This window comes from Akebia trifoliata, chromosome 1, assembly GCF_017979445.1.
Source record: "Akebia trifoliata isolate Shusen 1 chromosome 1, ASM1797944v1, whole genome shotgun sequence".
Taxonomy (NCBI): Eukaryota; Viridiplantae; Streptophyta; class Magnoliopsida; order Ranunculales; family Lardizabalaceae; genus Akebia; species Akebia trifoliata.
This window is the reverse complement of record NC_141375.1, coordinates 10,120,322-10,192,410: the sequence shown is the minus strand read 5'-3', so window position 1 is coordinate 10,192,410 and position 72,089 is coordinate 10,120,322. Positions and strand designations below refer to the sequence as shown.

Below are 72,089 nucleotides of genomic sequence, written 5' to 3'. Positions count from 1 at the left end.
GGTTTTCTCAGATTTTGCTCAAATTTTACTCAGATAGTTCATTACTTTTTCACCTCGAGTAGGTAGAGTAGAACTCCTAGAAAAATAGTTCATTACTCTTTCATTCAGAGTAGGTAGAGTAGAACTCCTAGAAAAATAGTTTATTACTCTCACCCCGAGTATATAGAGTAGAACTCCAAAAAATTAGTCCATAACTCTTTTACCCTGAGTAGGTAGAGTAAGATTCCTAGAAAAATAGTTTATTACTCTTTCACCGTTAGTATGTAGAGTAGGACTTCTCAAAAAATTAGTTCATTACTCTTTCACCCTGAGTATGTAGAGTAGGACTTCTAAAAAAACTAGTTCATTACTCTTTCACTCTGAATAAGTAGAGTAGGACTCTTCAAAAAATTAGTTTATTACTCTTTCACCCCGAGTATGTAGAGTAGAACTCCTAGAAAATTAGTTCATTACTCTTTCACCCCGAGTAGGTAGAATAGAACTCCTAGAAAATTAGTCCATTACTCCTTCACCCCAACTAGGTAGAGTAGGACTTCTAAAAAAAAAGTTCATTACTCTTTCACCAAGGGTATATAGAGTAATACATTCAACTTTTTCTTAGATTATGCTCAGTTTATGCTCAGATTTTGCTCAAATTACGTTCAATTTATGCTCAGTTATGCTTAGTTTATGCTTAATTTTTGCTTATATTTTACTCAAACCCTCTGAGATTTATCTTAGATTTCAAATGCATACTTGGACATTTAGTCAATGAGAATTTTTTTTAAAATTCAAGGATCTGACGCCGTCAGTGAGAGCTCGCGCTTGAGGACCTAACAACTTTTAGTTCGGGGAGAGTTTTACCTTCAAGGATTCGAATGCCCTGACGAATTGCTAAATTAGACTGTAAAATGAACTGTCACTAGCTTTGGCATTCGGATATCGCACTATCTACCGAAAAAATTTGCTATCTAGTTTGCTTCAACCCTTTACCAAAGATGGACATTTGTAAACACCCCATTTTTACACTCGCTTGATTAATCAATTCATCAATTCGATTGCAACGATTCCCAATGATGGATGAATATTTTAATATTTTTTATTTGTTACTAGATATGTTTTAGAAATTTAGATGAGGTATCTCAAGCAAACAAAATTTTAGAAATCACGCTACGCTAGAAAAATATGACTCACAACGTAGAAATCATCATTTTTAAACAAAAATAAGATTTACGATAAAAGTCACTAAAAAATGACTAAATTACCAAAATACCCTAACATTAAAACATCCTTAGAGTCCATAGTACACTTAAAAAAATCCTTTCAAACACATAAAACAACAAATTGAAACCAAATAAATCATTTTGTCAACTTTCTCCAAATTTGATAAAATTACGAAAATGCGCCTCATAGGGTTCACAATCATTTCATGCCAAAAAACTCATGAGTGACACAAATCGATAATCCCATCAAATTCCTTTTGAAAAATTAATTTCAAAACATCAAAAAATGACTTTTCAATGTAAAAGTCATTTTCGAGGGCAAAACGGCAATTTTCCAATTTTAACAATTTAAAATTTTGAAATTAATAATTAAAATATTAATTAATATAAAGTGAAATCTGAATTAAAATTAAAATTTTAAAATCAATCAATCAAGCTCTTAGGCAAAATTATTGATGGTTGCACACTTATTTAAGTGGAACCTCCTTATATTTATTAAAAGACCCCTTCATCTGGGGGCCTAAATAATTAAAATATTATTAAGGAGGATTCTCTAAAAAATCAAAAATATATTCTTTCATTGTACATAAGAATTAAGAACTTAATCTAAAGAAACCTAGTCAATCAAATAAGACTTAAGTCAAAATCCTAATTAAAACTCTAATCTAAAGAAACCTAGTCAATCAAATAAGACTAAAGTCAAAATACTAATTCACCTTATCTAAAAGAAACCTAATTAAACACCAACTCTTCAAAAAAAATCTATAAATAGGAGTCTCCACAATTCAATCTCGTAGGTCAAAATAAATCCTAGGAAAAAGAGGTCAGAAATACCCCCCAACCTTCTCAAAATCCTAAATCCGAAGTCCTAACTCCGTACCTAACATCCAAACCTTAGTTTTTGTCCAAAAATACTCAAAAACCCTTCAAAAACACCCAGAAACCTTCCAAAAAAATATCTAAAAAATTAAAAAATACTCAAATCTAGGAGAAGGATATTTCATCTTGGAGATTAGAAGTGAATCTAGTGACGAATAAAAAGCAAGAAAAATTCACACGAGGACGCTCTTCACCAACTCTGAGGGATCCGGTTGTCGCAATCACCCAAGTAAATTAGGTATATTTTTATTTTTATTTTTTCTAGGTTATTTTTGCAATGTAATTTTTTTGAGAATAATAAAGACCAGCATTCACCGGGCGGGGTTGGTGCCTAACACCTTCCAATTCCGTAACGTGGTCCCCAGACCCATAGTTTCTTTTTCGTAGATTAGTGTTATTCTGTTTAGAGTCATGATAAGGTTCCTAGACCATAATAACTAGGTGGCGACTCTCAAACCCAAAAAAGTGGATCCGCAACCCGCAGATAGAGGCCGCTTTCACAGCCCAAGGGCACTAATCCTTACCAACTTAATTAAGCTAGTCGGACTCTTTGAATTTTGAAGACCTTTAAATGCCCTATTATGATTAATTTATTTTTTGATTTTGATTGATTTATCACCTTCCATCTATACAAAAAGTTGCAAAATGTGCTTAGAAACTATCCAAACCCCAACTTTTTACCTTCAATGTTTGAGAGAATTTGGCAACCTTTTGCATATTAAAATTCCTTTATAATTTTAACTAATGATTAAAATACTCTATCGATAAAAATAAATAACTAAGAAATTCAAAAAATTTATTATAATTATATTTATGTTTGGTTGATTAAACCTCTTTATAATGAGATATGTGACTTGGTGTCAACAAGAATTGAACCTGGGTGGTATCATCACCTAAAGACTTTACCGACAGAGCTAGTTGGTACCTACTTAATGTAATTATCAAAATGACCTAAAAGAAAATTTTCAAAATAACTTTTTACATTAGCATAAACATTGTTGCGAAACGATTAGTTTTGAAATTATGTTTCGAACGGAAGTGTTTCTTGACACACTTTGTTCCCAATTGAGACCTTAATTTTTTCACCTTTCGTTATAGATTCTTCAGTAATGTAGATCACATGATGTATCCATTTTAAGTAAATAAATACCATCATCAATGAATGTTGGCAGGTGAATTAAATTTGTATTGAGCTTGAGGGTAGATTTTTGTTGTAACCATTACTATCAAAAGTTTGATGTTCCCCATAAAAAGTTACTTGTAACACTTTCGGGATCTACCAATTATTAATTGTTGTTTCCATTGATACCAAAAGCTTGATGTTTATTCTCCTAACATTGTCTTGTTATCAAAATCAGAAATTTTTAACTAATTTATATTCATAGGGGTAGAAGAATATCTTTGTTTCCATCTGTTAAAATACATTTCTTTCAAGTATAATTACTTCTTGTTATCAGAGGAGGCATAAGAGATTGCTACTTCACGATCTATATCTGTAATTCAATGCTCAACATAACACATTAAAATTCGATGCGCTTTTCCAATATGTAATCAATGTAGTTTTCTGATTTATTAAAATGAAGATGATCAAACAGGGTTGAGGTGTAGAGAATGCAACTCTTTTAAAGATGTTTCACACCTCTAAAAGTGATGTTTTAGAAGCAAACATATTGAATACAACACCTCCAGGATACAACAATCCAGTCTAAACTACAGTTTGTGTTTTTCTATTTCTATACTCTAAAATGGAGATGGAGAGAGAAAAATATGCCACAAAGTATTTGTTCAATGGAAGAGAAATAAAATAACTAAAGAAATTTGGATTGCTAGATAGATAGGGATTGTGAAGAGATTTTTGTTCTATATGGTCTAACCTTATTTAGAGGTATGTTAAATAAGAATTCAAGTAAACCAATTTTTGATCATCAAGGTGTTCCTGGTATTTCCCATCTTAGTTTTGCAGATAATGTGCTTTTGTTCTCTATGAATGATTTGACATCAATAAAATCTTTTAGGGAAATTCTTAATATTTTTGCTGATCTTTTTGGACTCCATACCAATATTGATAAAAATACCATTTTCTTCAGCGACTCTTGTTGGGATAAAGCACTTATTTTTTATCATCTTGGGTTTGTTGAGGGTAATCTTCCAGTAAAATATTTGGGTCTTCCCCATTTCTCTTCTAAGGTTACCCACTCAATCTGCCAATCTTTAATTGATAAAATCTATAAAATAATTGAAGGTTGGAAAAGTAATTTCCTTCCTTGTGCAAGGCGTCTAGAGTTAATCAAATAAGTTTTATCCAGTTTCCAACTCTATTGGTCAGTTTCATTTAACGTTCATGTCGGTGTTCTTCAGAAAGTTGAATCCATTCTGTCAAAGTTACTTTGGAGTGGCCCTTCCCTTGATTGGTTTTTTTATCTTATTCAATGGAACAAAATATTTACTCTTTTACAAAATGAAGGTCTTGGCATTTGGAGATTGACAAATTGGAATAAATTTGGTATGATGAAGCTTTTTTGGACCTTGATTGAAAAAAAAAACTATGTGGGCTAAGTGGATGTCCTCGAGATATATGAGAAATTCTAACATTTGATCTTGCCAAGCTCAAAAAATAATTCGAGGGCTTGGAGAGATATTCTTAAAGCTCGGGAGTCAATAGTGAAGAATGTTATAATTGTGTTGGGTGATGGAGCTTCTACCTTAATGAGGAAAGACCCTTAGATTGAAGGAGAGTCTTTAATTGGAAAATTTGGAAATATAATTGTTCATAAAAAAGATAGCCATTTGGATGTTATGATTAATGAATTTCTTCATCATAATCAAAGAATGATAGGAGTTTTCAATTTGGTAGATTCACAACCAATTCCTAAAAGGGTGATGGAAGATAAGGTTGTTTGAACGAAAACAACTAATGGCAAGTTTTCTTCGAAAAGTGTTTATTTGAGTATCATTGGAAATAGAGAAATGTTGTGCCATGGAAAGCCATTATTTGGAATAAATTGAGAATACCACATTATTCATTTCTCTCTTGGATGGTGAGGAGAGCGATTCTCGGAGCTATTGACGCGTGACTATTCTTAGAAGAGTTACCGACTCACCGAGTATTGGAAGTATTGCCGAGGCATGTAGGACGGGTATAGTCAGCTCGGATCACTTAACGTTGATGTTACCACGTTGATGGCATTACCATTGATGGGATAAGCATGACAACTCATAGCTTGACAGATCGGTTGTAACCACTGCATACCTATTAGGGCGATTATAACAACTCCTGCAATTGTCATGTCAGAGAGCAGGTTATCCACCCTGGATAGAATCATTGAGAGTATCTAGGGAAATCTATCAATCAAGACTCCTAAAAATGTAAAGTTACAAGTCATATCAAAGGTTGGAAAATTCTTACTTGAGAACCTTTTCAATAGCTCAACACTAATTCTAGCTTCATCTTTGGAGTGGTCCTGTTGCAGGTCCCATCGAGCTAAAAGACGTAAGGGGATATCTCAAGGTAGAGCGAGAAATTGCATCTATTATTTGGTGTCATCTGTGGGAATAAATCAAGGAGAAAAACGACTAACATGGTAAGAGCTAGAGGCAAAGTGCATGGAGAACCATCAAATCCCTTACCAGCAGACTTACCTCCGACATCGCAAGATCCCATGCTTGCGATGTACAATTTGCTAACGGAAATGAGGGAAGAGAGGCACAGGGGGTTAGAAAAGCATAATAAAGAAATTACAACTATTAGGAGAAAAAATGAAGAGTTTAGGCAGAGGCTAGGTGAGGGAACTGGGACTAGAGGAGGTTTAGATGGAAACAGAAGCCAGGAGCATTTATTTCGTGCAGCGAAAAAAATTGAGGTTGATTGAACTATGGATTCTGCGGCAGGGAAGTTCCGAGGCTCGGGATCTGATGACGAGGAGAGAAGTGGAGGAGATGATAAAGAAAAGGGATGAGGAATTTTCTTAAGGAAAGGACCACGGGTAAAAGGTTCGAAATGCAATATGGGAGCTTAGAGAGACACCATTTTCACTAACAATAATGAACTCAGATCCCCTGATAGCATTCCACCCACCAAAGTTCAAGACATACGACGGGACAAGGGATCCAATGGATCACATCCTTTACTGCAAGAGTCAGATGGTGTTGTACCAAAGTGATGACCTTTTACTTTGTAAACTTTTCCCGCCTACCCTCAGGCATGGAGCTATGTCATGGTTCCAAGGATTGCTAGCAGGTTTAATAGCTAATTTTTCTAAGTTAAAAGAGACGTTCATTGGAAAATTTGTGCACTTACGAAAGAAGAAGGTCGGGGTTAACATCTTATTCGACTTACGACAAGAGGTCGACGAGAGCATACAATCTTTTGTTACCCGATTCTGAACAAAGGCAACAACTGTTGAAAGTATGGATGAAGCAACCGCGTGTGCAGCTTATGTTGCAGCAGTTATCCTTGGGACACGGTTGCATGAATCACTGATAAAGTCCAACCCCACACTACTTGAAGATCTATATTCGAAAGTGGAGAAATATATCCTGGTGAAAGAATCAGTAAAAGTCAGAGGTCGAGGATCGCAAACGGTCGTTAACAGCGAGGGGGGTCAAGCATTCCGGACAGCAGTTACTGAGTTAAAAGAAAGGGGTAGCAACAAAAGACGACGAGACCCAAAGGGATAATCAAGGTGGAAGAGAGGCCAAGTATGTGCACCACTCAATGAGAAGTTGTCTGTGATACTAAGGCATATTCAGGGTGACCCCGATTTTGTTCAGCTATCTCGAGATTATCGAGGTAAATCGAAAAAGCCATACTGCAAATACCACAGGGCAGAGAACCACCCAACCGAAGATTATTATAGACTACGGCATATCATACAAGATATGATCGAGGACGAGAAGCTTAAGAGGTAAGTGTCATCCACTAGCTGAGGAAGGAGAGAAGTCCTAAAATAAGAAAATTGAAGACAACCAACTTAGCAAGCCAGGGAAGAAAGGCGGCGAGAACCTGAGGGACGTAGAGTAGTGCACACAATCGCGAGAGTACACAAGTCGGATAGGCAGTCTCAACAGCTAGCCAAGGCAAGAGTATTGAAATTAGGCACGAGGTCGGTATTAACCACGTTACCTCGGCAGTACGTTTGGCTAAGGTGACAAGCCCCATTGTAGGAGAGAGGGTGATATCATTCACAGAAGGTGACTTGTAAGGCACGGCCACGCCCCATCAGGACGCGCTTGTCATAACGTTCCCGGTCGGCAATGTGGACCTAAGGAGAATCCTTGTAGATGCAGAAAGCGCAATAGACATCCTTTTCCTGGGGGTTGCAAAGAAAATGAGGATCTCGGAAAGTCTGGTGCCAACACAATCTACCGTGTATGGATTCAATGGGGCACCAAGTAGCTCGATGGGAGAGATTACGTTCCCAGTAACAATAGGATTAAAAGTGGTGATGATGAAGTTCATAGTAATTGATGTGGACTCAACTCATAATGCTATCTTCGAGAGGAGGTGGATACATGAGATGAAGGCTGTCCCGTCGACCTATCATCAGGTAATCCGATTTTTGAGCAAAAATGGGGTGATGGAAGTTAGAGGAGATCAGGAGATGGCTCAATAGTGTTTTCACTTTGCTCTAAAGCTAGAAAAGTATCCTGGAATCGAGACGCAGAGGAAGAGAAAAAAGCCATCAGTCGAAGGAAGGCGGTTATAGCAGTTACAGAATAAACCACGACACAAACAAGCAGCAGCCGTATAATAGGTAGAAATAGTGGACCTCGATACTTCCAAGGAATAGCTCGTAAGCATCGGAACAACGTTGTTGCAGCAAGAGTGAAGTACCCTAGTACAGTTGCTGAGGGCAAACAAATACGTGTTTGCATGGTCTCTTGGAGATATGCCAAGAATAGATCCCTCGATTGGGTGTCCTTGATTGAATGTTGACACTACATTCCGACCAGTTCGGCAAAAGCCAAGGAGATTGTCACTTCGATTAAGGCATGGGGTGAACGAGGAGATCAACAAGCTTTTAAGAGTAGGGTTCATCAGGGAAGTTGAGTACCCTGAGTGGATAACCAACATAGTGGCAATACCGAAGAAGGACGGGAGGTCAGGGTGTGCATCGATTTCACGAACCTTAATAAAGCCTACCCAAAGGATAGTTTCCCATTACCGATGATAAATAGACTAGTTGATGCCACAACAAGGCATGAGAGAATGTCCTTTATAGACGGATACTCATGCTACAATCATATCCCCTTAATAGTGGAGGATCAAGAGAAAACGTCGTTCATTACCGAGCAAGATTTTTTTGATTTTAAAGTCATGCCATTTGGCCTGAAAAATGCTGGAGCAACCTATTAGAGGCTTGTAACTAAAATGTTTAAAGATTTGATCGGTAGGATGGTTGAAGTGTACATAAATGACTTACTGGTCAAAAGCAAGAGGGTGGGAAACCACCTAAGGGACTTGGGGGAAACGTTCAATTGGTTAAGGGACTTTCAAATGAAGCTAAATCTGAAGAAATGTGTATTTGGAGTGTCTTCGGGAAAGTTCCTCGATCATATCGTCACCGAAAGAGGCATTGAGGTTAATCTCAACCAGATTTGAGCCTTGATTGAGATGCCGAACCTGAGAGATCAGAAACAAGTACAAACTTTGGCAGGAAGGATCGTGGCTTTGAACAAATTTGTTTCTCGAGTCTTAAATGGATGCTGACCATTGTTCAATCTGTTAAAAAGGGAAAAGGGATTTGCATGGAATGAGGAATGAGAAGCGGCCTTCTTCGATTTGAAGAAATACTTGGGGCAGTCACCTATCCTCAATACTCGAAAAGAGGAAAAAGAGCTTGGAATTTATTTGGCTATCATCGCTTCATCAGTAAGTTCGGTGCTCTTCGAGGTGGACCTAGGACGGGAATATCCCATCTACTATGTTAACAAGATGTTAGGCCCGTCAGAGGTCAGATATGCGAAGACAGAGAAAATTAGATTATCTTTGGTTTATTTGACACACAAGTTCCGACCTTATTTTCTATCACATCGAGTCCGGGTAGTGACAGATTACCCGCTGAAAGACATGATGTACAGTTCGGAGAAGTCCAGAATGATGGCAAGATGGGCAATAGCTCTCGGGGAGTACGAACTCTAGTTCGAGGCACGAACCACTTTGAAGGGCCAGGTGCTAGCCGATTTTCTTGTAGATTTCCCGGTTGAAAATACCAACTAGGAAGATGAGGAGGAGGAAGATGAAACGGTTTAAGAAGCCAACGTTTGGAACAAACAAGGAGGATGGAGAATGTTTGTTGATGGCTCATCAAATTACACTGGTTCCGATGTCGATATAGTATTAGCGACACGAGCAATGACAGGTTCAAAAAAGTGATAAAGCTTGGATGAAGTAGAGTATGAAGCAGTTATCAATGGGCTTAAGATGGTGAGAGACTTGAAGGTTGACTGACTTGTATTATTTATAGACTCACAATTGGTAGCAAATTAGTGCAATGGAGATTATGAGGCAAAGGATGAATGAATGGCGAAGTATCTGTCAGCAGTACAACGAAAAGTCAATGGATTCACGAAGGTGAAAATATGTAGAATCCCGAGATATGAAAACAAGTATGCAGATTAGTTTGCATTCATTGCTGCCATGCTCGAAGATTCAGAGAGTCGAGCTGTACCTGTGGAATTCTAGTAGAGAGCATGCGTCGACTGCAAGGAAGAGGAATGCATGCAAGTAGGTCGGGCATTGGGATAGATGCAAAAGTACGCAGAATACATGCAAGCAAAAACACTACCACAAGACAAGAAAGAGGCATGCTCGGAATGTCATCGAAGGAAAATTGTATAGAATGTCATTTGGAGGACCCCTCTTGAAATGCCTGAATACAGATGAATCCGACCTTGTAATGGTAGAAATCCACGAAGGGATCTGTGGAAACCACTCGGAAAGATGGTCACTCGCAAACAAGGTAGTGACTTAGGGCTATTTCTAGCCGAGGATGCAAGAGATACGTCAGAGTGTGCTACAAATGTTAGAACTATGCCCATATGCACCTCCAACCTGTTAGCGAGCTACACCCTATGAAGTCCCGTAGCCTTTCTCTACCTGGGGAATGGACATCATCGGGCCATTACCTCAGGGAATAGGGGTAAACTTTTCATCTTAGTAGCCATGGATTATTTTACCAAATGGGTCGAAACTGTTCCCCTCACTCGAATCAGGGAGGAAGAAGTTATCAAGTTTATCATAGAGCACATCATAACACGCTTCAGAATCCATTATGCATTAATTTCAGACAATGGGACACAATTCAAGGGAAGTCGAGTGCAATCGTACAATAGAGAGTATGGGATCCGTTCACTCAAATTATCTCTAAGGTATCCACAAGGCAATGGGCAAGCATAAGCTTCCAACAAAACAATCCTCGACAACCTGAAGAAAAGGATTGCTAAACATAAAGAAAGGTGGGTGAACGAGCTGCATAGCGTACTATGGGCGTATTGAACGACACCACCGTTTGCACTAGCCTATGGGACTGAAGCAGTTATACCTACTGAGGTTCAAGTCCCAAAACTATACCTACCGAGGTTCAAGTCCCACAACTAGAACACAAGTAGCTGAAACATGCCTGAATGGAGAAATGCTAACACGAAACTTAGATTGGTTGCCTAAAACTCAAGAGAGAGTAGCGGAGAGGCTGGCACGGTACCACCAACAACTGAAAAGATCTTACGATAGGAAGATGCAAAGAAGGGAGTTCCAGGTTGGAGATATGATTCTACGAAATGTGTGAGACAACACGAAAAAACTCAATAGCGGGAAGCTCGGAGCCAATTGGGAAGGACCTTACATTGTAAGCAAAGTCTGAGAAGCGAGGGTGTATCACTTAGAAATAATGACAGGAGATGTAATTCCGGCACCATGGAATGCTTTCAATCTTAACAAATATTATCAATAAAGCAGTTGTCATTCTTACATTCTGACACAGACAGTTAAAGCCTTGGCCCTTTACTGGTGTCGAGCCCAACTAAGGAGTTGGTTCAATGTAAAGCCTTGGCCCTTCATTGGTGCCGAACCCAACTAAGGAGTTGGTTCAGCGTAAAGCCTTAGCCCTGCACTTGTGCCGAGCCCAATTGAGGAGTTGGTTTAGCATAAAGCCTTGCCCTTCAATGGTACTGAGCCCAACCAATGAGTTGGTTCAGCGTAAAGCCTTGGCCCTACACTAGTGTCGAGCCTAACTAAGGAGTTGGTTCAGCGTAAAGCCTTGGCCCTTCACTGATGTCGAGCCCTATTAAAGGAAAGCATAGCCAGGACATTTACAGAAGCACGCCACAAAAGACAGGAGGCCTAAACCAAGTAGCATGAACTTAAGTAATTAAAGCAGGGTTAAACCCAACCAAGGGGGTAGTAAGATAAGGGATGTACTCTTTATCACTAAGGGGCCTAGGTGATGCCTAAGACCATCTAGATTTTGTTAAAACTAAGCCGAGGCGTTAAAGGTAACTAAAAATCACTTAGTGATTAAAGTCAATTTATGTACATTCCTCGGAAGAAAAGATTGCAAATGGAAATAAGCAATAAAAACAGTTTGTTTTTCATTGATAAGCGGTGAGAGTACATCATTCTTCCAAAAAGAAATACAAAAAAAAAAAAAACAATACATGAAACTTCAAAGGAAAAAAAGAGAAGCAAAATGAGGGAAGCAAAATGGATTATGCGTCGGTAGAAAGGCTGGCTGGGGTCATTGGGTGCGTGTTGGTCGGCTAGCTCGGTTTGATGTTCAGTGACTTGGTCACAAGGAGCGACAGCTTGTTGGGTAGATGTCTCGGCCTTTTTAAGCTTTGCCTTTAGTTATACTCCTTCTCCCAGGCGGTCTCTAAAGCATCTAACTGGGCTTGGAGGGAAACGAGTTGCTTTTCAAAAGCCTTCTCCTTTTCTAGGGCCTTTGCTCCAGAAAGCTCTTCCAACGAAGATATTCTCCCCTCAACCAGCTCTAAGTGACTCTTATTCTACTCCAGTTTGGACATTGCAGCAACCAAACTAGCATGGAGCTTCAGGGAATTCGTCGCAACGGCATCCCTCTCGGCCAAAAGTTTATTTTCACGGTCCTCAGCCATGGTAAGCTCGAGTAACGCTGTAACTCGCATTTGGCCGAGCTTCACCACAGAATGTTGAACCTAGAGAAAAAATAACGAATGTTAAAACTCGTGAAATAAAAGACAGGCTAGTTAAGAGATTAAAAATAAAAATGGAAAAGGACTCACGACGGATAAGTGCTGAAATGTGTTGTTGTAGAACTTCGTTGGATCCTCGACGAAGCCCTGGTTTGTATCGCCAAGTTCTTGGAAAGCACTGATGATTCAAAGATGGTACGTGTCACTGTAAGGTCAGAGAGTGCCGAATCATGGTCGGGGATTGGTTTGTCTCCAACCTTGGGTCTTGCCACCCACGTAGAAGGAGGGAAGTCTCTCTCTTTGTCCTGACGCTACAAACGAGGTCTAAGAGGGCTCGATATGGGGCAGACTAGAGCTCACTAAAGTGGAGGGAGTTGGAGGTCTAGCAAAGATGGGGGAGACTCGCAGAGGTTAGGGGTTGGAACCCCTTCTTAGCCTTTTGAGGAAAGGCTGGTAGCCCTCTTCCTCATCTTTTTCCTTCTCCTATGATAGAATGGTTGTTGGGGGCACCTCCAAGACATCCTTATCAAAGTCTGAGTCGATGGTTGGAGCTGGGCAGTTGGAGCGAAGGGCCATGTCTTCTGCTCCTGAAGGTTGGGGGTCACTGCTTGAATGTAGGGGTCGATTGGATGGAAGAAAGATAGCTGTAACGTGGTGATAGAGCTCGAGATTTGATAGAAGGTGAGTTATCACGATTGAATCCCCTAGGAACTTGTCTTGGCTCGGACCTGCAGGGATAGAGTAACAATAGCACAATGACAATAGTATACACCAACTGCATAAGTCGAAGAACAGGAATAGTAGAACTCATCGTGGTGATTGAATGAAAAGAAGTTCAAGGGGAGAAGCTCGTCCCCGGGAGCGCTCTCCCACCGACCGGTTAGTTGGATCGGGAATAGGAACCACTCCTTGTCCGAGTCTGAAAACTCGATCAAGGACGGCTTCCCTCTCCTCTTGGTGAGATAGAAGAAATCTTGTTTATTTAGGCACCTTTTTAGGGCGAAATATGCCCTGATATCGAAAAGCCTGAGCTGGAGGCCTTCTTCTAACCGCTTATTCATTTGCTCGCAAATGTAAATGAGACGGAAGAAGTTCACATTCATTTGGCCGGGAGCCCTCTGAAAAAAATTCAGTACTTCCCAAGTCATCCTGCTCAAAGGAACTTCAATTGCCCCCAGAACACCACGGTGGTATTAGGGGAGAAATCTTGGGACATTGTGGGCTCATCCACATAGGATATCCCTATACTGTCAGGGATACCAAAAGTATCCCTGCTTGCGTCTAACGGAGGGCGAGCGGGGGAATAAGACTTACCCCTGGCCATGGCAAAGGGTAGAGAGAGAGAGAGAGAAAGGAAATGATTTAAAAAGAGAGGGGAAAGGGCCTTGACTTTTAACCTTTGTAGGGGTCGTCGAGAACCTTGGGAGGACTTGGACGAATTCGCAAAGCCTTCGCTACAATCGAGCTTAGAAGATCGCACAAAAGCACAAAGAGAGGGAGAATAGAAAAACCAAAAGGTAAAATGAAAAATGAAAGAGATTGGGGTATATATAGGCTTGGGAAGCCTCGAGATACGAATTACGATCAGTGGCCAAGATCCCTTAAAAAATGAAGTAATAATGGGGACGTCAGGGCATTTAATGTCGTCAGAAGCGATGCGACCATTCTAACGCCTGTGCACAACCAACCATTCACAGAGTGCCACGTGTAAACGGCGCATAAATGCGCCGCTTAAATCAACGGTCGGGAGCGCACTTCCCAAGGGCAATCATGCCATTCGCCGTCCTTGAAAAATGTACGGCCGGATGTCATGATTCAATACAATTTAATGAACCAAGACAGGTCAGCACCCAGCGCAGTTTGCCACATGTCAGTTATATATTGTTTCTCGGGGCCTTGGATAAATATCCAAGACCTCGAGAGGGGTTATTGTGGAGAGCGACTCTTAGAGCTATTGACGTGTGGCTATTCCTATAAGAGTTGCCGACTCACCGAGTATTGGAAGTACTATCGAGGCATGTAGGACGGGTGTAGTTAGCTCGGATCACTTAACGTTGATGTGACCACGTTGACGGCATTACCATTGATGGGACAAGCATGACAACTCATAGCCTGACAAATCGGTTGTAACCACCGTAGACCTGTCAGGGCGGTTATAGCAACTCTTGCAGCTATCAAGTCAAAGAGCAGGTTCTCCACCCTAGATAGAATCATTGAAAGTATCTTGGGAAATCTATCAATTAGAACTTCTATAAATGTCAAGTTCTAACTTGATTGTCGGAGTAGTCCTATTGTAGGTCCCACCGAGCTAAAAGACTTAAGGGGATATCTCGAGGTAGAGCGAGAAATTGCATCTATAGATGGCAATCCAAAAAAAGCTCCCAACCATTGATAATTTACATAAGAGAAACTTCCAATTTCCATCAAGATGCATCCTTTGTTTACTAGCAGTGGAAACTCATGATCATTTGTTCTTTAATCGTGAATATAGCGGTTGCATTTGGAAATCAATCCTTGCTTGATTTGGTATAAGCCGTGTGGGTATGCGATCTATTATGGAGGAGATTCTTGTATTGAAAGGGATCCGGTTTCCTTCAAAAATACTTTTCACATGTTAAGTTTCAATTTTAGTGCCACTTTATACCACACCGAAATCTGCTATTCTTGATGACATTGGGCTAGATCTCAAGGGAGTGTTTGGCGGTATAGAAATAAGGGATGATCCACAGTCACCAAGTTCATTTTTTCAAAAGACTGAACTGCTCTTGCGTTGTTATTGCTCCACGTACAGGCAAAAAGTATTTATTGGACTTGTCCAAATGAAGGCTTTATGAAGATTAATACAGATGGGTGGTTGATTGCATTGGGGATGGGTGGGGATTCATAGGGAGAAATCATATGGGTCATGTGGAATTTGCAGGATGTTCTGGATTTGAAGTAAAATGATATTATTGTCATTTGTTAGAAAAAACCCTCATATCCGAAGTATAAATCAACAAGAATACAAATAATCTCACAAGACACAAGATATACGTGGTTCGATCAAAGCATTAACCTACGTCCATGGGCGAAAACGGCCATTTCACTATGATAACCAAAAAAGAACAGAGTTACAATTTCTCTATCTCTCGTATATCTCTCTAACCCCTTAAGGGTTTCATCTCTTACATGGGTCGAATCCAAATTTAAATCAAATGGGCCCAATATTTAAACGAGTCATACTGGTCATTAATGGATCATCAAAAGATCCAAGTTGAATCCACGACAATTCCTCATATACAAGAATAGAAGACATAACCCAACACCATTGAATTATTAGAGACTCGGGAAGCACTTAATTTTGCTGCAATACTTAATCTACCTCAAATCCTAGTAAGTTCAGATTCCTTATATGCAATTAATAGCATTAAAGGTGATTTTCTTGTCTCTTGGAAATATGAAGAATTGGTTTGGGAGATCCAGTTGAAGGTTACTTCTTTTATTTCTTGTTTCTTTCTTTGAGTTTAATTGGAGGGAGACCAATAGGGCTGCTGATTATCTTGCTTTATTGGGAACTATCGGGAGAGATTTCTTTTTTTGGTAATAGAGGACTAAGTGTGATTCCTCAAGAATAGTATTTGACGACGTATCTTGTAACTATTCTCGAACGTGATTTAATAAAAAGGGTGGGGCCCTATAATCCCAGCTTACCGATCAAAAAATATAAAAAAAACAAAAACTTCTGAATTATTTCAGAGGTCATTCATCTCTTAATTTGTTTTGTTCACATCCCATTTAAAAGATGATAGATCTCTTTCAAGAAAAGAAAAGAAAAAAAGAAAAAAAAAGATGATAAAAACAACAAAATTTTCAACAACAAAAAAAAAAAAAACTATAAAATAATTCAGAAGTTCAAGTATTTCTGAATAATTGGGGGTGAAGATTCTCATCAGTCTATGACTGAAAGATCTTGGTTTCCTCAAAATCTAGAATACCATGATCAAAGAAATCCAAAAAGTTGAAAAAGAAGAATTAGCAACAAAATGTGGTTACCAGAATTATCATATTTCCTGAAAGTCATTAGGCAACAGGAGGCCGTAATTTGTGGTCTTCTGAGGTGTCCACGATAGCGGGGGGCATCCACTGCCACATGGCAACACCTGGAAATCCAGGGAAGGGGACCGCTGTCTTGTTTGCTGCTGCTTGACCTTGTGCAGCAAACGCAGCCATGGTCGATGCATGGAAAGAAGCCGGATGTGGCATGAAGCCAACTGGCATTACACTCATAGCTTTGACTTGCTCCTCCAACGTCTCTTTGTCCAACTTCAGCTTGACTTTTTCATCTCGGAGCTCATTTTTCTCTGCCTGAAAATGAAAAATATCATTTTTCTCAGAGCATTGAAAAAAAAAACAGCCAGAAATTAGACACCCCTTGATCCCAATAATTTCATCAAATTGCATTCCCTCAGACAAGTTAATGACAAAAAACTTACTTAACAGTGGATGGTAAGGTCCAAAGGCTGCTGTTAGAGGAGAGAGGTCATGGTACAAGACTTGACAATGAAATGGAAAAAAAAAATGATAAAGTGCCAACGAAAACTAGAAAGTCTTGCTACGGGGGGAGTAATTGAAGCAAGAGATGGATAGTAATTTTGAAAATTATTAATTGAAAATCATACAAGGAACTTCGAAATTAGATCTAGAAGGAGAGATTAACCTTGAAAGTAGTATAGGGCTTTTAAACAGATGTAGAATTACTAGCAATTTTTTTTTTCTTTTGTAGAATTATGATTGCAAGTGTGAAATATTTGGCTAATATGAAGATATATAATTTATAAAAAAAAAAATTTGAAGATAAAATGGTATTCCAAATAAGGTTATAAGTGGGCAGATAAGGGCTTAATGGCATGGCAAAATAAGTCAAGCTTAAGGCTGGTGGGTGGCTCTGGCCAGTGGCTAAATCCAAAGAAATCTAGGAATAGCCCAAATACAAGACAAAATGAAGAACATTTATTGAAATGGTTAGGATTCACAACAAAGGGCAATGGCAGGACTAGTGAGAAGATATGTTTTGATGCATATTGGGGGATCTAATGTTGCAATTTGAAGGTCAAATGTGAGGTGGATTTAAGCAGTGAGAAAATATAGTCACCAGCCTTCATGGTTTTAAATGTCGTAACTGGTCGAGGGGTAAAAAAGGATATCGTCTTGTTCGATACATCCGAAACATTTCAATACAATCCGATACATTCCCGAACGTTGAATGTTTCGTATCAGTCTTGGTCGATACATTCCAATATTTTGAACCATGCCAGCCTTGATAGAAAATATAGCTCTCGATAGTGTTGAATGGAAAACTTAGAATCATATAGTTGGCCCCACCATTCAAGATAAGTTTTAGCCTTTAACTTAGATCGAAAAACGTAAATGATTTTGGATGAGTACTTATCGTGCGATTTCTTTGATGTGCATTGGGGCATGTTTTACCAACGACTTCAGATAGAATCCTAAACAAATAAGACATAGTAAGGAAGAAAACACAATCAAAGGGAAAGTGAAGACCTTAAGATCTTTAATTGTCTCTTGAAGCTTTTCATTTGATTCCTTCAATTGTTTTGCCTCAGTTTTCAGTTGCACCAACAAAAGAGCAGCATCACTTAAAATAGTAGCTTTATCAGACTTAGGAGGCCTCCCAGGATTGAGGATAGAACCCAATTCAGAGAACCTAAAGATGTTCATTGTAAATGAAGCAACCACCCAAAAAAAAATATCAATAAAATTGCATAAAGGATTAAAGAAAACTCTAGGTTTTGCAGCTTATATATGCACATTGAAAGTATTTGTGTCAAAAGATTGGGGAAGAGAGGGAGAGGCACATGCCTGTTGTTCAATCTATCTCTTCGCATCTTCTCACGAGAAGATTTAGTCATGAATCCTGTGCAAGATTTATCTCTCATTCTGCAAAGATTATTTCTAAAGAGCATTAAAAATTGCCAACACTTTCACCATTTTTGAATTCTTCATATTCAACATATGTAATCTAACCCTGTTAAATGTTTCAATTTACAAAACAACAGCATTCAGCATAATTGACACAACCTGTGTAGTTGATCAATGGGATTAAAGTAACCATCCAACCCTTAAAATGTGGAAAAGAAATTTGGGTCCGCTGAATGGCGGAGTCCTCAACCCCAACCCCTTGCATATGCAACATGTCTACATTATGGAACTTCGACCCATTGATGTTCATATTCTATGCCACAACCAAGAAAGAAAAAATCTTTAAATTGCATACGATCAATCCGCAACGGATTGTTAACCAACCAACTAAACCAAAAGACAGATCTGTTGGAGAAGGGAAGCACAATGAATATAAGAGGGTACACGGCTTGATTGGGGTATGACACACCCGAGAGTGGAGGAAAACATACATTCAACACTCCCCCTCACCCATAAGGGTAGAAAAATTTGAACCCGTGACCTATGTAAACCAAGCACTCTGATACCATGTTAACCAACCAATTACTCCAAAAGACCGATCTGTTGGAGAAAGGAAGAACAATGAATATATGAGGGTCACAGGGCTTGATTGGGGTATGACACACCTAAGAGTGGAGGAAAATATACACTCAACACGGATCAAATTAGAAAATATGACATGAGTATACGGCAACTTCTCCCAAAATTCCTTCATCAAGTATAATCCAAGTTCTTAGGATACAAACCCCAAGCAGGGGCGAATTTAGAGTGGGGGTTGTGGGGGCACTTGCCCTCACAAGAGTTTTCAAATTCTATGGATTAATGTGCTATTGCGACAAATTTTAGTGGCAGATAAAGAAATTTACCACTATTACCCCACAAATTTTTTTCCACTCTTAGTTGCCTCCACAACTATTTTTTTCACTCTTAATCGTCCCCACAATTTTTTTTTCTACTCTTGGTTGTCCCCACATGAGCAAAATCCTGGCTCCGCCCTTGACCCCAAGAATTGTTGAGATGACCAAGACCATGTCTTAGGAAGCAAAGGTCTTGAGCTCGAAGCACCACCTTAGGAGCCACCCTTAGGGATTTATCTTAGAAATTATTTGGTGCATGTGTGTGGGTTGGGAGAGAGAGAGAGACTGAGAGAAGAGGGGGAAGGGGGGCAACACGTGCACTGAGGATTAGTTAGGTGCTCTAAGAGGCATGGATACCTTAATTCCCAAAAAAAATTCTTAGGATTAAGCTCCCTCACATACAAATTATTATTATTTTCATAAATAAAGGTTAATGGTTAGTATAAGAAGTATGGGTTCTAGGGGGTTTGAACCTAAGACGTAGGAAAAAGTCTCCACAAGTCTTACAACTTAGCTAAGTGGCATTTCTTCCAAATTATTAATATAGTTTTGCATAATTCCATTTTAACCTCCTAATGTTTTGATAATTGCACTTACCTCAATTATGGTTATCTAAGGGGTTCACTTATCCCCTTCGGTCAAATTGCTGTCAACCGAACAATTAAATTCCTTTTATAAAGACAAATTTGCCCTTTTTAAAATGATTTGTTTTTATAAACAAACATATGCCTTTGAAAAAATGGGTTCAATGAATGCTTAGACTGGGGCATTTAAAAATTATGAGTCGTAATTTTTTTATGCCCCCTGACGTGGCATGGGTTAGAACCACATATTTTTTTCCTTGAGATACACAACTACACATCCCCATAAATATGTGCAGTTGTGTATCCTGAGGAAAAAGATCTATGGTTCTAGCCCATGCCACATCTTGGGGCATACATCAAAACATGCGTTAGAAAATCAATACTCTTTAATAATTGTTTAAAAATCTATTTTTCAAATAAAAAATAATATAAAATAAGAGGGTATGCTAGTAAAATAACATCTGAATTTTAGCAGTGCCAGTGAAAGGGAGGTAAGTGCAATTAGCAAAACATTTGGGGAATTATGCCAAATTACAGGGGGGCAAAGTGTAATTTACCCTTATTATTATTATTATTAATGAAATGCTTTAAACAAGAAAATATCATCACCAATTGAAATATCAGATTATTAGTGATGGAAAAGATAGTCATCATATGACATCATCATCTCATCTATACCTTATCACGCTAAATATCAGAGCTTACATCATCAATAATTTTTCACCACTCAATTATATAAGGCTTATAAGAAAACTAGAATTAATAAAAACAGGATCAATTCACCTCTTCTTTGAACCACTTTGTAGTTCGGTACCACCACCACCGCAGAATTCTCCTTCTCTGTAGACATCATCATCGATCTCCACACTGTTACATTGCCAATTGAATCAATATTAGTATCACTAAGGTAAGAGCAGTAACAAAAAACAAAACAAAAACTTGAATATTATAGGAACCTAGCGGCAGCTGGATTGGGCACATCGTTGAAACCGTCATCATCGAGAACCCAATTAAAATGGGTATCAGAAGCCTCTACGACATCGTTGATCCAATCATAATTGGAGCCCATCTAATCTAGAACTAGTTAAGGTTGTTGTCCTCTGGTGTATTTGAAGAGAGATGGCACACAAACAACCTGCACATATCAAGTTTCTTAGGACAGGTGAGTAAAGAAAACCTACAGGAGAAAAGAAAGATACATGTGTTTGTGTGTGTGTGTGTGTGTGTGAGAGAGAGAGAGAGAGAATTTGAATGGTCCTTGTGGTCTCCAGAGAACCGCCAAAATGGAAAGACAATGAAAGAGAGAGGAGAGGTTTTGATGGTCCCTGTCCGACTTTCGTTTGTGCGGGATGGAGCCCTCCCCACACCACCTCTTCGGTAGATGTGAAGTTGTGTATCCCGAGGGAAAAATCTATGATTTTTACACATGCCACATCATTGACTTTTTAAGTTATTCTATCCGATTGGGGTAGAAAATCATTTTTCATCAATTTATTAATAAAGACAAAGGTCAAAGGACCATTCAATCAATTTAAAATTTAAGGGGATATCTCAATGTTTCAACATAGGGAGGGGTGAAGAAATTAGGACAAAATAAAGTAAGAGTGATGCGCGAATGACCTCAAGATTATACGTCATATCACACTTCCCGTTCACAAAGCGAATTGTACTGCGAACTGATTCGGATTGGATCGATTCCCCATTCGTTGCTCCTTCAACGAATTGGATAATTTAGGGGGTGTTTGTTTAACGCTTATATCAACACTCAAAGCTGAACGCAATTCAATTTCAAAAATGTTACAAAATTAGCGTATTTGTTTTTAACAAAAATTCAATGAAAATTACTGAAAAATGGGTCAAAATTTTAAGCAAAAATTTCTCACTTAACGCTAATTTCTATGTGCGCTCATCATCGATAAATGTATGGGTGGACAAGTATGCCCTTTTAAATTTTAAATATTTACATCTATTATCCTTTAACCTAAATCCCTAATCTCTACGAAGAGTTCATTGTCGAAAGAGCATTTCATCACCAAAGAAGAGTAGCCCATCGTCGAATGATACCTTCGAAAATCACCAAAAGATACCTTCGAAAATCCAGGTTTCTGATTCTCTCTATTGTAATCTTTTTAACTTTTAAATGTAATCTCTTTAAGCTTTGCAAGTTGGCACATTCGCACATATGAGAGAAATGTATTCAAAGAGAAGGCCTCAAACATCACAATGTGAAAGAAGCTCAAATTTGACGGCCCTGGGCCGTCAAATTTCATAAAATTCAATGGACAAAGGGGTCGAATTGGCATCGAATTTTTCATTGTCAAATTTGTTTTTTCAACGTGCCAAAACTGTCAAATTAATGAAGGATGGGAGAAATTCAATAGCTCTAAGCCGTCAAATTTGAGAATATCTAGAATTTCGACGATCCTAGACCGTCAAAATTCAGTTTTTTAAATTTGTGGGACTTGGCTCGTCAATTTTTTCTATCAAATTTTCCAGTTTTCACATAGTGCATACTATTACTATGTTTCATCAGTTGTCTTACCTTAAAACTTAGGTTTTTTGCTTTTCTTTCAAACTTTGGCTTCTAACGAACATCTCCACATTTTTACATAGTGTGGGACTCATACTTTTTGGAAGATGCCAATGACAATAGTAGCTCACAAGTTCAAATTTAAGTAACAATTTTCTTATTGATATTTGCACTGTGTTTGGGTGTTCTTAGTTCTAATACATAATGTGCTTTATTACTCTTATGGACAAGAGAAATTCAATTTCAAAATTTCAATTCGGGTTTGATTAATCTTAATAATGTTGTGACTTTGCGTTCACATTCGTATTCTCGGAGACTGATGAGTGCTTTTAGGAAAATGGTGCTAAAGTTTTTGTTGGTTCTAACTAATTAGATCAGCAACTGTTATTCTCATTGTTCAAAATCTTTAACCAAAACTCGAATATGATTATACATTAGCTAGAGAAAAACCACAGCTTTATTTAATTATGCAATTAAAGGTCCAATCACATCATCAACCATTATTAGTCTGCTATACATAATTTTTTTTTCTGCTACAACCTTTAAAGGTACTTGATGATTCATAAACAATAGTTCTTACTATACTAATAAGCAAAAGCCATGGTACTAGCCTACTGATTAAGGTTAGACATGTTTGGAACCGATGTATGCTCTCGTTGTGTATGTCTATAATTTGGTACTTTAGAAAATTGTAGGAACCGATTCTTATTTGTGTCCCTTGTGTTCTTCACAATCTAGAATGCTATATTTCTTAATAAACTATTTATATTAACAACAATTTAAACAAAGAATTTGTTACTTCACAAAAGTATTGGATTACATACCACTTCAATAATCAACAATTTCACTACTATTCTTCAAAATTTTGAGTTTATGCATACTTATATGCTTGTTAAATATGCAAGTATAATAATATTTTTTCTAGAGTTATTGTATATATATGTATATAAATCAATCAAGTGTTTGTATTAAATAAGAGAAACTACATTCACATAGGGTTTGGGATATTCAATTCATCAGCCACAAACGCCTTAACGAAGAAAGGAAAATCAGAAACATTATTAAAAATAAGCGTAGAAGACATTAAGGAGGCGTAATAGGCTAGAGCATCAATTGTATTATTAGTGTGTTGTATTTGCGATAAGTGGTTAATGATATAGGGTTCATCGGAATTGGGGTGTTTTAATCTTCAATTAGGGTGTGATATACAATCATTTAAATTGGATTTAATAATAAGAGAGCTACTGTTATAAATCGAATAACCTATCGAATGGCCTGTTCAATGGCTTATTCAATGGCATGTCAAATGGCTTGCCCAATGACCTATCCAATGGCCTTATGGATTGAAATGTTATTACAATAACATTTTTCAGGAAATGCGAGATAATTTTGGATGATACTTTTATATTGCATACATCATTTACTTCTTTGGAAATTTGCTCTTCATGACGAATTTTCATTTTATTAACTGTCTATTTTTTTAATCAGGTCTTGATTCTTTATTTTATTGAATATGTAGTGTTCTTTAATTATTTGTGCCTTAGTTACTAGGGTGATATTTTTTTTGCTTAATAAAACATTTGAAATGTTTGTAATTAATTAGATAGGCCTCCTGAAGAAAAAAAAGTAAATTGGATAACGAAGCTTAAGAATTTGTTTATCAACCTATGCATTGAAGAGGTCAATGAAGGTAGGAGGTCAGGAGGGAGTTTGAAATCCCATTGTTGGATAAGGATAATTATTGAGATAAAGAATATTACTAAAGAAGATTTGGTTCAATGACAATTAAAGAATGCATGAGATTATCTAAAAAGGCTCTATGGTGTTTGGGTAAAACTTACGACCACCACTAGTCATGGATACAATACTGAGATAGATATTTTCAATTGGGCAGATGATAAATAGGACGACTTCATCAAGACAAAATTCAAAAATATTTTTTTCTATTCTTCTTTCAAAATATGGATGAAACATTCTAATTAGGCTAAATACATTTCATGTCACAGAAATACTCTATTACGAAATAATTTCGTACAAATTCATTGAAGGATATAAAGAAGTTGACTATTTTGTTTGAGTGCAAAAAAAATAGTGAATGGGGTCCACATAAAAAATGATTACTTATAGACTCTATTGCATTTACAAATTTGGATGATGATAGTACATCAAATTTGAATGCATTTAACGAGGAAGAGGAAATGACCATGTCCACCACTCCAAATACCAAGATGCAAGTCAAGATCATCAAGAACTTATTCTTAGTTCTTCAACTAGTAAGAGTTGAAAAAATAATGATTTTTATAAGCTTCAAAGTATTGTACAGTCCCTCGTCATTGTACTTGAAAAATAACCTAGCAATGGCCTGTCTGTTTCCGATTATATTAAGATATTGAAAGAAATGATTAATTTAGAGAAGTGGAGTCATCTTTATAATCTTGCACTCAACAAGTTTGTCAAATCGAAAGAGTATTGTGAAATATGGATGGTATTGGATGATGAAGATGAGCGGATGTCCTGGTTAAAGAGTTTTGTTTAAGTGAACTATGTTATTTTTATGAATAAACTTTGTATGGACATTATTATATGTGGTACAATACTTTTTATAAAGTATGAGTTATGTATTAAATCTTGTGATAGATGTTTTTTACTTATATAATATTTCATTAGTATATGGATATATTTTGTTGGTGGATAGATATATTTTTATCATAAAAATTTGTGTGTTCTTATTATGTTTTGTATTCTTATTTGAAAATAATTAAACATCCAATGCTTAGGACACCACAAGGTAGGAAAATATTTTTAGTAATAATGATGTTATTATTGAAAAGTCTGAAATCATTAACTATCACACATGAACCTGTGAATGTATCCTCAATATCTGGTTCAAAATTTATGAAGGAACTTCTAGATAGACCTTTTTCAAATTGTTATGAATTATTGAGGATGGAGAATAGTGCATTCATTAACTTTTGTTATTTATTTCAAGATCGATGATGGCTTCAAGATAGTCAACATGTTAGAATATCATAGATAATTACAATATTTATTATTATGATAGGTTATAATTGTAAGTATCGATTGGTTAAAAATTGATTCCAACATTCGTTACAAATCATCCATAAATATTTTCATAAATTGTTCCATTTCTTAACGAATCAATGGAGAAAATTAGAAGTCACAGACGTCTTAGACAAATATTTAAGTACATTTTACATTATGGATTATATAATAATTATATATATATACCATTAAATAATTAACATTGGTGATATTAAATTGTAAAGGGGACAATTGGTGCTTTAGATGGAATACTCATCTACGCATGTATTCCAGTAAAGAAACAAATATCTTATAGAGGAAAATAGAAATTCGATTGTTATCAAAATGTTATGACCATTTGTAATTTTGATATGATTTTCACATACATTCAAACCAGTTAGGAAGGAGTGGTATATGATTCACAGATCTTAATGGAGACCATTTCTGAACTTGAAAATATATTTTCAATACCTCCACCTGATAAAAATAATCTTTATTTATTTTATATTATGGATTAGTCATTACATTTTATAAGTTTAATGTGATGTTATTTTTATTTTGAAGTAGATAAATATTATCTTGTTGATACTGTCTATACGCACACACGTTGGTTCATGACACCATATCATAACGTTTGATATTAATTGTCTGATTTTCATCATGGGAGAGTTAGGGGTAAAAAAGAGATATTCAATCATTCACATGCCAAGTTGAAGAATGTAATAGAGAGGTCTTTCGGAGTTCTAAAAGCGTACTTCCCAATTTTAAAAAGGATGGCGTAATTTACTTTTCAGCACAAAGGAATATAATAATTGTATCCATAACAATCCACAATTTTCTTCGTAGGATTTCAATGATGGATGAGCTATCAAACAATTTAAAAATGATAATATTCCTCTAAATATGACTAACGATGGAGATGATCTTCATGAGATCAATAATTTATATGGACAAAATAAACGAGCATTCATGATTGGTTTATGTGACCAAATTACGAATCAACTTACCAATGAAAATCCTTGAACTTATATAAATTATGCTATTTGAATTTATATTTTAAGTAAATTATGTTACTTGAATTTATGTTTAGATATTTTGTATGATGTGAATATATCTTTATTTTCTCATTCATTTGTTATTAGAATACATGATTGTAAGTCCTTACAAACATTTGAATTTATTTCGATGTATATTTATTTTCATGTTTGTTTCTATGCTTATTACTTGCTTTATTTATAATATTGTATTGTCTATTTAGATGGATGTAAAAATCTCATGTGCGTGTGGTGAAGGCCATTGTCAAGTTTGCATATTAGAAACTTCAAGAGATCCAAATCGTTTATATATAAAATGTCCAAATGCGATAATTTTATAATTTTTTATGATATTTCATTTGAAATCACATGTCATTATCTAAAATGAAATATTTATTTATTTGTCTATTTTAGATTGGAAATAACAAGAGATGTGGGTTTTTGATTTGGTTGGATAAATTGAGATGGTGCAAATGTGGATGTGGACCATGCAAACTATTAACAATTACATCCAACAAAAATGGTAAAAAAAGATAGATATTTTATTATTGTCCTAAATCAACGGTAAGATATTAGTTAAGGTGGTATAGCACAAAAATGATATAATTCAATATCATATTATGGATTAATACATTTAATTTTTATATTATTTTTACTATATCCAGTACACAATGGTTGTGGCTTATTCACGTGTGGTATAATGAGTCAAATATATGTTTCATCAACAAATGTGAAGGAAGATGAAACAAAAACTGAATACAAAAATAGAGAGATTGAGGAAATTTGACCCAACATTGTACACCTATACAAGAATTTGAAAAAAAAATTAAATCTAAAAAAAATATTAATAGAATTGTATGTAATTTAAAATTTGAATACAATAAATTATTTTTGTAATTTAAAATACTAAACCAGATTATCTTTTACATGTATATATATATTTTTTTTATGTATGATGTAAAGTAGTAGTTAAAATAGTCAAATAGACAGTATTATGTGATTACAATGATTGAAAAATGTAATATAGTCAATTTACCAATTTTCAACAATAAGTAACAAACAGTTTTATATGATTTCAGTACTTAATTTGAATCAGTTCAGCACAATTCAGATCAGTAAATAGACAGCAGTTTCAGTACTGAAATTCAGTGCTTATACAGTTTTAACAACTATAATCATTCAACACTTATTTGTTCAATTTAACAAACAACCCCTTAAATCATTTTTATTCTGTTGGATTCATATATATATAATTTCTAATTTTCATTTTAGATTATTAATAACTAAAAATAATAAGGAGACATATGAGATCAACTTTTCTAGAGCTTATAAAATATTTGTTACATTTGCAATTATTTAAAGAGCTTATCTTGCCACATCAACTTTATTTTTACTAACTGATAAAATTATATGTAACAATTTTCAATTTCCCTCATTTGAAATGTTTTTGTTGATTGAGGATAAATTCTCAAATCAGAGAGCCTCTTTGGTGAAAAACATGAACCCTGCTTGCTACATCATAAAAGGCAAAAATTAGCATTTCCAATGTTTTGTAATTATGAAATTTTATCATTTTTTTTTTTCGTATGGGATGCATGGTGATCTCTCTAGAAAATCACACAAAGTTTCGTAGAAACTGAATAAGAAAACATATAAAAAATTATATTTTCCTACATAACATATTTTTTAATAAAAATTGGTAGCTTCATATATATTAAAATATTCTTGTGATCCATCTCATGCAAATTCAATTATTCAAAAAAAAAAATAGTTGGGTATGCATTTTACTCAAATCTCTATTGAATCAAGTAAAAAACCTGCAAGTTGACTCAATGGGTCAAATTGAGATGCTTAAGGACTTAACATATTTGATGTTAAATCTCTGGCCTTATGCCTTAATTTTTCTCCTTAAAACAAGTCATTTTCAACCCTATCCCATGGTTTTAGAATTCGATGTTTCATCTTGTCTCATCTCAGCCCCTACCAATGTTAAGTTGACTTGTTTGAGACATAGATAAATCATTTAACTCGATGTACAATTATATATCAATCTATATACATTTGTTTACAAATAATTATATATTTTTTATAAGATAAGAGAAGAAATTGATTGCCTTCAGTGGAAATCTTCGATCGATCATGAATCAAACCCGAAAGTGCGTAGATCTACAAGGTTCATTATGGTTCCTCAAATCTAAAGTTTATTTGGTAGAGAATGGATAGCTCTCTCTCTCTTTGGTATAAAATGTTGAGAGGTAGGAAGTTACAATTTTGAAGATTACTTTTCAAGTGTTTATTACAGATATTATTGGTGAGGGTAATTTCCATCCAAAAACACGAATTACTGTAGCAAATAGCCCTATTTTGCTTATTAAGAAAAAGTAGCCTTTTGTTGCCATTGCCATAAACTTATGGAATTTTTATGCTAAATATCTAATTGGAAAATTCTTATTCCAAGATATAATTTTATTTAAATAATAAATGTTTAAATTATGAAAAAATTACCATTTTAGCAAAAAAACAAAATAAGAAATGTAGGTGTAAGATTTTGTTAGCTAGACAAAGAGATTTAAAAGTATGAGAATGGATTCTTAACAAAACGATTGTATGGTAACATGTAGAAAAAGGTTTTACACTAGGGGTAAGAGAGAGAGAGAGAGAGAGAGAGAGAGAGAGAAGTCAAGAACATGAGAAAGAAGGGGATGACACTGTCTACAACAAATTTTCACAGTCTACCTCGAAATGCATAAAATAAGATCGTAAATAGGATTTTATTGATTTGATGAAAATAGAGAGTACAGATCTCAATACACTTTATTAACAAAGTGTTCTCATCTAATTAATAGTCAAATGCAAAAATGATGGTGACATGTAGATTTCTTCTTTTGAGGAGAAAGTGGTCAATGACTCATATAAATGACGAAGACTTTGATATTTATAGACTTAGGATGAATTAACTTTTCAACTTTACCCCTGACTTAAGAGCTTTGGTTAGTTGGTCTAAAAATTAATTTGGTCCAATTCCAATTTTGAGGACTATGGATTTTTTATGAGCTTTACTTATCCATTTGGGTGCAAAACCCTTCAATGTGGATCACTTGGATTTTCTTAGATCATGGGCTTTATCTACGAAAATCCAAAACCCAACCTTAATAGGCTCATTCATTATTAATAAGGCCCCAACTTGGATGTGTAGGGTCCATTTATGGTTTCGAGGGACTTTATTTGATTTGTGAAATTTGTGAGGGCCTTCTCAAAATTTTGATGCTTACCGACAAGGAGATTACTCATTTGTATTTATTTCAAGAAATTATAAAGGCCTTACCCAACTTTTGTAATTATTTTAGGGTGTACTCACACCTTCTTCGACTTTTAGAGAGATCAAATTGGGACTGATTGAAGGTCAAGTGATCCAAGCCACTTGCACCTCTAAATGATTGGCATCGAAGAATTTCGAAGATGGTGAGAATTGAGGCGGTTTTGTAAGAGAAAATGAAGCTGAGATGCTACTAATAGCCATCTACAATGAGAGAAAGAAGAACAAAGAATGAAGAGCATCGAAGAATTTCGAAGTTGGTGAGAATTGAGGCAACTTCGTAAGAGAAAATGAAGCTAAGATGCCACTGATAGCCATCTCCATTAGAGAAAGAAGAATGAAGAGAACTGAGAGAGAAAGTGTTGGTTTGGGAAGTAAGAAATCAAAGAAAATGGGGGAAATCTTTAGGTTTATCATAGCTGAGAGAGTAGAAGAAGAGTTTATTAGGGTTTGAGATTTTATTGAGGGATTTGCGGTTGAAATGGTTAGGCCATCTCCAGCCCTAACTCAAAGTTAGATTCAAATTTAAAATTTGAGTAAAACTATCACTTTTGATGCTCCACTCCTTGAACCAAACTTAAACCAAACTAACTTTTACCCAAATTCAAACTCAAAAGGGAGGGTTTGAGTAAAACTCAAATCCCAACTATCATTTTTTACATAAGAAAATTACTTTTCATACTAACTTAATAAGTTTCAAATATTACTAATGGTGGTTGGGCCATATGGATTACCACATTGACAATCTAACATTAGAGCCTTTTAAATTTCATGGAAAAACTCATATTCAAAAAAATTAAAAATTTTAAAAAATATATGTTTTGGACTTCATCCAAGATGTTGAAAATGGACGACTGCCAAATTCCTAAATTTAAAATTAAAATTCAACGGTGAAAATTAACTTTTTTCCTAATTTTTTTCCAGAGTTTCTAAAATTTTATCCTCTACACATTTGTGGCATTGGATCATGTTTTAGGATGCCTTAATGAGAGCTCAAGAACCTTAATAAGATTTCAATAAGATTTGAAATGTTATTAAGGTAGTAAGGTTAACCTGATTTTTTTTGTTTACCACTAGAGTGCTTCATATCAAATGAAGCTTTTACTCAAAAATTTACTTAAATTTGAGTAAACAGTTGAGTCATGGCTCGAGATGCTTTTAAAGTGGTTTTAAATCTCGTCCGATACGTCTCGGTATCATCCACCAACAAGACAGATATACAAGTCAAATGTATCGGATGAGATTCAAAACCATGGTTCATTTGTCTCGTTGTTGAACGAGACGACTCAAGCGTATCAGATAACTTGTCCGAGACGACTTGATCTCGTTCATGCATGAGACGAGATGTCAAAATGACGTTAAAACCATTTAGAAGACAATGAGTTAGTTAGTTGTCGTGGTGAATTAAAATAGTTTTTGTTGTAAAATTAAAAGAAATTGCAAAATATTATAAAATTAAGAGAATTAAGAGAAATTGCAAGACACCAAAGTATGAGAAAATTTGTTATCAAGAACTCTCATATCAATCATGCTGTTAATAACTATATTTATAGGCTTACACCAATAATGAAAGGGAGATGAAAAGTTAAGAGTTACCATCACTTAGTATGGCACGTAAGATGGTAATTATGTGGTCATTCACTACAATACTCCTCCTTGGATGTCCACCACTCCATGATAGATGTCTCATTAAAATTTTGCTAAGGAAAAATCGGTGGGTAAAAAGTTAAAGTAAAGGAAATAGAGTACAACAATTTTTAGGATCGGCAATGATCCGATTTTTATCTGATATCCAATCCGTTCCGATACGGAAAAAACAAAGATTCGGATCTAACCTTTAGATTTTTATAGTGGATTCGGATTGAAAATTGCATGTCCCATCGTTTTTTGGATCACGCCTAATCCAATCCGACAAATACCCAAACCGAATATTATTTTTTAATTTTTTTATATTTAAGAAAAAAAAACAAGTTATAATGATAACTCTGTCACAGAATCACACATTTGTGATAATAACTCTATCAAAATGTCATGCCTCTATAGAAAAAAAGTCCAGATGATATGAAATTATCTAGATCTTCGCGGTGGTAGCACTTTAGCTATCTTACATCTATTTCACACCACTCTTTTGTATTTTGCTTTTACTTTACTGTACAGTTATTTTGTGCATAAAAATTCTAAACTAAGGACATGAATCTGCAACTTCGTTGTTGAAAAAGAAAAACAATTATCAATCGTCGATCCTACACGTGTACCGCTACCAAGCATCCATAACCCATGGAATCGTCACCCAGGCTTTCTTACTCCAACCTTTGCCAACTAACTGTAGTTAGGCCATTGCACACTGGGACCACTCAAAGTACCCCCCTCCCTCCCTCTCTCTCTCTCTCTCTCTCTCTCTCTCTCTCTCAGACACAATATACCATCTTTCGTTTGAGAGACCCAAATGTCTTTCTCGGTATGGTATTCATTGATGATGAGTATTCTCTCTCTCTCTCTAAAAACCCTAATCGTCTTCAATCTCATCCAACCTCAAATCCCAATTCCTTAAAAAACAAAAAATATCCATGGTGTGCTTAGACTGGATCGGATCGGATTTGTTTGTAAGACTCATTGATTATAAACATGATTTTTAAACTTGTCTGAGACCGAGATGTATCGCCCGAGTTAACTCGGTATCAGAGCTAAATGAGACCAACTCAAAAAGTCATTTTTTGATCGAGTTTTATGTCTCACATTAAATTTTTTAAGTTTTCTCACGAGACGTCTCAAATGTATCAGAAAACTCGTCCGAGACGACTCAGTATCGGAACTGAACGAGACGAGATGCGATACCGAGTTTAAAAACCATGATTATAAAACAAAATTGCCGATCAATTGTGGTATGGTATTGATTTGGCACTAAACTGACTCGTTGCCGACCCTATTTAAAACTTTTAGAAAAACCCAATGGGATAAAAACAAGTTAAAGGAAGAAAACAAAATTGTATTACAAGCATATTTCTTAAAATGACATACTTTTAGATGTCTCCTTGGTTAGTTACTCCTCCTGAAAGCAATAAATTTCAATTTGTTTGATTATTGAACTGAAGCTATTTCATCCAAACTATTTCATCCAAACTATAGCTATGGAATATAAACCATACAAAAAAATAGGGAGCAATGAGTTGAATGAAATACAAGACTACAAGAGAAATGGGATGAAAGTCCCAAATCAATGTAAACATTCAAATTCCAAAAATAATTTTGAAGAATCCTCTGCTTGAGGCAAAGAATTGGCCTGCGAATCAAATTAGCCCTAACCTCTCCAAAGCAAACATAAGAATACCTATAATAATGCAAAGATGATAGTAACGAGACTTCCCAAGCAGAACTTAATTGGTATATATTATTTGTAGATGAAGTAGTGTTTGTTGATGAGATTGGGATGGTTAACACAAATTACAACATTTAAAAAAAAAATATAGAAAACTAAAAGAGCTACTTTTGGACTCCCAAATACTTTATAATAAGTAGAACCAAGACAAAGTATATGGCATGTAACTTTAGCAATTACATCATAGAGGAAGAAAGAACCAATAAAAACTAATGCACATGAAGTAACCCATGCGACTATTGTAATTACCTTGATCCTTTTATCCATACGGGTGAAAGATTGAGGAGGAGGTAGGATTAATATGAAGATGTACTATTTGGGTGCCACACGACTAATGCATCCCAATCAAACTAAAAGTAAAAATTATAAAACTGCAATAAAATCAGCTATGCTTTACGGAGCTGAATGTTATATTCAGAAAAGAAGATGAGAATAAAGCATAGAAGAGGATGCAGAGATGTATGAGTGGAAAAATGAGGGAAGATAAAAGTAGAAGTGAATACATTCAAGGAACTGTAGTAGATCATTTGCTCATGTGCAATGAAGGGGGATTAAATCCTAGTCAAAAAGAATATGCAAGTTGAAGGTTCTAAATGAGTGGAGAGGAAGACTGAAAAAAATGCGGATTGAAGTGGTGAGAACATATATTAACACACTAGAATTAACAAAAGACATTGTTTTAAACATAATCACCTAGAGGAACAAAATTCGTTCAAACCCCGCATTTTGAGATAAGGCTTTGGTGGTTGTGGTGGTGGTGATGATGATGATGATGATGAATAAACAATTATCACTAGCAAAGCAAATTGATTTACAAAGATAAACAGTTACAACAAAGTGCACCACCACATAATGGAGTTGCAAAAGTAAATTCAAGTAAGCATTGAAAAAATGTAGCAATAATAGATTAACCTTCCATCAGATCCTCAAGTAATATTTTCCGATTTATAAACTAGAAATCAAATGAACTTTGATTAATTGATTAATCTTGTTTTTCTTTCAATTTACTTTATTTTTGCTTCCACTCGCTTTGTTTTAGGCTAATTGCCTTGACTTCCTTTCTTTTTTTATCTCTTCTGATGAGACTTTTTATACCTATCAAAAATTATAGGGGAACTTTCATTGAACATTGAAGTTTGGGGCCGAAAAAGAAAGCACCAAATTGTTACTGTTCTACCATAACTTAAGATTAAAAGAACTAAAAAAAAGGAAAGAAATTTGAGCTCGACCGCTCCTTACAAAATCAAATTCCAATCAAGGACCAACATATTTTAGAATTAAATGAAAAGAACCAAACACTTACTAGTGATCGAAAACATAACAGAATTTTTTATGAGCTGCCCATTGATCTCAGCTCCTCTAATGCCAGCTTGATCTAATCTTGCACCAACTCCATCCGTTTCCGTAAACCTCCAACTCCAAAATATGTTGCTTACTCCATTTCTCATCAACAACCTCCGCACTCAAGAAATTCATAGCTAGATTTCCCCCAAAATTCAATGGTAATGGATTCAACGCCGTACTTCCTAACCCTCTCACATTGCAGGGACCGTTAATCGCACTATAAAACAACTCTTTAAACAGTGGTGAGAGACAACTCCTCACTGTTTCTTCAATTACATTGGGCATCAAAGATTTCATAGGACAGTTCAAAATATTCAGATGTTTTGGGTTCAATGTTTAGTTTTGGTCTCAATCAAAATTTGAATATCTCAGTCTAGACCTTCTGATATGGTACATAACTTTTAAACCCCATAAATGTTCTTACTTTAGTTTGTGAAAGAGTATGATCATAGGCTCTTGTTAGAAATTAGAACCTTCAACTTCCGCATTCCCTCTAATTGAGGTTGTAATCGGCTTTCATTACATGTGAAAGAACAATCTCAATCAACATTCCCATAGTTTATCATCTATTGGGTCTACTCCTATATTTTCAAGAATGCGTTCATTTCTAGTTGTTCCACTCATCCATCCCATAATTTATCATCTATTGGGTCTACTTGATAAGAACATACCATTATAATCTCTCCATATTTCATTTAGACTTTTTATTTATGCAAAATGAAACAAGAAAAAACTACGTAAATTATAGGATTAATCATTCATAGGTTAGAAAAAGAAACATAAATACCATGAACCATCAGGCATTTGTTTCTCGTCGAGGTAACGTATGGCTTTTGCAATGAAATAATCAATTTCCTTATGCGTCTTGGTAGACCCTGCAGAAAATCATGTACAAAAAATTGATTATCATTCAATTATCTTACATATACATATATGAATGCAAGATCTTAAAAGCAGTTACTCCATCTTACTAGATGTTGAATTAGATGCCTGATCAGAATGGGCAGTCATGTCGATCTACGTGGACCCCAAATGTACCATCTCATCCCCATGTTGGGGAGGTGGTGAATCATGACGATGCATCCTATAATAAAGATCAAGAAAATGATTAGTTATTTTCAAAACTTATAAGAAATGTTATTAAGTTAATGATAATGGAGGTTAATTCAAAGATTTACTAATGAGTTTTATTGAATTATTAATTACCAAATCTATGTCAAATGATATATTGAACTTGTAATTGCATCATTGTACATGAATAATTTCAAACAGCATCACTGGACTCCAACTCTTCCCCATCAATACTATTGAAATCTGACTCGTCAATGTCATCCTCTCTAATTTCATCTGTGGCAGTTAAAGGTGTCGTGATAATTAGAGGTGCATTGATCGTTATTCCTGGCATATCTGACCTATCCCATGTTACGTTATTATCAGAGGCGATCAAAGTATCCACCATATTTTGACCATTGCAAGCCAAGCTTTGCAAGTAATTATCGATATCCTCTACTGTACCATTTCCTCCCAGTTCAAACAAGTCTCTTGGTTTTGATTGTATAGTAGTATACCAGTTTGAATCCATGTAGTCCTTGACGTAGAATACTTGTGTGACTTGAGATGCTAGTACAAATGGTTTATCGTAAACATTTACTCTAGTATTGGATAAGTATGTGAAATTCACGAGCATAAATCCCAAGTCATTTTTTTTTATTCCTCTTCTAACATCAACCCATTCACACTTAAACAATACAACACGCTTCCATCTATAATAATTGAGCTCTATGATATCAGTCAATACACCATAATAGGTAATGTCTCCTTGAATTGGGTTTCTATTACTAATATTTGCGAAACTTGATGTATTTGCAATCACGACAACTCCGCTGTTTTGAGTTTTTCTCTTACTTTCACTACCTTTCGTGCGAAACCTGAACCCATTAATGATGTACGTGTTGAATCTTTTTGCAACACGATCAGGACCCTTTGCTAATTTCCTAACTTCATTTGAAAATGCAAAATTCTCTGAATGGGAGGACATGTTGAAAAGTCAATCATCAAATTCTTTGGCATGAAGCCTATCAAAAACGACTGACCCGACGATGCTGCTGTTTAAGTTCATTCTTATGTTTTCTGTATATATTTGAATTCAAAGAGATATGATTAATTATAGATATATTACATTCAACATGCATGGTAAAATTTAAAATAAACATGCATTCTTACTCGAAGTATGGGACAAGCATCTCAGAGTTGAAGAGCATGTATCGATGTGCTTGTTTCCATGATATTTCATCTAGAGTAAACACTTGTTCTTTCCCCAACGATCGACCAGAGATAGTGTTACCAAAGTCATCATTTCTTATTAGCCGATTAAACCTTGTTTCCACACCATCAAAGTACCTCGAGCAAAATGTTAAGCATTCTTCTGCGAGGTACCCTTCTGCGATGGAACCTTCTGGCCGACTTCGATTACGCACATACGATTTAAGTGTGAGAAGGTACCTATGACTATGCATTGAGATAATTTGACTATGAGATTGAATAGTGTGGTGCATGTGAAACTAAAACAAAAAGAATACAAAAATTAATGCATACCTTTCAATATGGTACATCCATCGATAATGTACTGGTCCAGCGATTCGTGCCTCGGCAGCCAAATGAACGGGTAAATGCACCATAACATCAAAGAACGCTGGGGGAAAAATCATCTCTAAGTAGCATAATGTTAACACAATCCGAGACTGCAACCTTTCAAAGTCATCTACCCGTGTAACCTTAGAACACAACTCCCTAAAGAATGTGCACAACTCAATTAGGTTTGCGCTCACATACTTAACCAATGTATCTCGCAAGGCTATTGGGAGTAGTTGTTGCATCAACACATGATAATCATGACTCTTGAGTCCTGAAATCTTACGTTTTTGGGGGTGTACACATCGTGAAATATTTGCTGCATAACCATCTGGAACCTTAACATTCTTCAACACATTACAAAATTTCTTTTTTTCAATATTGCTCATTGTAAAATACGCGGGGGGATAATATGTCTTATTTCCCATACTAATTGGATGAAGTTTATTTCGTATTTTCATTTCCTGCAAGTCTAGACAAGCCTTCAAATTATCCTTTATCTTTCCTTCGGTGTTCAACAAAGTCCCAATGACATTATCACACACATTTTTTTTAATGTGCATGACATCCAAACTATGCCGCAACAAATTATGTTTCCAATAAGGTAAGTCAAAGAAAATGCTTTTCTTCTTCCAATTGTAAAAATCTCTCGTATCATCTTCTCGCTCTCTCTTGCGACCTTTTGCAACCTTAGAAATCTTTCCAAACGTAATGTTCATACTCTATACTTGTTCCAAAATCTCATAACCAGATGGCGGGATTGGCATAATTCGATGTTCTTGTTCTCCATCGAAACATCTCTTGTCAAATCTAAACCTGTGGTCAGTCGGCAGAAATCGACGGTGACCTAGGTAACAAAATTTTCTACCATGCTTCAAACGTCGAGAGCAAGTGTCCTTATTGCAACAAGGACAAGCAAGACGTCCTTTGGTGCTCCATCAAGACAACATAGCGTATCCTGGAAAGTCGCTAATCATCCATAATAGTGCGGCTTTCATTTGAAAGGTTTGATTGCTATGTGCATCATATGTGTCTACGCCAAACTCCCATAGTTGTCTCAAATCATCTATCAATGGTTGTAAATACACGTCGATATCATTACCGGGTCCACAAGGACTTGGAATCAATAATGATAACATGAGATAAGGTTGCTTTATGCACATCCATGGTGGCAAGTTGTATACTGTTAGAATGACAGGCCATGTACTATGAGAAATACTCATCTTTCTAAATGGATTAAAGCCATCGGTTGCCAACCCAAGTCTAATATTGCGACTGTCTAAAGAAAATGATCGATGTTTAATGTCAAAATCTTTCCAAGCCAGAGAGTCGGCTGGATGCCTCAAAGATCCATCTTTGGTCCGACTCTCGTCATGCCATCGCATGAATGATGCGGTCTTCGTTGACATGAATAACCTTTGAAGCTTTGGAACCAATGGAAAATAACACAATATTTTAGCAGAAATCTTTCTTTCTTTCATCCTTGGAGAAATATTCTCATAATTCTCTTTATGTTCAACTTGCTGTCATCCCGAAGTACCGCACACCTTGCATATTTGATCATTGGTTGTGTCCTTCCAATATAACATACAGTCATTGGGGCACGCATCAATTTTATTGTAATTAAGTCCCAAGTCCCTAATGATCTTCTTCGCATCATAAAAAGACTTTGGCAACAACTCTTCCTCGGGTAATGCCTCCTTCAAAAGTGTAAGCAACATGTCGAAGGACTTGTTGCTCCATCCAGACAAACACTTTATGTGATATAGTCAAACAATGAAAGAGAGCTTTGTGAACTTGGTACATCCGGGATACAACTCTCTATCTGCATCTTGAAGCAACCTGAATAAGTTTTCTGTTTCGGCATTGCGTCCTTGTGTAGGAACACTTGCTCCATCAGGTACATCATTTTCCACACCTGATGAGACTATCGTTGTTCTTCTCACCGGAGTTAATAATAATCTTACGTTTACCTTACTTGTGGGGCAAGTAGGGGATCGAACCCAAGAGAAAGGAGGAATAGAGTTAAGATAAGAAGATAAAATTCAAATTAACTAAAAGGAATTAAAACTGTTTTTCTTTGTATTTTTGAACTTATAAGAAAATGTAAAATTACTAGAAAAGAAACTAAAGTAAATGAAATTAAAAGCAAGTAAACTTATGAAATTAAAACACCATTAGAGGTGGATCTACCTAGAACATGTTGATGAGCAATTCTTAGTTTCAAGCCTTTTTATAACTCAATCGTAAGGGCTTGGTGTTAGCTCCTTAGATCGGAAAGTTTTGCAAATGAAATGAAATAAGGGAACATAAACAAAGTAGAATTCTTTGAAAACTTCCTACTACCAATTATCTAGTTTAAGCATACTTTATCTTGATCTAATCTAAGCATAAAGTATCTATATTAAGAATAATAGGTGCAAGAAACTTAAAGAGAATTCATAAGCATTTTAAATAAAAGATAGGCATGAAATTAAAAATAACACAAGAACTTGCTCTAGGCTTTTACACTCTCCAATGGAGGGGAACTTAGCCTAATGTCATTGCAAGAGAGGGAAGATAAGAGATGAAAGAACTTTTCTTCATTTCATGGAGAAAATTACAACTTCTTCTTCTTCTACTTCTTACAAGACTAATTAGCCAAAAGGAAATAACTAGAAAATGAAAATACAAAAAATAAGAGAATAGGCAAAGAGCCTTAGATTAAAGGAGTCTTGGATAAGAGAACCAAGATGGGACCCTTTCTCTAGAAATGAAGGCTTTATTTGTAGAGAAAATGTGTGTAGAAGAGTTTAAAAGTAGCCTCAACTTTTTTTTGCACAAAAAGACAAAAGAGGAGAATATGAGTTAAGGATTAGGGCATTCCAAAGTGTTAGGGCATTCCAAAGTGGGCCCAAATACTTTTGCCTTGAGATTTTGATTCCAAATTGTTGATTTTCTGCACAAGAAACACACGTAATTAGATTTATCTAGTAATGAATTTATTTATATATAATTAAGCCTAATTAACATGCAACGTGGTGGTTTGAGGCTTATCATGATTATTATTTTAATATAGAGAAATAGGTACAAAAATCAAGATAAATATCCGGAAAATGTGCGTATAATTGAGTGTTTGGAGACACTCATCAGTAACTGAGCATAGTTCCGAGAAAACCCTTGGCGACATCTGAGCATAATTCCAAGAAAACCCTTGGCGGTATTTGAGCATAGTTCCGAGAAAACCCTCGGCGGCATCTGACCATAATTCCAAGAAAACCCTTTGTGGCATCTGAGCATAGTTCCGAGAAAACCCTCGACAGTATTTGAGCATAATTCCAAGAAAACCCTTGGCGGAATCTGAGCATAATTCCAAGAAAACCCTTGGCGGTATCTGAGCATAGTTCTGAGAAAGCCCTCTGTAGCATCTGAGCATAATTCCAAGAAAACCCTTGGCGGCATCTAAACATAATTCCAAGAAAACCTTTGACGGTAACTGAGCATAGTTCCGAGAAAACCCTCGGCGGCATCTGAGCATAATTCCAAGAAAACCCTTGGCGGCATCTAAGCATAATTTCAAGAAAACCCTTGACGGCATCTGAGCATAATTCCAAGAAAACGCTTGACGGCATCTGAGCATAGTTCCGAGAAAACCCTCGACGGTATCTGAGCATAATTCCAAGAAAACCCTTGGCGGCATCGTGCAACATTCCATTCATATCAACACCACCTAGAACATCATCGCATGGAATAGTAGGTGTGGATGTAGAAGAAGTTTCCCCATGATATTTCCATAATGTGTAATGCTCCATAATTCCATAAATGATGAGATGCTCCTAGACAACATCTCGTTTCAAGAGCTTAAAGTTGACACATTTCTTACATGCACATGGGATGAGGTCGGTTGATGTATTGGCAAATGCGAAGTCGAGGAATTTATTAACACCATTTATATATTCGCTACTCACCCTACATTAGAAAATAATATAGGAGAATTTTTAAAAACAAATCCCATTGAGTTATAAACATTGACAATGAATCATAACTAGATGAGTTTAACTCGACTTTTTCATCCAACTCTTCTCCATTACTTCCTTTAACACCTAAATTCAAAAATTACTATAAAAAACAATACTATAAAGACTGTAACAAATGTGAGGTTTTCTATACAATCTATTTAGATTGAAAGAAGATAAGAGAAGAGAAGAGAAAATATGTAATTTTGTCTTCCTTTCTCCTATTTGGATTGTTAAGTGGGGAGAGAAGAAAAGAAAAGTACAGAGAAGAAAAGGGGAAAATGTCAAATTTGATTATCTCCAAAAGTGGAGATACGAGGAGGGAAGATAAGAGAATGATGTTTTTCATTCAAAGTTTGTCCCAATTATTTTGAAAATTTCAAAAATAGGTAATATTGGCAGGCCAGCTACTACTACTTACACCCCAAGTAAACAAACATCCTGCAAGCCATCCGACAGGCCATCCAACAAACCATTGGGCAGGTCATCCAACAAGCCATTGGACAAGTCATCCGAAAAGCCATTGGGTAGGCCATCCAACGGGCCATTGGGTAGGCCATTAGGCAGGCCATCCAACAAGCCATTGGGTAGACCATCCAACAGGCCATCCAACAAGCCATTGGGTTAATTTTGATGACATAACCTATCCAATCCATAAAAGTTTTCATGGTTAATTTTACTTCGCTAACTCAAGGCATATACAATATAAACCTAAGTAATAGCTCATAATAATCACAAAATATGTATATTTGACACAATTCAATCTTTTTTATTATAAGATATACATATGTCACTATTGCAATATGCAGAGCTTTGAGAATCCCATTGACCGGGCAACAGGAGGGGGTGAAGTGGGTAACACCCTTTCCCAAGGTTACGGGGGTGGAGCCACTGGTCCAAATATTATAAGGGGTAAGGAAAATAATTTTTAAATTTAGTTTCTAAACAACCATATAAGATTAATAATCCTTTAAACCAAATCCAAGGCAAATTTGGTCCCAATGAAAATAAATGCATAAGGAAGGAAACAAAAATAATAAGCGAATCTTATACCTAGTTTGCGGTAAATCGATCTTCAATGGAACGCCACTGGGACTCCAACCCGTTCTCTAAAAAAATTTCCTATTTTTTAATGATTTTCAACCCTTTCCTTACTGCAACTCCCACTCTTTCTCTGAGTGTTCAAAATCCTTGCTTTAGATGAATCTCCTCAGCTCACCATAGTTCCTAAGATTCAAAAGAGACAACAAAAACTCCTTCATCGATTCTACTTCAAATGAAACTATTTGTAAAGAAATTAAAAGAAAAAATGGAGATTTGAAAAACCCCATTTCCACAGAAAAATAAGGATTTTTTTATATTTTTTGCTTTGAACCTATTTATGAAGGAAAAGAAAAAAACAAATCAAAATCAATAAAATAGGGTTCTTCTTCAAATCTCTATCATGCATATATCGATTAAAAAAAAAACATATGACATCTCTTCAAGTAATCAAAGATTAAAACACGAGACACAAGCTTCTCCTTTTAGCCTTAAACGATGATAGAGTCATTAATGGATTAAAGTTTCATTTGGAAAACACATCATATAAATCCCATTATATAGACCTTGCAAGATCTTTGAAATAATTCTTAAGTTGTATATAAGTATCCTTAATATTCTTGTCAACTTCTTATATTTTCTTAAGAAATTTGTAAAAACTTTGGGCCAATTATTAATAGGAACATCTAATCATGGCATTGTTAATTGATTCAAATCGTTACTGTTCCTCTAAACAGAAGTTAAGAAATGAGTGCTTGTTTTCTTTTAACATCTAACCTTGTCGAAACAATCAATAACATGTGTTACCTTACCTATCCCTACTAAAAGTTGAATATAACAGAACAATTTTCCTTAGTTTTTCCACCCCATGATTTTGTTTAGATGAAATCAAATAATGAGTTTTGATTTTCCAACCATACCCATTTTTCCATGGAAAATGACTTTCCACACAATCAAGCATACCTTGAATATTTATTTTCTTTTTTCAAAATACTTTAATAATGTAACATGGTGACGTTGTTACTGCAATAGCTTAAAATTGATTATTGGGTGGCTAAAAAGCAACCACTGCAGTAGGTTTTTCTGTGGTTGTGGTTCTTTTAATCTTCAATTCTCAACTCCATTTGCTTGTTTTAAAATGTTGTTATTTAAAATATGCAGTTTAGAGTATTTTATAGACTAATTTATGTCCTTTTATGTGTATCCTCTTTTAGAAAAGCAAAATAAGGTTGAGGCTATAAGGAACCGAAGACTCCTACATCTACAAGCGTGATGAAAAAAAAAGAGATATTGTGGAACATTGAAATATTATTGTAGACTTTAGCAAGAACTTGACAAAAAAAGTAGATGGTTCAGAATAACTTTTGCAATATTACTTTTGAACAACAAAATTCTATTTTGGTAATGTAATGATAAAAGTACTTAATGAATTAACAGTGTTTTAATTTAACCAATTACCTTAAATTAAAAGCATGCAAGATGTTAAAATTTCATTTGGATTCTACGCTAAGGATAATTTCACAAATCATAAACCAAATTCATATTGGATAATCCTGAAGTGACCTCAGGATCGAACCTCATATCGCACTTCTTGATGTGAGTGTATTAGAACCATATATGCTTTTCAATGAGATACGAGTGAAAAAACATCTTTGGTTCCTATCCACTTTCAAGTTGAGAAGTGTGATATGAGGTACCAGATTTAGGTCACTCCAGCACGACTCTTTTATATTTATGAGTACTAAATTCTATGAACTTTGAAAAAAAAAATTAAAAAAAATTTATTTTTAACCATTGAATTCTAATTTTAAATTTGGAAGTTTGAAAGCCATCTATTCTCAAAACTTTGGATCAAGCCTTTTATTTATTTATTTATTGTTTTTCTTTGGGATCTGAGTTTTTTCACGAAACCTAGAGAATTGTGGTGTTGAATTGCCAATGTGATAATCCAATTGAGCTCAAAGACCATTAGTAAGATTTTAACTCAAACTAAGTTAGTAAGAAAAGTATTTTACTTCTTACCCGTGTTCTCTTTCTCTTACACAGTTATGCCGAGAAAATTTTACTTCCCGCTAAGTAAAAAGTAGAAGTCATCTTAATTTGACTTCTACTTTAAGTGTTTATTTTTGTTTTCATGTAATAGGTATTGGACCAAGTTTAGAGCCTTCCTGGTAAATGGGTTCAAGGCAGAAACTCGGGAGAGAAAGCATTGATACATGCAACACTCATGAGAAAACCAGAAACCAAGAAGAAAAATTAGATATTGCGTCATTTGGTTGTGATGAAAAGACAAAAGGCATTGACTTAATCATTACTCTTTCTACATGTACACACAAACAAATTGGGGAACTAAATAAATTTGGGTTGGGTAGGGGACACATATCTTCGAAATCTAACATTCTCTTAACCCAATGCATCTCTCAATGCTGCATCACCATTTGCGAGACGAAATGTAGCAACACCAGGTTCATTATACCGATTAGACCTGAAACTCATCACAAACAAGCAAGCAATTCAAAACCTGACCAGCCAAGATGTCAAAAAGTGGTTTCCAACTGTGTTGGCAGAAATTTTTGGAGAGATAAGAAACAAATCAGATTTGTACAAAGATATGCTCTGGTGGGTATTGTCTATGTGGTTTTGGATATATGGACAAAACAGTCCTCATAGTTTGGCCTTTACATTAGGGGTGTGATTTGGTTTGATTATAACTTCTTGAGTTGCTACCCCATCAGCACCCATCCAACATGTTGGCTTTGATTTTTCTTAGGCCGTGAATGGATGGGGACCTTTCTTTTGTGCAGGGCTGTGTTATGTTTAGGTTATAACTTCTCTGTGTTGTCTCCTCATCGGCCCCATCCTAAATGTTGGCTTTGGTTTTTCTTAGGCCATGAATAGATGGGGACCTTTCTTTTAGCTGCAACAAGAATAAAACAATGCCATTTGAGAGGGAAGGGTGAACCTGATTTTGGATTTCAACATCCAAATAGTGCATCTCAATGCAAAACCAAGGTGTTCTATTTAACCAGAATATGTTTCTTGTGACTATATATTTCTCACTGACTCACGTTGCTGTCTTTGATTATTGATTCTTGAATTAGTTGGTTGTTTAGTTATTCAGTTGTTACCGTGCATTCTGATTCATCACAAGGCATTTGATTTGTTTAGCCCCAAATCTTTAGTTCCATAACCATGAGAAAATTTGTTTTATGTTGTACACGCAGCTCAGAATATACCCAAAGACTTGTGGGTTCTTTATGCTACACAGCCACAAAGGCAAATCTAATAGATGAGCTGAATTTGAATGCATACTCTTAAAAGTGTATTGCACTACGAGGAATGTAAAGGGTGGTTTAAGGAGGATTTATTTTCTGTTGATTTAGGGATCGATAGGTGGTTTTTTTACTTTCTATTGTATCTCCTTTTGAGTTTTTGCTTCTATCTCCATTGACTCCCTTGTTAGGTGATACATATTCATGACTTGTCAAAAAAGAAGTGACTATTATGTAATAGGTGAAGAGTTATAGTAACATGGAGAAAGTATTTGTAGTTAGATTGGAGAAAGTCGTAAGAGTCAAGTCCTAGAGATTTTCAAAGAGTTACTCTTTTTGTCTTAAGTTGAATTACAGTGGAAATCGAAGTCTTTAAGGCTAATGTCATCCTTTTTGAATGATATCATTTGAAGTTATTTTGATCGATCTAATCATGGTTTAAAATGTCTTATTGTAGGAATGTTTCGGACAAGGAAATAAAAAAGGCCATGCGGACGAAATCCCTAAAATGTACATCATTTATAACATCCAAAAGGAGAAGAATCAATGACAAGCACACACAATCTAGAGAGACAACTTAAGTTTGTCTTAATGTGTGATCTACAAATTAATGAGAACACATGAGCAATACATATCAAACTTCCAATCTTTTTTAATCTTCTTCTAACTCTACCCAAAGATCAAACAAAGAAGGAAGAAGAAGAATCTACTGTTTTGGAAAGTCGTGTGTAACTCACTACACGATGGTCTCTCTATTATAAGTCAAGTTTTAAATATTTACAAGTATAACTCCCAAACTATATCTATTTATTAAGATACCCAAGACAAACAAAGAATATGAAAAACCACACTAAACATACATATGACTAACACCCCCCCTCAAACTGATGCGTATCATCAAGGAGCATTAGTTTGTCTAGAAGAAAGGCATATCGGGCATGAGACATCGGCTTGGTAAAAACATCAGCAAGCTACATTTCAGAAGTAACATGGGGGCGTGCAATGATCCCAAAAAGATAGTGGTCACTAACATAGTGACAAGACACCTCTATATGTTTCGTCTTCTCGTGAAAAACAGGATTGCACGCAATCTGAATAGCACTTGTATTATCTGCATATAGAGGAGTGAGGGAACTTTATTGGATACCAAAATCAAAGAGAAGGCGTCGAAGCCAAACAATCTCACTCGTAGGAGCAGACATAGCTTCTTTTGGCTCATAACATACCCACGAGAATCCTGAGATACTTCCAATCCCACGAAATAAGTCAATTTTACTAAGTCTTTCAACTTTAAGGAGGATTGAAGATGATGCTTAAGTTGAGTCATACCCGACACATCATTACCCGTGATTAAGATGTCATCAACATAAACTAGATAATAGACAGAACCTTGGTTTCCATTCTTTAGAATAGAGAGTGATCACATGAAGTTTGCTGGAATCCAAATGAAGCCACAATATGACGAAACTTTTCAAACCAGCATCGGGGAGTTTGTTTGAGACCATATAAGGACTTCTTCAACCGACATACTAGTCCTAATTTTTCTAAGGCCATTTTACGAGGTGGTGCCATACACACTTCTTTAAGATCCCCATGCAAAAAAGGCATTCTTAACATCCATTTACCAAATAGTCCATTAACGAGATGCAAAAATGGCTACAAGCACACGTACAGTGGTCATATTTGCTACTGGAGCAAATGTCTCATCATAGTCGATCCCATATTCTTGTTTGAAACCTTGAGCAACTAATCGTGCCTTGTAGCGATCTAAACTGCCATTAGAGTTTAACTTCATAGAGTAAACCCATTTGCTTCCTATAAGTTGTGTATTTTGGGGAAGTGGAATGAGTTCCCATGTTTCATTTTCATCCAAGGCATGCAATTCATCAGTCATTGCCTTATGCCAATGTGAATTCCTAGCTGCCTGATAGAAACAATATCGAGAATAGAGAAGAGAGCATGGTGAGAAAACATGAACCTATCTGGTGGCCAAGAAATACGAGAGGAACAACGAACATGAGTAGGAGGATGATTATAGGGAGATAGAGAAAAGGTAGGGATTGATGTGTCAAGTAGATCTTCTTCAAATGAGATGATTGTAGGAGCTTTAGAAGGAGGCGAATGAGGGCCTCGATGATAAACTTGAAAAAAAGTCTCAGGCATACTAGAAGAAATCGAATGATCATTATCAAATGAAGTGGATGTCAGATACTCCGTAGATGAGAAATCTATGGTAGAGTTGTGAGGGTAATAAAATACAAACTCCAAAAAGAAAACATTTTGTGTCTCTACCTATTGAGCGGGACAAACCTTCGCATAAATTAGATCAATAACTTATGAAAAGCAAATTAAATCGAGTAGATGCAAATAGTTTGGGAAAAATGTAATACAAATAATACAACATTGGTTTCAGGCTACTCAATACCCCACCCTTCCCCACAGGAGTTTTCCTTCAACCCTTTAAAGGAAAGAGTAACCATTTAACAAATATATATATTAGAATTGTTTCTAATCCAATAGTGTGTAATGCTCCATTTCTCAAACAAGATGACAAACTTATGTTTTTCAAGTCGATCAAATTTTTCACTACAATCCAATTTAAAAAAAATATAATTTTGTAAAATTTTGAATATTCTAGAACACAGGCTTCAAACATATTTGTTTCTGAATAAAGCCATGAATAATCGCATACTATGTAACCAAGTATAACGAGGATATTGGCGAAATATGTCATGGACCTATATTGGAAGTTTGCTCTCACAATAACATTTTTTCAATTAACATGGAGATTTGACCATCTATTTTGATATAAAAAAGCATCAAATTATTCTAAATAATTTTGATGCATGCTTGAATTGAAACTTGATTAGAAAGAAGAATAAGAAACATCACCTGATTGAGCTTGCTCCTTTCGTTGACCGATCGAAGAAGCTCTTTAGTTGATTCCAAGGCAAATCTCAACGAAACTAGAGCTTGAACCACTTCTTCACCAAGAATCTCTTCGCTGTCCTTCAGTTCTTCAAAAAAATTTTCCAAAAGCTTTACCCTCCTCAGGAGATTACTTTAAAGTTTCTTCGATGTATTTTGACACTCAAAAAATCTTGAAATCTCCTTCACAATCTCAAAAAGTTGATCTACAATCCTCCATTGGAGCCATAAAAGGCAACAACAATCCAACACAAACTCAAATAATTAACAACAACAGAAAAAAAAAAAATAACAGAGGACACTTTGGTGTTCTTACTCTGTTTTAGGATTTAAGATGAAAGATTGTTTTGTGGGTCCAGTCCAAAACTCTATTTGGGCTTTACAGCACATTGAGGTCAGCTTCCTCAAACGCATGGTTGGGGTTTTTATGAAACCCTAACCTTAACCATTACAGCAACAGCAAGGGTGCATGAACCACCCTTTTAGCCAAGGATGGTGGACAGGAAAACCCGGCAAGACGCCGGCGACAACAACTCTAGTGATATTTTCGTCAACCGGTGATAGATTGGTAGGTATATATATAAAATTAAGGAAAGAAAGGTTTTATAAAACCCTTTTAAACTTTGAATCAAGAACAATGATCTATTCCATTAAACCTTGAAACCAATCGAAATCACAATTAGCAAAAATCCAAATAAGAAATCAATAGAACTCTAGGGTTTGAAATTTGTGTCATATTGGGTGGTTGATTCCATGGATGTTGAAGGGTCGGATTGAAATCGATGGGTTGCAAAGAGTGAGAAGGAGATGAGTGAGAGAGAGAGAGAGTAAGAGCTTACCAGATTTTACTGAATCATTGTCGAAGTGATCTCACAAGCATAAACACCAACAGATTAGAGAACGTGAGCGAGTGACAGACGAGCCAACAGATGAGAGAATGAGAAAGAGTGAGAGACGAAGGAACGAGGGGGAAAATGAGAGGGAAGAGGGAAAACAAACTTTACACGCTGGTCTGCGAGAATTTTTTTAGAAAGTTTTACTGACGGATCGTTTTTTCCGCCGTAACATATGATTCTCTATAGCAGCGGTTTCATTTATCCGCTACAACAAAATAACACTACAGCAGCAGAAATCAGAATCCACTGTTATAAATCACCCTACAACTACGGAAAGTATAATCCGCTGTCAAATTCATAGAAAAGTAGGCTCTGTATCTGCGGAAAAAAATTCCGCTGCTATATTAAATTTAACAAAATTATACAAAGAACCAACTAAACCGAGTTTTTTATACAAATAAAATGATTTTTGTGGCGGATACACACATCCACTAATATAGTCAATTAAATAGAATTTATAAAAAGAAGAACTCACTTAACGATCTTTAAAAAAGATTATTTTTTAGTGGCGGATATAATAATCCGCTGCTAGATTCAATTTTTTAAAAATTGATATAGAGAAGAACTACTGACCATTTCATTTTATATTTAAATTTTTATTTATTATTTTTTAGTGGAGGAAATTTAATCTGCTGTTATATTCCATTTTTTTAAAATTGGCATAGAGAACACAACAAACCGAACTTTTTATATTGGGGAAAAAGGATTAAAATTAATTTTTATAGTGGCGGATCTACTTTTCTACTACTACATGCACTGAATAAGCATGCCATAATGAAGTGCAGATATGTTGGGGTCCTGTCGCAAAAAATCTTCCTATAGAAGCGGATAAAATTATCCGCTGTTATAAATCGCCGCTGTAGGTAAAAAATGTTGTAGTGACTAAAAGTAAGAATGGGAAACAAAAGCACAGGTTCCAAATTCAAAACTACTTCTCACTGAAAATGCAAAGTCATCAATCGTTGATGCACCCTCCCAAGCCCATTCATCATATCATCAACTTTTGACTTGTTTTTTTTTTAATCAATGTCTATAAAGTGGTTTATAGGGTCCTAATTACATAAACTTTATCAGTAAATTATACACTAAACCCTTTAATTAGATATAATTTATTGTCAGTCCATGATAATTATTGATTTCAATAAAGTAATGTATTTTGGAATTAATTACTGTTATTTTCGTGTAATAGTAGAACATCACAAATTTTTAGGAACAAATCAGAAAATTCGAAGTAGCCACTGCAATCAAGGACTCAGGAGTAGTCAATTGACTAAGACCCAAGTTCAGTGGGCCCACATTGACTAGGGCAACGAGGTCATATCGATGAGTCAATCTTTGAGTTTTGTGCAAAAGTCTTGCAACTGAAGATTAGTCATATTGAATTAGGGTTTTCTAATTTTTGTGTTTACAAAAGGATAATTTGATCTCTATAAATAGGAGACCAAACCAGAGTTTAAGGGATATCAGTAAAATAGGGAGGTCTATAAATGTACATCTAGAGTTTTTAGTAGCTTTATTTTAGTGTTTCTTTTAATCTTTTTTTAGAAGAATATGTAATCAAGGAGACTTTGCTGATTCCAGAATAAAAAAACAAAAATAATTTCTTTTCTTGCATCTCTACTCTCTCTCTTTGTTTTATTTTTTTACTTTATTGTTCTTGCGATGACTATTGACTAAACTCTCCGTTAGATCGATTGAGGAAGCCTGAGCAAGATTCTGTTAATTTCTTTCTATTGTTCCCATATCTATGCTTTATTGTTTATCGTGAAAAATTCTTTAAGTAAAAATTATTGGATGGAATATTGATTGTTTTACCATTCTGATGATTTATAGTTAGGTCAGTTCAAGATAAACCATAATTTACAAAGAACCTTCAACATTTCTCTTAACATCTTGACTTAATCATTGATCACATGTTTTTAAAATTCCTTTCTAATATAATTGATTCATTTTCTGATCCACAAACATGAGCTTTGTTTAGTGGATCGAGATCGAGATAAATAGATGACATTTAAAGATTGCTAATAGGATTTGTAATGGTGGATCAGACTGATCTACACTTCTTCATAGTATTTTAATTATTTTTCTTTTAGTATTTTATTTTAGATAATTTATTCTTGAAACTAATTTTAATCGGTTAAGTAAACTTGAATTGGGTTTGACGTATAACGTTGTCTCTATGGATCGATCCTTACTTGCCAAGGTCTTTATTTTATTTTTTATTTTATCATAATCTACAACTCGAACACTTTGCTTAGATTTCACTTTCAACACATTGTCATGCCATATCAGAAATATTGGATCCGCAAGATCATCGACAAGACACACTTTACTATAGAACACGAGAAACATTTAGAGGAATGGAAACAAAAAAAAAATAATTAGAAAAAATAATTCATGGGATTTTTTGGTAGACCCATAAAAAGAAATAAAAATCTTAATTGCCCAAAATCATTTGTAGGTGAAACAAAAAAATGTCCGAAAAGAAGAAAAAAAAAAAATCAAGCCCATGTACCATTAAAATCCTAACAAAAATGAAAAACAAGCAACAAGCAAAAAAATTGATATAGAAAGACTATCAATCAAATTAGAAGTACAATTCTATAAGATAGTACTAATAAAATGCAGATCAAGATGAGTAGAAGAAAAATTATCAATTATAAGTGCCATGCTTAACTCCTCTACCCACATTTATGAAGTCAAAAGAGAATCCAATCCAAGACACAATGAGATTAAGCCGATAAAATATGTAAATAATAATTTCAAAAGATAAACCTGGAGTTTGTCAGACTTTAGAAACCAGTGACTGCCATCTGGCATCCGAACAAGAAGAGTTACAACATTTTTCATTATCTAAAGCCAATTCTTGAGGAAGACAAGCTTTTTTTGCAACTATCTCTCAATCTCTTTCCATCAATAATGAATTTAGTCAAATATAAGAAACATAACCTACATGTTTTTAGTTGCAACTTTCTTATACAAGGAGTTTTTCTTTCTGGTCCGGGAAAACAACGAAGACGACAATTGTACATGTATAATATGTCAATAAGTTGGACTAAGTACATGTCATAAATTAGATGATTTTTAAAATTATTTAGTGTCATTTCTCTTTTAAATTATGTGGGATTTTTTTAGACTTATATAGAATTTAGCAAAAAGTTCCTTACTGCTATTGCAGTCGTACTTAAAGACCCCAATATCAAGCTATTGCAAAGGACCCTTTTTCCCAAAACACTGATAAATGTATATGTTTGCTTAGGGTTATAAAGGTAATTTTCCCATAACCAGAATCGGAAATTGACTTCAAGAAACGCCATTTTTCGACAATTTTGAATTTTCAAAATTCATGGACTAATGTAACAAAGCAAAAAATGTTGCATTCTTAAAAGGAAAGTGAATTCCTCATGGTGTAAAATATTGCAATAATCAGTGCGGACAAAATTAAGACCCTAACAATGATTTGATGAACCATCCATGTTGATTTTGAACTATATAAAATCACTTTTTCCTGAATACTCTTGATTAAAATAATGAATGTCATAAAAAAATGTCATAATTTTTCCAACAAGTGGATTTCTAACTACAAGGCTACTTGTATAGTTTGTATGGTGTTTTCCTTTACGTACGGTCTTCTAATTTAGGTTAAAGAATTACCTAATACCAGTGTGGAATATTTGAGTGGTTCCTACCTAAACTCAAGTTCTCTCTCTCTCTCTCTCTCTCAATACGATTGAGAGGTGTTATGTAAGTAATTCGATTAGATCATAGAATATAATGACAGACGAAGAATATAGACCAATTCGAGATAGTCAATCTCCAAAATCCAACAAAAGATTCAATAAGTATTTTATCTGCATAATTTCATTTATTTAAGCTCAAAAGCAATATAAATTTTAAATACAAGATGTAAATTATACCCTAAAACATTATTCTTAACTACTTACTATCTTACGTAATCAAGGAACTACATGTAACTCAACTTCTCTTGCAATAAGACTATGGTCTTAGGTACTCCACCTATTATAATACAAGGATTTGATTCAATACACCTCATACACCCTAAACTATACTATATCAAGAGCTTTAAAATATTTATTTTGACTTTACCAATAATCCATTTTACTGTTATTGATTGAAAATAAAGCTCTAAATACTACACTCATGAAATATTTGGGGTTCACAATCACAGCATAAGTATCTGAACTAACACATATTTTAATATAGAAATAAATACGTTTTTGAATACAATGTGAAATCCACAATTTTTTGGGATAAAATCCTAAAATTCAAGTTAAACACTAAATAAAGGTGGCTCGTGATTCAATCTAATTCACACAAAAAGATAAGAAAAGAGAGATTTAAAATTTGAATGGTTTCTCTTAATTTAGATTTAGGTTTTGTGTGGTAAAAATCCATTCGTTTCTCAATCAAATCAGTGTGCATGATGAAGGATTGATTTAATTTCAAGGTTAAAAATAAAACATCTAGATAGAAAATTTTGTGAGATTAAGAAAACCTAGATTCATACCTGAATGCGATCTTCGTGTCCTTCGTTGGCTTTGTAACCTTAATCCAATTGTTCAAATTCGAATTATGTATAGATTGAAGGATTCAGAGTGATGTGAGTGAGAGAGAAGGAAAATATCGAACGAGATTGAAAGAGATGTGAAATCAAGAGAGAAATCTTTGTTTAGTAGGTTAGGATTTAATCTCAAATCGATCAAGAAAGATAAAGAGAAAGGGCCCTCTTCTTAGCTCTCCCACGCTAACAAGTTTGGTGTTATTTATTTTTCTTTTCTATTAAAAAATTTTAAAAAAAATCAAGCCCAATTCCTCATCTTGAAGCTCACGAATTTAACTACAAAAAATTTGATGCCTTTGAAAACATAAATCTTGTCATCTTATTTAGACTTTTTCATGTAGTGATACGTGTAGAAAAACTTTGGTGAAATATACTTGGTCCTATCTACCTTGATATAACCTTCTTGGAATTGAGCGATGCAAGCAACATTTTCTTTATGGATAATAGTTGGAGCATTTGTGGTTGGAGGTAGTTGACAAGTGATTCGTATATATTGAATTAGGGATCTTAGCCAAACATATTCTCAACTCGAGCTCGCTTCATAGAGTACCAATATTTCTAAACGATTGGAGGCAATAGCTATCAATGTTTGTTTAATAGAATGCCATGAGATAGTTGCATTATTATTAGTAAAAACATAACATGTCTGTGGATCGCCCCTTATGGGGATCAGAGAGATAACCTGAATTTGCATAACCAACTAGATATGATTTGTGAGATTTATAATTAGAATAAAATAAACTCATATCAATTGTTCCACGAAGGTGTCTCATAATATATTTAATATCATTCTAATGTGGATGTGTAATACCTCGGATTTTTAACTCGTATCTCGAAGAAGTCAAAGGGTGATATTTTGAGAAAAATGCCAAAGAAGAAAATTAGAGTAAAACACTCGGATATTGTTTCGTTCATTTTTAACAAAAATCGACTCCACCATTGGATTGAAAGAGGTCGGAAAATATACTTTAGGCTGTAAGCAAGTTCGAACGAAAAAGTTATACAATCCTTGAATTTCGCGTTAAATGGGACCCAAAATAGTAAAATTTTGTTAGAGCAAGAACTAGAAAAATTCGACTTCACCGTTAGGTCCGCGACGAAAAATTAGAAATGGAATACTCACATGTAATTTTCCAAGTTCGAATGGTCAGGATTTTGTCGAAAATAGAAATAAGTAAAAAATGTCAAAAATGCCCCTAGCCCTTATTTAAAAGAAAAATAACTTTCTTTTATTTCATTTTTTCCTCTTTTCTCTAAAGAACTCAACTTAGCAATTTTTCCAAACCTAGGGTTTGAATCCATTCCCATCAAGACCTATCCTAATCAAGTCCGAGTTGAACATCGATGAAGAAGGTATAGTCGTCGGCATTGTCAAGCTCCTCGTGCTCACCCCATTCAACCCCAATTTCCTTTTCGTTTTCTTGGGTTCTCATAAAAAATCAGCAAAAAGGTTTTGATTCTATCCACTTAGAGACTCACTCATTTCGAAGGAGGGTCGTCCATCGTTGTAAGTGAGGGTTTTGCAACCAACCCGATTCGTTTGGTATTCAAGTTCAACTAAATTCAAAGTTCCAGACAGCCAATCCTTGATTTTTAAGCTAGCTTATCATATCCAACAACCACTAGAGTAAGGGACTCTCGATTCTTATTAATAACCGTAGATTTTAGAAAATTACATTTAGGGATATTTCGAAACTTGTGTATGTTTTAAATTTATAAAATGTCGCTTAAATTACTTCAAATTCATGCTAGAAATCATTATATTTGATGTGTTTTATCGTAGTTTGAATATTTAATTTGTGGGTTGGTTATTAGAATTGAAAACGAGTGAAAAATTGGAAGAAATGAAAAAAAATAGAAACAAATCGAAAAAATTCGTGAAATTGAAGTTTATGTCAGTTCAATCGTGAATAGTCACGGTGCCACCGTTCAAACCAAAAAGTGCCCAAAAAATGTTTTAAATATTTTTTTGGATTCCTCATGCTTTTTGCATGCCAAAACGACTACTTATGGCCCATGTAACTCCTTCAAATAAAGCGGGAAAAAAATAAACAAATTCCATCACGATAGGAATATTTCAAGTATTTGCGTGATATCTTTTGCATTACTTTGAATTATGTTACAAAATTACATAGCCCTTCTCATGTTTTCAAGGGTCTTTATTTACAAAAATCCGTTTTCAATTTCGACAACTTTGAAAAATCAAGTTTTCGACACTTAGCCAAATTTTCACCAGTTTTTCTAGTTTTGACAGTTTGCCCTTGCATACCTATTGAGATCCCATTTTAACAAAAATTGGATAGTTTTTTAATCGAATGGTGTATTATATACATCCACTCCCAATCCTATTTTGTTAATTAGGCTGGGTGGCCATAGTTGCATGATAGGAAACTGGATATCCACTCACAACCTTGTTCTATTAATTTCTCTTTTATTTTAAATAAAAATGATATATATACATAGCTATTTTGTGAGTTGTTAAAGAGTCTGTGAATGCCTAAAGAGATAGTGCATCATGTCATCCAGAGTGGTGTACTATCTTGGGATGTACGATAGGGACCACCATGCTCATACGTGGTATGAGACGCATATGAGAGTGGAGTCACAACTAGAATCCAGGTTCATTCTCTTCTATCTTTACCAGTGAACGTGTATTATAAAGGTGGTCGTATACGAATGGAGTGTTTATTTTGGGAATCACATGCACGCCTGATAGGCATAGACAAAGATGATTAGTAAGTGATCACTAACAATCTAGTAGTAGTCGAAAATTTTGACATATCGAAAAGAGACCCATTGCTTACAGTCACGTCAAACGACCAGTCTGAACTGGATAAATGGTCCCGCAAGCATGGTAAACAACGACCAGTCACAAAATTAGGAACTACGATTTTATTGAGGAATATTATGTCCCGACTAGAAACGATACAGTCGTGAATCCCAACTCTCTAATTCTACTGCTCCACCATTATGTATTATGTACATGTTACTTTATTTTGAATTATAAACTGAAAAGCATGTCTACTGTTTGAATGTTGTTATTTAGATTTGTATAAAAACGAAAATGTATAATGAGTACTGACGATTGATGATATGTAATTCTTTTAAAATGCTTAATTGGTTATCCCTGACTATATGTACCAATTAATCGTATTTTATTTTGTAAATATTATGTATTAAAATGTTCAATATGCTTACTCGATCATGTTTAACGGAAGTTATTAGTAGGAATTAGTTGTGGACTTACTGGGTAACCATCGTTACTTACCCTTTACTTCCATTTTTTTAACTTCAGAGCTTGCAGTTGGAGAAGTAGTCGTAGAGCTGTCGAGTGAGGATCATCTGGTGGGTCAAACCGACGACCAGGGTCTGCTATCCGGGGAGCATTGAGACTACATCTACTAGGAGTCTGTTCATCCCATGAGATGTATATATTTTTTGGGGTTGAGTAATTAGATTCACGTTATAGTGAAGGTTTCTTTTTGTAATCCTATATATTGTAAACTTCCGCACTCTAATATACTTACGTGTTAGATATTTTCAATCTTTCGTTGTTATTTCTGTATTATCTTTTATATAGTCAGAATTTGTGGTATATTAGATTTCGATGTTTTCGAGTTTCGTGGAATGCTAACATAAATAGGGGGAGCCATGTCTGAATTTCGAGGTGGCTTGGGATTTGTGTTAGCGTTTGGCGGGGCGCCATAGGAGGAGTAGAGGTATAATTAAATCTTGCCAAAAAATTGATCAAGAATGTTATATCTAGTTCGTGCATTGTGCTAAAGACAATAGTGCACCAATAACACTTAGATATGGTACTTTTGGACCAAGGATTGTCTCATTGCCATCATTAGGATGATATGGATCTTTCTTAACATCTAGAGACCAGACAATCATTGGTGTACTAAGTGGACATGCATTATCCATATTAAAACATTGTAGGACTTTTCCAGTATACTTGACTAATGGATTAATATTTTACTTGTATTGTGCTGTATTTCTAGACCAAGACAATATTTTATTTCCCAAGGTCTTTCATTTCAAACTTCCTTTTTAGATAGTTAGCAGTTTAACTGAGTTATTCAGGAGCCCAATTAAATTGGGCAAATGAAATTGTTTTTATACCATTCATTTGATAAGTATTCACAAAGATGATTGTACCACATTCTTTCGAATTGTTTTATGATCATCTTAGCTTTATCGAGTACATACTCTTTGACTTTACTTCAAGCAAATTAAGTTGTCAATGAATTTTCATATAAATGTCAGTGTCTATATCTCCATATAAATATACAATTACTACGTCCGTAAGTCGTATGTCAAGTTTTTCAAAAACTACGAAACTTATATTAAATAATGGAAATTGCATCCATAACAGGAGAGCATGTCTCCTCATAGCTAATCCCGAGTTTCTATAAGAAATCTTATGCCATAAGCCGTGTTTTATATCTAGCGATTTCATTTTTCTCATTTCTCTTTCTTACGAACACCCATTTGTAACCTACAGGATTAACATTCTTTAGTGTGTGTACTATATGTCCAAATACACCACATTTTTCAAGATAATCTAGTTCAATTTGACAAACATTTTTCATTTTGGTCAATCATCTTTTCATCAACATTCATTAATGTTACGTGGTTCAGTATCATCATTGCCCTTAGATATTTCAATAGCTACTGCAAATGAAAACATATCACTGATGATAATCTCTTTGCGATCCCACATTTCTTTTGAATATGCATAAGACATAGAGATGTCATTATTATTATGTACCTTTGCCTTTTTCGGGGTTTCTATAGTCGTTCCAGGGATTTGTGTAACCTCTTCTGGGGGTTTCTATAGCCATTTTAGGGATTTGTATAACATTTTTGGGATTTCAGAGAAAGTGCATTTTTTCTTTATAACCTCTTCTTGAGTGTTATGTATAATCTCTTCTGGAGCATTATTGGGATGTGATTTTTCATTTGACCTCCACTTCTGGGGAGTTGAGTCTTTAGAACCAATAGGTTGCCAGGCATGCAACAAATTCATTTGAACTTTTTCCTACCGAGACATTGATTTGGGCTAACACATTTGTAGCTAGCACATATGACTTAGTTACTTTGACTGCATCATTAAATGCATCTGGAATTTGATTTGTAATCTCCTGGAGATGTAGTATTCTTTGTACCACATTTTCACATTGAGCAGTACGAGTGTCACTGGACTCATCTTGTGTACACAACAAAAATAGTTATTTTTAGCAACACAATTTTAGCGGCGGCCAAAATAGGTGCCATTGTAGAAAACCGTCTGCGCGCCACAACGAACCACTTTTTAGCGAAAATCTCTCCCTCAAATTATTTTGCAAAAAATCTCTCTCTCCTTGTATCATCAGATTTTGCTAAAAAAACTCTCTCTCTCTCTCACTCATTTTCATTTTGGATTGAGTTTGCTTCTAGGTTTTGAGCGGCAGTCACCATTAAAGACATCTTACTAGCATCCATTTAGTTGCTTCAAGGCTCTTTTCCTCTCTATCTCTCTCTGCAACTCTCGTACATTTCATTTGCATTAATGCTCCTGAAACCCTAAATTCTCTTCAATGTCTCCTCCTTGCGTCGGATGTCATAGAGTTTTTCATGGAGAAAATGACGTTTTTCATCTTTTTGTTCATTTCCTAGATTTTATTTGAATTCGAATAAAGATTTGGAGAACCATCATAGCTTCTGCCAAGGATTTCGCCATTGGAGCTGGTTTAAAAAGGGTTCTCGCTGAATTTTCGATCTTTGATAAATTGTGAAGTGGAAGATTCTCCACTTCTGCAAGGTGAATTGTTTGAGATTTATCTCAATTTGATTTTTTTCCAAGGAGTGTGGTTTTGATTTAGATTGTGTCTCGTTTCAGAAAGGCGGGAATGATTTTGAATTGAGATGTGATCTCTTCATTAGTTCCTTTGTTGGTACATTTGTTTCTGTAGATGAATGTATTGGTTCTTTGGGAGGAGATCAGAGCCATGTCTCTATTCTAGTTGAATTGTTTTTTGTTTGTTTGAACCCTAAAAAATTGAATTTTTTTAATAGGAAAAGTAGGTATTGAGGAAGCATTTTCCATTGTTTGGCTACTGATATGATTGGTTTATCTTATTCTGGTTCAGGACTGCAAACAACTTCTCTTTGAATGTTTGTCTTGCAATTCGAATTCTTAGTTTATATTAATGAAGATATCATATATGTCCATTGGAAGGGTAAGAAATAAGAGGTTTTGATAGTCAGTTTCAATAAAATTTGTTGATTTTGTGTTTTTTTTTAGTTCAGATCTTATGGAGATTTATCCTTGCTTTTTCATTTTTAATTTGTAACTGTAGTTTAAATGGGCTAAATATGTGATTTTGATGGTTAAGTTCATTGAGATTTATGATTATGGCTATATCTCATATGAGATCTAGTTCTACATTCTAAAATTTCTTTCTTTTACTAGTTTGGGTTTTGCCAGTTTGGTTGACTATTGTTTTGATAATTTTTTTATTTCTCAGATTAGATCTAGTTCTACATTCTAAACAGTCTTGCACTTTGGCTTAATTTAGATGACTATGGCTTAGCTCCATGCTTTGGACTTTAGACCTTTGAATCTACATTCTTGGTGGATGCTATTGAAACTCAAGTATTATTTTTTATGTCGAATTGAAGGACCTTGTTGAGAACATTGGTGTTAAGTTGGTAAGACAGGCTGGGGATGTGACAACCACCTCTGTTGTTCTTGCACAAGGTCTGATTGCTGAAGGTGTTAAGGTTTGTGAGGCATTTCTTTTACCTGATTATCTTAATTGGATCAAATCCAAACTTGTAAACTTTTTCATGGATGTGCATTCCTTCTTCAAGGGCTAATAGATGAGAGTAGCTCTTAGGAAGAGTTGGGTATGTGAAGTTGAACCCCAGCTTGATGATTTGTTCATGGGCTTGCTTGAATTCTTTCATATACTTGCGCCTTTGTACAAGAGAGTAGTTTTCTTTCTCCCTTGATCTCCATACTAGGCTTTGTTGTGGATTTGTCCTATTGCTAAAGTAAACTTGTTGATAGAAGAACAACTAAAGTTAATAGTGGGCCATTGTGATATAGTTGATAGAAGTAAGACTATTCATTCTTATCAGGTTATGAGAAGAAATAATTTCTTGTATAATTTAATAATGCTTAATATAAGTTAGCTAAATGACTTGTATTTGGATTTGCAGATGAAGTAGAAGAACAGCTAAAGTCATTGCAAGAACTAGTACCAGATTGGATTTGGGAGAAAATGGCATCTAGCGGGGATCTTCTGATTTGGTAAGTTGGGGTAGAAGTTGTTAACTTGGTTGTTGAATATAAGTGATTATTGTAGTTTGAAGCAGTGTTAAAGGTTTATTTTGTGTGGGTGCATTTTGCAGCATCAATAAGATGTCTTTGTCCAGAATTGATACAGAAAAGACTCGCAGATGCTGTGTAAAAAGGGAGTGCTTTATCTGATTGATACAAAGAAGGTGATAATAATACAACAAACAAGTTTCTGCACTATTCATTCAAACAAATGGAGAGACATTTTTGACAAAAGCAAGCTCTCCCTTTGAGTATGTATATATTATTATTAGAGAAAAATCTAACTCACGGCATATTGTTTCTTATTTATATGTTTCAAATGCCAAAATTATTATATCTTTGTTTTTTTGCATGGCTAATGTCTTCTAGATTGGGTGATCAGTTGCATACATCTGTTGGACCTTTACATTAACCAAGATAAAATGAATAAAAGAGAAAATGTTGTTAGTTTATTTAGTCAGAATTTGAAATTTGAGTCCAAAAGTATTTTGGTTAGGCATGTTGAGGAATGTGTCCTATGGTGATGGGTCGGTCAAGTGTACCAGAAAAAATTGACTACTCAGCCCTTGCTTAGTATCAACGAGCCTGAAGTCATTGTAGATGATTTCGTGCAAGTCTAAATCCTTGGGGAATTGGTGGTGGTCATCTTCCTCATTGTGGAATGATTAAGTTCAACTAATTGCCATTAATTTGAATGGATTCATCTAAAAGGGGTGGTAGAATATAGATAAGCAGCACAGTAGGATTATCTTGTTTATGATGATTTTCATATTTTGTAGAGAGATTTATAGGGTTTCATTACATACTTCATTCTCAGCTAAGCTTCTCTAATACAATTGTATTATGTTGCAGGAGGAAATAACAAGGCAGCACAGATTGGTGCAGGTATGATATCCATCAACTAAAATTTTCTTTTGTTCTACCCTGACCCCAATATAAGAAGCCATATATATCTTTTGTATATTTTCTAAAATGTTTATTAAAAACAAGGCTTTCTTTCATGTAAGAAGTCAGATAAATAGAATTAAAAAAAAAAAATTTATTACACAAAGTGGATTAGATTTACTTTTGAAATAAAATTCCTTTTAACTAGTCCTTCTACATTAAGGTTTTAATGAAAATAAGAGGTGCACTAGTATTATAACAGTTATTATGACCTTTACAGCCACACATTTTTATTTTGATTTTACTTTTGCAATATTTGTTGTTGTATATGATGTGCTACTCTCTAGATTTATAAATATTAATTTATTTGTAAAAATATGAAATAAATGAAGTTCTAATAGTTTACAAGTTAAATATAAGAGTTTATGAACCACGAGCATTTATAACGTCAGCATCATTAATCAATTATTAACAGTCATTTTTAAAACCTTCATCTAATCAACCCTTTAGGAACACCTTTTTATTTTTCATGAATACTTTTGAATAGATCACTTTGTTTGTAAATCCCCGAGTTTTCAATTTGTATCTTGAGAAAAAATAAATAGTGAAATTTTGAGAAAATCTTGAAAGTGGGACTTAGGGGTAAACTTTTAGGAGATTTCTGATCATTTTAAAGGAAATTTGACCTTACCATTGGATTCAAAATGATCAAAAACATATTTTAGCATGTAAGCATGCTCACATGCTAGTCCAAACATAAAAGTTGCAAAATCCTTGATTATCGAGTCGGACCAGGTTAAAATAGTGACTTTTTACTAGAGCAAGAATTATTAAGATTTGATCATACCATTAGGTTCGTAATAAAAAATTATTGAACATGGACTACTTACTTGTCATATTTGGAGATCATGAAGTCGAATTATCGTCAAAAACGAAAATGACGTCAATTTTAGGGGTCACCTAAGGCCAAAAATGTAAATTTTTTTAGAAACATAATTTGTAGAAATTGACCATACCATTAGATGTAGAATGAAAAATTAGATGAAATAGAGTATTCATTCGTCACTTTTGGAGTCCGGATGGTCAACTTATTGTCAATCGAAACAATAGGCAAAATACCGATTTCGTCCCAAAATTTATATAAATAAATTTTTAATTTTTTTTTATCATCTTCTTCCCAACTTGTCCAAAAAAACCAGCCAACGGTTTTAAAAAAAATATTCATTTTTCTCCGATTTTCTATCCTAAATCCGTCGTAAATGGTCCGCCGTCAACTTTCGACGCAAATGGGAGAAACATCCGCAATCTCGTTGTCTACAAAATTCACCCTATCTCTTTTCATTTCATTTTTTTTTTACCCCATATCGTCAAAAATTAACCGTATTTATATACGGGGATTTCGAAACTTCGACCTCGGATTTCATCCGTTTCGGGATCAAAACGTCATCCGTCGCAGAAGGGAAAAAGGACGATGACGTCGAGATCTTTGAAATCACCAGGTCGAATTCAAAAATCAACCACCTCGAATTTTAGGCCATCTCGATTTTCACGCTAACCATCTCGATTTCTGTGCACGTGTTTCAATTTCATCGCCTTGAGATTGTAAGGAACTTTCAATTTCTATTAGTAATCGTAGATTGTGAAAATTGCATTTAGGATTTTATTAAAAATTTATGGTGTGTTTCTAAAAATTTAGAATTTAATTGGTTATTTCAAATTTACGCTAGAACTTGCATATTTGATATGTTTAATTATATTTTATAACTAATTATACGTGGATAGGATATTTCATCGGATTTTATGTTGGTCAGTTGGATTCTGTGCATTGCTCGGACTCCATGTTGATAAAAGTTTTGTAATTTTTCAAGTTAATTGAAAAATAAATAAAATTTTAAGATTTGAAAAATGATTTAATATTCAATGAACTCATATTGAGTTGATGAATATCAGAAAATTGATATTTTGTTTAAGAAATTGAAAACTGTAAAAATCGAAAAAAAGGAAAAATGGTATGAAACGCTAAAATGTCATAGTCATACCCGAGGGTGATGTCTGCATTTTACATTGTTGTGTTATGTGTAGGTTGGTGAACGGATATCCATGGATAATGTTTCTGGTTGCATGTTTATTTACTTTCTATTAGCGCGAGGCGCTGTTTACTTTTTCGTTCTGTTATTTATTTTAGGTCGGGTGACCACACTTGCATAGTAGGAAACTGGATATCCATTCTCAATCTTGTATTGTTAATTTCTCTTTTATTTTCAAATGAAAATAATATATATATGTAGTTATTTTGTGAGCTGTTAAAGAGTCTGTGAATGCTTGAAGGGATAGTGCATCATATTATTTGGAGTGGTGTATTATCTTGGGATGTACAGTAGGGACCACCAAACTCATACGTGGTATGGGTCGCGTATGAGAGTAGAGTCACAACTAGAATCTGGGTTATTCCTCTCTATCTTTACCAGTGAACTTGTAATGTAAAGGTAGTCATATATGAATGGTTGGTATATTTGAGAATCACATGCACGCCTGATAGGCATAGATGAAGATGATTAGTTAATGATCACTAACAATCTTTAGTAGTCGAACGTTCTGACACATCGAAAAGATATCCATTGCTTACGGTCACGTTAAAAGGCTAGCCTGAGCTGGATAAATGGTCTCATAAGTGGTAAACAGCGACCAGCTACAAAATCAGGAACTACTACTTTATTATGAAACATCATGTCCCGACGGGAAGCGATCCAGTCGTGAATCCGAACTTTCTAATTCCACTACTCCACCATTATGTATTATGTATCTGTTGCCTTATTTTGATATATAAAATGAAATACATGTTTAATATTTTCACTTGATAAATTACTCTTGCATAAAAAGAAAATGTTATAGTGAGTACTACTAATCGATGTAATGTGAGTTTTAAAACGTTTAGTTGCTCATTCCTTGTTATATGTACCAGTTAATCGTAATTTTTTCTGTAAAACTTTATTTATATTAATACGATTCAGTATGTTTATTCGTTCATGTTAGGAGAAGTTATTGGCAGAAATTGTTTACTTCCCTACTAAGTAACCATTGTTACTCACCATTTCCTTCTCCATTTTTTTAGTTTCAGATCTGAAGTTTGGCGAGGCAGTTGTAGAAAATAAGTGAGAATCATCTGGTAGGTTAGATAGACAACTAGAGTCCGTCACTTAGTTAGTATTAGGGTTATACCCCTTAGTGGTATCGTTTTGTCCAAGAATATTATAGATTTTGTCTTGAGTGTTAGGACTTCTGTTAGAGTGAGAAGTTTTGTATAATCTAGTATTTTGTTTACTTATCCATACTCTAATCTATCATACGTTATTAGATGTATATATGTTTTCGCTAGTTATTATATGCAAGATATAATGTATGTCGATTATCAGGTGAAGGTTGATCGCCTTGGAATGCTAACATAAATAGAGGAAACCATGCCGAAATTTTGAGGCGCCACCTAGTGCCTCGAGATTTGACATGGGACTTTGTGTTAGCGTCTGGCAGGGCACCACAGATGGTATCAGAGCATAGTATTAGATTCGTTTGGGATACATATCTGTTATGTTTTGAATAATAGACTGATACCACAGATATTAGAGCGATAAACATAGAGTGTCACTAGGAGTTCAATTTTCAAGCTCATTAGTAGTTCCGTATTGGAATTACGAGTTCTTCCGTATCAATAAGGCTATAGAACCTAGTATGCCTAGGATAAGATTCTAGGTTTGTTTTATTAGTAATGGAAATGAAGTCCATTACTGAAAGTGCCATCGATCCGCTCGGTGTGCGGATCCGCTTTTGACTTTCAGGTTTGAGAGTCGCCACCTAGTTATTACGGTCTAGGAACAAAACATTGACTTGAAACGGATAAACAAACAACTAATCTACTAAAAATTACTGAGTCCAGAGATCACATTACGGGGTTGGAAGGTGTTAGGCACCAACCCCGCCCAACAAACACCGGTATCTACTAATTTTCAAATAAACTACTTTGCTAAAAAGACCTAAATAATAATAAAAAAAATAAAAATTGTCACCTTTTTCGAATGCAACAGTTTTGTTCCCTCAGATTTGATAGAACAGATCCTTGTACAGTATTCCTCGCTTCGTTCTATCACTGGATTCACTTCAGACCTCCAAGGCGAAGTATCTCCTTCTTAGATCTGAATATTTCTGATTTGTTAATGGATTGCTGGATATTTTTGAAGGGTTTCTAGGTGTTTTTTGAGCTAAAGTTGGGGTATGGATGTTAGGTAAGGAGTTGGGGCTTCAAAATTAGGATTTACGGGATGCTAGGGAAGCTTTTTGACTTACTTTTCTTAGGGTTTATTTTTTTATACGAAAATAGATTGTAGGGACCCTTATTTATAGATTTTTTAAAGTACTTTTTAAATAGAGTTAGTATTTAATTATAATTATTTTAGATAGAGTTAGTGTTTAATTAGAATTATTTTTAATTAGAGTTAGTATTTAATTAGAATTACATTAGATAGTTTTATTGTTTAATTAAAATTCTATTAGATAGTTTTAGAGTTTAATGAGATTTTTTTTAGATAGTTTTAGAGTTTAATTAGAATTCTTTTAGATAGATTTAGAGTTTAATTAGAATTCGATTAGGGTTTTGACATTGGTCTTATTAGATTGATTAGGATTTTGACTTAAGTCTCACTTGATTGACTTGACTTTAAGATTTTGACTTAAGTCTTACTTGATTGACTAGAATTTAGGGTTTTGACTTAAGTCTCACTTGATTGACTTGACTTTAAGATTTTGACTTAAGTCTTACTTGATTGACTTGACTTTAGGATTTTGAATTAAGTCTTACTTGATTGACTTGAATTTTAATTAGGATTTCACTTTATATTAATTAATGTTTTAATTATTAATTTCAGAATTTTTAATTATTAAAATTGTAAAATTACCATTTTACCATCGGAAATGACTTTTTGCATTTTAAGTCATTTTTTAATATTCCAAGATGTTTTAGAATCGATTTTTCATAAAAAATTCATGGGAATATTGGTTTTTGTCATTTATAAAAAAATTTGTGCAAAATGGTCGTGAACTTTATGAGGGGCATTTTCTTAATTTTGTCGAATTTTGTAAAAATTCGCGAAATGGTTTATTTGATTTCAATTTATTATTTTATGTGTTTGAAAGGATTTTCCTAAGTGTAATGTAGGCTCTAGGGATGTTTTGAGATTAGGGATATTTTGGTAATTTGATCATCTTTTAGTGATTTTTATCGTGAAACTTCTTTTTATCTGAAAAATGATGATTTATATATTTTTGGGATTATATTTTCCTAGTGTAGTGTGGTTTCTACAGTTTTGTTAGTTTGAGATACCTCATCCGAATTTCTGAAACACATCTGGCAACCAAATAGAGCATTGGAATAAACATCCATCATTATTAATTGTTGCAATCGGGTTGACGAGTTGATTAATCAGGTGAGTGCGAAAATGAGATTTCTACAGTTACTAAGTTTCACGTTACGATAGCAATTCATACTTACGTAAATGCGATTTTGACCTTATTCTGATAAGTACCTTGTTACATATAAACACCAGCGAGTGGAGTGGACGAGGTAAAGGCCAAAATGCAACAGAAACAAGACAGATTCTGAATCAGACCATGACCCGATGGTATAGCTAATGGCATTTATGGGATAGATAGTTGAGTCCCATATCAAGTTTAAAGAGAAAATATGAATAATACAACCACCACCACTTCGAAGCCAAATGAAAGGAAGGCAAGTAATATCTAATAAGAGACAAGTAATTACGAAACTAGCAAATTCATAGGAAAAATAATCATATGTGAGGAGTAAGATGATAGACATACCAACTCAATAGATGGAAGAATTTTATAAGAAATAACAATATATACTACTAAATCTGTCAAAAGAAAAAGTTGTGGTATATTACGAATGTGGCAAATTGGAACATAAAAGAGAGCAATGTTTAGGTAGAAGTCAATCGATTAAGGATGCATGGCTCAAAAAGATGCTAGACAAACCAATTCAAAGAAAAATATGGCCACCATATTTTAATAAAGTTGATAGCATACTCGTGCCTTCCCAAACAGACAAGACTAGCGATCGGAATCGAGAAATGGTATAAAACTTATCACAATTGTAAGGTTCACTACTAAATCCAAGAAATGAGGAAGCGCTGGATTTCTTCGCAAGAGGCAAATACTATTCTACCTTCGAGACCACTACCACAGGTCATGCCTTTGAAGAATGAGAGAATTCCCCAGCCAAAGGACAAGTAAATCCAAGAATGTGTTTGTAGAATTTTCAACGATTACGTCCACTGAGATTTGAGGATTTTTTCGTTCGGTTAAGAGAAATGAGTGGGTTTTGAAGACCCGAGATATTTTGAGTGCTATGTAATGTCCGAAAGATCATTGGGTGATGGTTACTACATTCCAGTTGGATGGGAATGCCAATTATTAATAACTTCTTGAGAGGAATCTATTGGGAGATGGATCGTTTAAGTGGGTAGACTTCAAGAGGATGTTTGTTGATAGATTACATCCGAGACTACTCGAGAAATCATGCACTAGGAGTTTTTGAGATTAGTGCAAGGTAATATATCGATTACAGACTATGATATGATATTCATTAGGTTGTCACGATATGTGCTTGAGCTTATCCTGAAAGATTTGTAGATGATCGTAGATTCTTTAGAGGCCTATAACCTTACCTAAGGGCCAAGAGGTCGATGATTGAGACTACCAAATATAGAGATATGATGAGTCGAGCTTAGAGGGTAGAACGAGGGAAGATGGAGTTACAGGCCTCCAAGAAGCAAATTAGTCGACCTTAGACTTCTTTTCCTCCCAGATCAGATCCGACTAAGAAGTTGAGGTATTCGATGCCAATTTTCTCCAAATCAGTGTATCCATAATATATAACTCCACTACCAAGTTGTAGAGTTCCCACCATCGTTGAGTTATAGAGTAGTTGGAGCTCTAATGATGCCAATAAGGCCAAAGGAACCAGCAAGGCAAGTTCAGAGCATGCAAGCTCTAGTTTACCAACTGCCTACTCTATAGAAACCTATGAAAACAAGATTGTTGACATGTTACGCATGTGGTCAGGTGGGACATATTAGGAGAGAGTGCCCTCTATCACAGTCGTGAGCAAGGGTTGTGACTCAGGAGAAAGTACCTATCTCCGACGAAGTTTTGGAAGGTACAATTTTTAATTATAATATTAAAAAGCGGAGTTCTATTCAATGCTGGTTCCTTTAGATCATATAATTCTGCTAAGAGTTTGCACACTTGCTAGAGCTAGAAACAATTGACACAGGTCAAGTAATGAAATTATCTATACCATTAGGAGGCCTTGCGAAGAAAAAATGAGATTTTTGGAAGATCATTTAAGAACTTGCAAAACATAGGTGTGAAAGCGCCCTCAATCCATAGGGTGTTGGATAAACTTTTGACTTTGAGGTTTGGGAGTCGCCACCTAGTTATTACGGTTTAGGAACCGAGCATTGACTCAAAACGAAAAAAAATAACTAATCTACAAAAGATACTATTTCCGGGGATCACGTTACGAAGTTGGAAGGTGTTAGGCACTAACCCCGCCCGACAAACACTGGTCTCTACTGATTCCCAAGAATACTACATTGCTAAAGACCTAAAATAAATAAAAAGATAAAGAAATTATATTTGTGACAATCGCAACGACTTGTTCCCTCAGATATGGTAGAACAACTTCTCGTATAAATTCTCCTTGCTTTATTCTATCACCGAATCTGCTTTGGATCTCCAAAACGAAGTATCTCCTCCCTAGATTTGAGTTCTTCCTAGTATTGTGATAGGTTTCTAGGTGATTTTTGAGGAGTTTTGAGTCTTTTTTGATAAAAATTAGGGTTTGGATGATAGGTAAGGGGTTAGGGCTTCAAAATCAGGATTTTTGGAAGGATAGGATGGCTTTTTGACCTACTTTTTCTAGGATTTTCTTTGACCTACGAAATTAGGTTATGGAGGCTCTCTATTTATAGAGTTTTTTGGGTAAAGTTAGTGTTTGATTAGATTTCTTTTAGGGTTTTAATTAGGGTTTTGACTTTAGTCTTATGAGATTGATTTGGTCTTTTTAGATTAAGATTTTAATTAGGATTTTGACTTAAGTCTTATGAGATTGACTTGGTTCCTTTAGGGTTTTAATTAAGGTTTTTACTTAAGTCTTATGAGATTGACTTGGTTAGGATTTTAATTAGAGTTTTGACTTAAGTCTTATGAGATTGACTTGGTTTCTTTAGATTAGGATTTTAATAAGGGTTTTGACTTAAGTCTTATGAGATAGACTTGGTTTAGGTTTTTAAATTAATTTTATCAAGGTTAATTAATATTTTTATTTATTAATTTTGAAATTAAAAATTTTAAAAATTGAAAAATTATCGTTTTACCCCGAAAGAGAACTTTTGCGTTTCAAGTTGATTTTCGATGTTTCGGGATGTTTTGGAATCGATTTTTTATAAGGAATTCAATGTGATTATTGGTTTGTATTATTTATGAAATTTTTTGACGTGAAATGATTGTCAACCCTTATGAGGGGTATTTTTGTAATTTTATCAAATTTAGTAAAAATTAACGAAATGATTTATTTGATTTCATTTTGTTGTTTTATGTATTCGAATGGGTTTTCCTAAGCGTAAGGGGATGTAAGGATGTTTTGATGTTAGAGGTATTTTGATAATTTGATCATTTTTTGGTGATTTTTATCGTAAAGTTTTTTTTTCCATAAGATGATGATTTCTATATTTTTGGGGTTATATTTTTCTTGCTTAGCATGGTTTCTATAATTTTTTTAGTTTGAGATACCTCATCTGAATTTCTGAAACATATCTGGTAACAAATAAAGCATTGGAATAAACATTCATCATTGGGAATCGTCGCAATTGAGTTGACGAGTTGATTTATCAGGCAAGTGCGAAAATGGGGTGTCTACAAGGTGTTAGAATAGTTTTAAAGTGTGGGAAGACGAGTGAGATTTGTAAGACTAGTGATGTGATTATGTAGCAAGTAAAAATATATGTGATGTAGGTAAGATAAAGTTAAATGAATAAGGTTTAATTGATATTACAATGATATTTAAGTAGTAATTAGTAGAAGTTGTAATTTTGGGGGTAGAATAAGAAAGTGTGTGTCTTGTAGAATAATTCTACCACTGCAACTCAAGCAAGTCTTCAATGTGTTCCACGTGTCCATGCTGAAGAAGTATTTGCTAGATCCTTCACACGTGGTTAATTTGCAAGATAATTTATTGGATGCATTTAAAAGAGAAGGGTAGGATAGTTGATGTAAGGTAGAATGGGAAGTACATATATATCTCGAATTAGAGTTGATGGGATGTAGGATTTATCCCCCCGAGTAAGATTTTAAATTATAAAGATTATTATAGAGGTTTTGAGGAAATTTTAAATTATAAAGGTTATTACAGAGGTTTTGAGGAAATATCACAATAAGTAGAAAATGTAATATTGAATTGAATATAAAGATAGTGGTGTGTCGGTAAGACTATGCATTGAGAAGTAATATTTATTGCAAATATGAGTAAAACATAATAGACGGTGTAATTGATGAGAAAAATAAAGATAAAGAATAGAGAAGATGTGAAAGGATTGTTGTTGACAGACATTGGTGGGGAAGTGATACCAAAAGAATTGATTATTATCTTAAAATTATATAAATAATGGATTAGTTGGAGTATGAGTTTGAATTAGGGTGATTAATTAATTAATGTGTTGGGTTGACGGAATATGCGAGACATAAGTTTATGAGTTATAAATGAGATTGGCTTGGGACTAAGAATAAATGGTAATCGAAAATAGGTGTTGTTTACTATACATGTCGTGTTAGTGGAATTACGACAAAACTCAATAAGATATGATTTTAATTTCGAAGAAGAAATTTTTATTAAGGAGGGAGAATGTAAAACCCCAAGTTTTCAATTCGTATGTCGAAGAAAAATAAAAAGTAGAATTTTGAGAAAATCTTGAAAGTGGGATGATGAGACTATCGTTGTTCTTCTCACCGGAGTTAATAATAATCTTACTTTTACCTTACTTGTGGGGCAAGTAGGGGATCAAACCCAAGAGAAAGGAGGAATAGAGCTAAGCTAAGAAGATAAAATCCAAATTAACTAAAAGGAATTAAAACTATTTTTCTTTGTATTTTTGAACTTATAAGAAGATGTAAA

At 34.8% G+C, this 72,089-nt stretch overlaps 1 protein-coding gene across 1 annotated transcript; it reads right to left on the bottom strand.

The window, feature by feature from the left end:
• Positions 1 to 16,122: 16,122 nt before the first annotated feature.
• On the bottom strand, positions 16,123 to 20,988 carry LOC147410671 (transcription factor ILR3-like). Its single transcript, XM_086438264.1, has 5 exons — positions 20,604 to 20,988; positions 20,431 to 20,514; positions 18,108 to 18,185; positions 17,790 to 17,952; positions 16,123 to 16,592 (listed from the first exon to the last, which is right to left on the bottom strand). The coding sequence occupies exons 1-5, from the start codon at positions 20,714 to 20,716 to the stop codon at positions 16,308 to 16,310; spliced, it is 723 nt and encodes a 240-aa protein (XP_086294390.1). The 5' UTR covers positions 20,717 to 20,988; the 3' UTR covers positions 16,123 to 16,307.
• Between the last annotated feature and the right edge of the window lie 51,101 nt (positions 20,989 to 72,089).

What these genes read in the sequence shown, in the direction of transcription:
- LOC147410671 (XM_086438264.1), bottom strand. Translation starts at nt 20,716, where the DNA reads ATGGGCTCCAATTATGATTGGATCAACGATGTCGTAGAGGCTTCTGAT. An exon ending in CAAAGTGGTTCAAAGAAGAG is followed by an intron (nt 18,186 to 20,430) that starts GTGAATTGATCC and finishes TAATCTTTGCAG; the next exon opens with AATGAGAGATAAATCTTGCA. An exon ending in AGACAATTAAAGATCTTAAG is followed by an intron (nt 16,593 to 17,789) that starts GTCTTCACTTTC and finishes TTTCATTTTCAG; the next exon opens with GCAGAGAAAAATGAGCTCCG.